This window comes from Rutidosis leptorrhynchoides, chromosome 6, assembly GCF_046630445.1.
Source record: "Rutidosis leptorrhynchoides isolate AG116_Rl617_1_P2 chromosome 6, CSIRO_AGI_Rlap_v1, whole genome shotgun sequence".
Lineage (NCBI taxonomy): Eukaryota > Viridiplantae > Streptophyta > Magnoliopsida > Asterales > Asteraceae > Rutidosis > Rutidosis leptorrhynchoides.
The window spans coordinates 52,455,191-52,527,279 of NC_092338.1; the positions used below are offsets into that span (position 1 = coordinate 52,455,191).

Sequence of the window (72,089 nt, forward strand, 5' to 3'; positions counted from 1 at the left end):
TGCAAAATTTGGTGCAGAACCCCGAGTGATACTTTTCACACCTTTGGCATAGCTGCTTCTGATTGTTGTTGTTGTTGCGGTTATTATTGTTGTTGGGATGATTGTTGTAGTTGCTGTTGTTGTTGTTGTTGGACCGTTTGTTGTAGTTGCGATTGATGTTGCGATTGTTGGGATAATTGTTGCGATTATTGTTGTAATTGCTATTGTTGTTGTATTGGTGATTCTTATCACCGTTTTCCTCCCACTTTCTTTTGACTTGCTTCACATTGGCCTCTTCAGCAGTCTGTTCTTTAATTCTTTCTTCAATCTGGTTCACTAGTTTGTGAGCCATTCTACATGCCTGTTGTATGGAGGCGGGCTCGTGTGAACTTATATCTTCTTGGATTCTTTCCGGTAATCCTCACAAACGCGTCGATCTTCTCTTCCTCATCTTCGAATGCTCCCGGACACAATAGGCACAATTCTATGAATCGTCTTTTGTACGTGGTAATATCAAATCCTTGGGTTCGTAACCCTCTAAGTTCTGTCTTGAGCTTATTGACCTCGGTTCTGGGACGGTACTTCTCGTTTATCAAGTGCTTGAATGCTGACCACGGTAGTGCGTACGCATCATCTTGTCCCACTTGCTCTAGATAGGTATTCCACCATGTTAACGCAGAACCTATGAAGGTATGCGTAGCCTACTTCACTTTGTCCTCTTCAGTACACTTACTTATGGCAAACACCGATTCGACCTTCTCGGTCCACCGTTTCAATCCGATCGGTCCTTCGGTTCCATCAAATTCCAAAGGTTTGCAGGCAGTGAATTCTTTGTAGGTGCATCCTACACGATTTCTTGTACTGCCAGATCCAAGGTTATTGTTGGTATGTAGCGCAGCCTGTACTGCGGCTATGTTTAAAGCTAGAAAAGTACGGAATTCCTCTTCATTCATATTCACGGTGTGTCGAGTAGTCGGTGCCATTTCCTTCAAAATAGTCAAATGGAACAAGTTAATCATACAGAATATTAAGAGTAGTTAATAGTATTTCGTAGCATAATATGAACTCATTTATAAAAGCTTTTTCTTCATATTAGCGTTTTATAAGTTTAAATTCGGGTAGTACCTACCCGTTAAGTTCATACTTAGTAGCTAATATACAATTCAACTACTACAATTCTATATGAAAAACTGATTGTAATAATATTTCGCGTTCAAACTTTTATACAATATTTTACAAACTTACAATACAGCTTATTTTACATAAAGCATGAAATATAGCACACAATAACTTTGATACAAGATAGTTGTGAAGATAATTCTAGCTAGTACACAAGTCGTTCAGCAAAGGCAATAAAGACACGTAATTCATACGTCCAGAAACAAGTCATGCATTCTGGTTTTACTAGGACTACTTCCCATCCTTGGTCTTGTGGAACATAACCGTTATGGCCGTTGATAAGACAGCGTGTTGTAATGTCGTCAAAGGGACGAGGGTTACGTAATGACCAACAGTCTCGTAATAACCTAAAAACCTCATTTCTTACCTCAATTACCGACTCCGTCACTTGTGGGAACGTTTTGTTTAATAGTTGTAGCCCGATGTTCTTATTCTCACTTTGATGAGAAGCGAACATTATTAACCCGTAAGCATAACATGCTTCTTTATGTTGCATGTTAGCCGCTTTTTCTAAATCACGAAGTCCTATATTCGGATATACTGAGTCAAAATAATTTCTTAACCCGTTGCGTAAAATAGCATTTGGGTTCCCCGCAATATATGCGTCAAAGTAAACACATCGTAACTTATGGATTTCCCAATGTGATATCCCCCATCTTTCGAACGAAAGCCTTTTATAAACCAAGGCATTCTTGGAACGTTCTTCGAATGTCTTACAAACTGATCTCGCCTTAAATAGTTGTGCCGAGGAATTCTAACCGACTCTAGACAAGATTTCATCAATCATGTCTCCGGGTAGGTCTCTTAAAATATTGGGTTGTCTATCCATTTTGTGTTTTTATACTGTAAAATAGACAAGAGTAAGATTCATAAAAAAATACTTATTAATACAAGCAATTTTTACATATATCATAAAGCATAAGCACACTATATTACATATATTACACCACACGAATACAACTATCTTATTCCGACTCGCTCGTTTCTTCTTCTTCGATTTTGGTTCGTTTTGCCAAGTTTCTAGGGATATATGATGTTCCCCTAATACGAGCTGTCATTTTCCACAACGGTTTAGAAAAACCTGGTGGTTTAGAGGTTCCCGGGTCATTGTTACAACTTAAGGGCTTCGGGAGTTGACGATACATATAAAGTTCATCGGGGTTGGAATTAGATTTCCCTATTTTTATGCCCTTTCCCTTATTATTTTCTTTTGCCTTTTTAAATTCAGTTGGGGTAATTTCTATAACATCATCGGAATTCTCGTCGAAATCCGATTCATCGGAGAATTGGTAATCCTCCCAATATTTTGCTTCCTTGGCGGAAACACCATTGACCATAATTAACCTTGGTCGGTTGGTTGAGGATTTTCTTTTACTTAACCGTTTTATTATTTCCCCCACCGGTTCTATTTCCTCCTCCGGTTCCGATTCTTCTTCCGGTTCCGATTCTTCTTCCGGTTCCGACTCTTCTTCCGGTTCCTCTTCGGGAACTTGTGAATCAGTCCACGAATCATTCCAATTTACATTTGACTCTTCATTATTATTAGGTGAGTCAATGGGACTTGTTCTAGAGGTAGACATCTATCACATAATATCAAACACGTTAAGAGATTAATATATCACATAATATTCATATATTAAAAATATATAGTTTCCAACAAAAATGTTAAGCAATCATTTTTAAAGAAGACACGGTCGAAGTCCAGACTCACTAATGCATCCTAACAAACTCGATAAGACACACTAATGCAAATTTTCTGGTTCTCTAAGACCAACGCTCGGATACCAACTGAAATGTCCCGTTCTTATTGATTAAAAACGTTCCATATTAATTGATTTCGTTGCGAGGTTTTGACCTCTATATGAGACGTTTTTCAAAGACTGCATTCATTTTAAAACAAGCCATAACCTTTATTTCATCAATAAAGGTTTAAAAAGCTTTACGTAGATTATCAAATAATGATAATCTAAAATATCCTGTTTACACACGACCATTACATAATGGTTTACAATACAAATATGTTACAACAAAATAAGTTTCTTGAATGCAGTTTTTACACAATATCATACAAGCATGGACTCCAAATCTTGTCCTTATTTAAGTATGCGACAGCGGAAGCTCTTAATAATCACCTGAGAATAAACATGCTTAAAACGTCAACAAAAATGTTGGTGAGTTATAGGTTTAACCTATATATATCAAATCGTAACAATAGACCACAAGATTTCATATTTCAATACACATCCCATACATAGAGATAAAAATCATTCATATGGTGAACACCTGGTAACCGACATTAACAAGATGCATATATATAAGAATATCCCCATCATTCCGGGACACCCTTCGGATATGATATAAATTTCGAAGTACTAAAGCATCCGGTACTTTGGATGGGGTTTGTTAGGCCCAATAGATCTATCTTTAGGATTCGCGTCAATTAGGGTGTCTGTTCCCTAATTCTTAGATTACCAGACTTAATAAAAAGAGGCATATTCGATTTCGATAATTCAACCATAGAATGTAGTTTCACGTACTTGTGTCTATTTTGTAAATCATTTATAAAACCTGCATGTATTCTCATCCCAAAAATATTAGATTTTAAAAGTGGGACTATAACTCACTTTCACAGATTTTTACTTCGTCGGGAAGTAAGACTTGGCCACTGGTTGATTCACGAACCTATAACAATATATACATATATATCAAAGTATGTTTAAAATATATTTACAACACTTTTAATATATTTTGATGTTTTAAGTTTATTAAGTCAGCTGTCCTCGTTAGTAACCTACAACTAGTTGTCCACAGTTAGATGTACAGAAATAAATCGATAAATATTATCTTGAATCAATCCACGACCCAGTGTATACGTATCTCAGTATTGATCACAACTCAAACTATATATATTTTGGAATCAACCTCAACCCTGTATAGCTAACTCCAACATTCACATATAGAGTGTCTATGGTTGTTCCGAAATATATATAGATGTGTCGACATGATAGGTCGAAACATTGTATACGTGTCTATGGTATCTCAAGATTACATAATATACAATACAAGTTGATTAAGTTATGGTTGGAATAGATTTGTTACCAATTTTCACGTAGCTAAAATGAGAAAAATTATCCAATCTTGTTTTACCCATAACTTCTTCATTTTAAATCCGTTTTGAGTGAATCAAATTGCTATGGTTTCATATTGAACTATATTTTATGAATATAAACAGAAAAATATAGGTTTATAGTCAGAAAAATAAGTTACAAGTCATTTTTGTAAAGGTAGTCATTTCAGTCGAAAGAACGACGTCTAGATGACCATTTTAGAAAACATACTTTCACTTTGAGTTTAACCATAATTTTTGGATATAGTTTCATGTTCATAATAAAAATCATTTTCTCAGAATAACAACTTTTAAATCAAAATTTATCATAGTTTTTAATTAACTAACCCAAAACAGCTCGCGGTGTTACTACGACGGCGTAAATCCGGTTTTACGGTGTTTTTCGTGTTTCCAGGTTTTAAATCATTAAGTTAGCATATCATATAGATATAGAACATGTGTGTAGTTAATTTTAAAAGTCAAGTTAGAAGGATTAACTTTTGTTTGCGAACAAGTTTAGAATTAACTAAACTATGTTCTAGTGATTACGAGTTTAAACCTTCGAATAAGATAGTTTTATATATATGAATCGAATGATGTTATGAACATCATTACTACCTCAAGTTTAGTAGGTAAACCTACTGGAAGTGACAAGAAATGATCTAGCTTCAAAGGATCTTGGATGGCTTGAAAGTTCTTGAAGTAGGATCATGACACAAAAATAAGTTCAAGTAAGATTTTTACTCGAATTAAGATAGTTTATAGTTATAGAAATTGAATCAAAGTTTGAATATGAATATTACCTTGAATAAGAAAGATAACCTACTGTATATAACAAAGGTTTCTTGATCTTAGATGATTACTTGGAATGGATTAGAAAGCTTGGAAGTAAATTAGTAAACTTGAAGGGATTTTTGAAGTGTTCTTGAAGTGTTCTTCCTATGATGATTATAGCTTGATTCTTGAAGTGATTTTTGATGAAGATGATGATTAACTACTAGAAAAATACGTTCATAATAGTGTGTGTGTGTTGAGAGAGAATTAGAAAGAGAATTGGAAGTGAAATGGAGTGAATGATGAGTGGTAATTGGTGAGTGGTGAGTGGGGTTAAAAGGAGTTCTAGTTAGTTGACTAGCTCATGGTAGAAGTTAAAATTGATTAGTCATACATGACATAATCAAGAGTGGAATCTCATGCTAGTTCCTATTGGTATATACTCATAGTAAGTACGTTTTGAAGCTGTGTATAATACGGGTAAGAATACGACTAGAATTCTTGATGAAAGAAAAGAATGGAAAAGTAACTGTAACCATTTTCGTTAAGTATGAGTGTTTTGATATATGTCTTGAAGTCTTCCAAAAGTATTTTAATACATCTAAATACACTACATGTATATACATTTTAACTGAGTCGTTAAGTCATCGTTAGTCGTTACATGTAAGTGTTGTTTTGAAACCTTTAAGTTAACGATCTCAATTAATGTTGTTAACCCATTGTTTATTATATCTAATGAGATGTTAAATTATTATATTATCATGATATTATGATATATTAATATATCTTAATATTATATATATACATTTAAATGTCGTTACAACGATAATCGTTACATATATGTCTCGTTTCAAAATCCTTAAGTTAGTAGTCTTGTTTATATGTATATAACTCATTGTTAATATACTTATGGAGATACTTACTTATCATAATCTCATGTTAACCATATGTATATCCATATATATATCGTCATGTCGTTTTTACAAGTTTTAACGTTCGTGAATCGCCGGTCAACTTGGGTGGTCAATTGTCTATATGAAACATATTTCAATTAATCAAGTCTTAACAAGTTTGATTGCTTAACATGTTGGAAACATTTAATCATGTAAATATCAATCTCAATTAATATATATAAACATGGAAAAGTTCGGGTCACTACTCCCCTTCCCACACTTAAGATCTTGCAATGCCCTCATTTGTAAGAAATCGGTAGCAATTTAAATTATTGAGGGTGATTAGCGTAGAAAAATGATTAAAAATTTTACCAAAGTTTTCAAACATATTGTTGTTTGTGTTGAATGATAAATTGTGCACATCATTTGTTCATTTCGTCTGTTGTTACTTCACACATATTTTTCGTTTTGTCGTCAAAATTAATAGCTTTTGCTAAACTTAATGTCAGTCTTTGAAAATGCGCTGTTTTACCCTATTGTGTACATGAGATAAAATACATATAATACAAATATAAACATGCATGGTAATTTAAAATGGGACTTAATATCCCACTTTTAAATTACAAAATAGAAATATAATTAGTACAAAATAATAAACATATTAAACATTACATAAAAGTATCACAATGTTAAATGTTTAGCATAAATAGATAAAAATAATAAAAGAGAAGACATACCAATGGAACACTATTGATTTGGATAAGGGTTTCAGTTCATATCATCGTTCGGGTTCCATGGTTGGTGATAGGTGTTCTGGTAGGCTTGATTGGGGTCGTACAGGTCATAGGGTGGTCGCATGTCGGACTGATGTGGTGGATAGTAAGCAGGCCGAGTCGAGATGTAGATATTTGGTACCTGATATGATAGCTGGCTCATGATTTGGTGCTAATGAACTTGCCAGCTATTGTCTTGGCGTCGCCTGGAAGTCTCATACTCATTCGCAGCTTGCCACTGCTCATACCGACGATGCCTATCCTCATTAGTCATTTCTACCTCATCTATACGCTGGAAAACATCAGTAGCACTATCCCTAATGACATCCCTAATATTATCCGCTTCCTCCATTTCCTCATCTGAACCCCTCTCTACCTGTGGATGGCGGCCCTGATATTGTATTGCCTGATTGCGTCTCCTAGTCAATACCTTTGCACCTTGATAGACTTGCAAACCTAAAGTCTCATCTTGTTCCCTACATACCATCATCGGACCCCCTTGATCCCTATCTACTCCTAAAAACTCTCCAATTAGAGTAACAAAAATACCTCCTCCTATTATTCCCCCGTCATGTATTCCTTCCACCATTTTGGACAGATAAAAACCAACACAGTAGGGGATATTAACAAAGCTTCTAATGTCTCGAATGCACTTAAGGTAAAATAAATCGTGTAAGGTCATTTTCTTCTTGTTGTTACCTCTTTGTGTAATCGAGTTTGCTAAGAATCTACGTATTATACGAAGCTCGGCTTTATTAATATCTAAATAGGAGTGTCTTCCTCCCCGCGTAAACACATTAAAATTTGACATACGCCTCCAGATGGCGTTAGCGTCAAAATTTCTATCTACCCGCTCACCATGATAAATCAAATTTGTACAATCAGGTGATAGTAATTCAGCGGGAGTGTAAATCTGTAAAGCCCTGGCCATGTCCAGCATGGACATCCTGTACATCCTACGGCCAAGTAAAAATCTAAGAAAACTCTTATCGTCTAACCTATCTACATCCTTATTAAAAGCTATAGTACTCATTAGCTCAACACACCACTCTTTATATACAGGACTACGAGTGGTAAATAAACGTTCCCAATCGGAAAAAGAAGAGCTGCCATACCTTTGGATTAGATGCTGCCTAACTGGGTTAGCTAGGTGGACCCTTTCCAAAGGCTCCCAATCTATTACCCTTGGTACTTCTACATTTTTGGTCCAAAGCTTAAATTTGTTACTTTGGTACGTCGGGTAATCTCTCCAACTTCTATCAATTCTTAAATTGGGATGCAACTATTCTTCATGAATTGTTGGGTGATCTATTATATGTTGAACGGGAAATACGACGTAGGCAATAAAAATTGTGGTTCTGGTTCATAGTATGGTACGTGTTGATCATAATGTTATTGTTGTTCAGGTTGTTGTTCCAGTTCGTGATATTGCATCTCTGGCTGTGGTTCCAGATCAGGTTGTCTAGACTATGATGCACCGTCTGTATCTGTATTTCTCTGCAAAACACATTAAACACAAAATTTGTGCATCCAAATATGCATTAGTGTTAGCAAAATAACAAATTAAAACAATTACAATAACATGTTTAATCCATATTAAACTTATACTCATTTTCATATTTTTATCAATTCTACAATTTTTCAAATAAGCATATATGAAAATGTATACAAAGTTCATAGGCTTTTATCTCAAATAACATGTCAAAATAATCATTACTAGCAATTAAACAAGTTTCAAATGGCATTTATATCAAATTAATCAAGTTCGTGAATTTTTAGACTTAAAAAGTCCACTTTAATTCTCAAAAATCATGTTTAGGATCAAAGTTTGGATCATTTAGCTACCTAAACATGTTACACTACTTAATTTAGCGATAATTCATGACAAAAATCGGCCATAACCTGTTTATATCAAAAAGCCCCAAATTGCTCAAGAACACAAACCCTAGATTTCTAAAATTTTTGAAGTTTAAGGCTTCAAATCATGACAAATAGCATCAATCTAGGTTATACATGCATAATATATTAACAATTTAACTCTAATTACACTAAAAATTAACAAAATTAAATTCGGTAAAAATTAGCTCAAGAACACTAAAATTCGAATTTAAAGAGTTTTAGGGGTGAAATCTTTACCTTCCTGCCTCCACATCTGAATATAGGCATGATTGTAGTTGATTTTAGTGACAAATTTCGTGAATTTTGATTGAAAAATGAAGATTTTTGGATGATTTGTGTGTGTGTGTGTGTTCGTGTAAATGTGTGTGTATTGTGATGAGAACAGAGGCAGTCGCTGGGTTTTATCATTCTGTCCAGATATCTAGCCTCATGCGATCGCATGGTGGTGTAGGCTAAATCCCATGCGATCGCATGGGGTCCTTTTTTTTTTTTATAAAAACTTTTAACTTATAAAACAAATAATTAAATTAATTTTAAAATTTTGTTTCTTTTAAGAATGAGGGCGTTTCGGATCTTTGTCCTAGTTTGTCTCTCGACAAAATTTTAAAATTTGTCACTACAAAGCGTTGTTTTAAAAGCAAAGATTTTTGGTTTTTTTTTAATGTTTTTGGCATACTTTAATTCAATAAGATTAAAAATAATGATAACAAAATTTCTTGTCCCTCCCTTGGGTTTAGCAATTTCGGTTCAACGACCTAGTCTTCAACTCACAACGAATTTTTAGAAATCATATTTTTAACTTAATGAAATAAAGTACATTTTTATTTTTAAATTCACACCAAACTTAAATTTAAAATGCATAAAATTAAAAATTCATATAAATATCATTAATATTTAAATATATTAGTTTTACAAACTTATATTTACATATATTTACAAACTTAAATATATTGGTTTTAAAAATTTACAATAATAATTTAATATTAATTTAAAAACAAGGTAAAAATTAAAATTAAAAATCTTTTTGGTCTTTTATCCCACTTTAATCAATCAAATATTATCAAAACTATACGCCCCTCTTTTGGATAAAGTAATTTCGGTTATTTTACCTAGTTTTACTCCTGACGAATTTTTGAAATATTTTGGATTGATTGATTAAAGATATTTATACCTTATGAATAAACGGTAAATTTCGCAGTGATGTAATAAATTTTTGTATGATATCAATAATTTCAGTTTCGCATACCTAATTTTATTGAATATTAATTTAATACTTTATAGCGAACGATTCAGCGTTTATTATCAAAAGGTTAAAAGCAATAAAATAAAATAAAAACGGTACATACTTACCTGTGAGATAGAATTCTCAGAGACCTGCTTTAGCCGACTCATAGGAGAGTCGTGTGATTTGGTTTTCCATAGCTACATAAGCGTAACCTCGATTCTTCAATAAATTTTCTTCTAAACATATGAACGGTCCTTCTCTGCATAGAGTAACAAATTCGGTATTTGAATATGTTTGATTGTTCGAACATTTACCTTCGTGTGACCATTTTCCGCATTTATGACATCTTTCAAGGTGTCGTGCTCTTCTTTTTGTTGCGGATTTTGATTTTCCTTTACCAAAATGTGTCTTATGATGATCTTTCCTGAGTTCTTTCCTTACTTCGTCCATTTTTCCTCTTATGAATGATACCAGTTCACTCGAGAAGATGTTATTATTACGTTTAGTAATCATAGCGTGTAGTAGTAGACCATGGTTCAGATCAAAGGAATTCTTCATCTCGTAAAACCTAAAAGAAATAAAAATTCAGAATGGAGGGAGAAGACTAGTTCTTTAGGGTCTGCTAGGGAAAGACCATTCAGTTTCCATTTTCGAAAACTACACGAAAACAAAAAATCTAACTCTAACAGAAATATATATTACCCTTAAAAAGACTTGATTCTCCCCATACTTAGTTAGCTGTGGTGTCGAAATTATGATTAACTTCATTGTCAACTTCCATCGGACCATGTATGTAATGTTTAACTCTGTGACCATTAACTTTAAATTTAATCCCATTTGAATTTATCAACTCTATTGTTCCATATGGGAAAACTCTTTTGACTATGAATATTCTAGACCATCTTGATTTCAATTTTTCAGGAAATAGCTTGAATCTTGAATTGAAAAGAAGAACTCTGTCTCCTTCTTTAAATTCTTTTGAACTACTAATTCTTTTATCATGCCATTTATTTGTTCTTTCCTTATAGATTAATGAATTTTCGTATGCTTCATGTCTTAACTCTTCTAATTCGTTTAATTGACTTAATCGTAGACGTCCGGCTTCATGCAAATCAAGATTACATGTCTTCAAAGCCCAAAATGCTTTGTACTCAATTTTTACTAGAAGATGACATGCTTTTCCGTAAACGAGTTTAAAAGGTGTGGTTCCAATTGGAGTTTTGTAGGCTATTCTAAAAGCCCAGAGTGCATCCTCCAATTTCATGGACCATTCCTTCGGATTTGATCCTACGGTTTTCTCTAGAATACGTTTTAAAGCTCGGTTGGTATTTTCAACTTGTCCACTTGTTTGTGGATGATAAGTGGTTGAGATTTTATGAGTTACTCCATATCTTTTAAGAACTTTCTCAAGTTGATTATTACAAAAATGAGTACCCCGATCACTTATTAAAGCTTTCGGTGTTCCGAACCTAGCAAAAAGATGTTTTAAAAAGTTGACTACAACTCGTGCATCGTTAGTTGGGAGAGCTTGTGCTTCCGCCCATTTAGATACATAATCAATGGCAACGAGAATGTAGAGATTATTATGAGATTTTGGAAATGGACCCATAAAGTCAATACCCCAAACGTCAAATACTTCACATACTTGAATGACATTTTGTGGCATTTCATCGCATTGACTTATTTTTTCGGCCCTTTGACATGCATCACAGGATTTACAAAGAAGGTGAGCATCTTTGAAAATTGTAGGCCAATAGAATCCAGCGTCGTAAACTTTTCTTGCTGTGAGTTGAGGCCCATAATGTCCTCCTGTTGGTCCTGTGTGACAATGGTTTAAGATTTGACTAGCTTCATCCCCGAATACAGATCGACGTATTATTCCATCGGGACAACTTTTAAACAAATGTGGATCTTCCCAGAAATAGTGTTTTATATCACTAAAGAATTTCTTTCGTTTTTGGTATGACAACCCTTTTTCAAGGAATTCACATACTAAGTAGTTTGCATAGTCTGCAAACCATGGAATTTCATTATTATCAATCTTTAAAACATATTCATCAGGAAAGTTGTCTTGTATGGCCGATTCGTTTAGAACTTCTAATTCGGGATTTTCAAGACGAGAAAGATGATCAGCGGCGAGATTTTCTGTTCCCTTTTTATCTCGAATTTCACTATCGAACTCTTGTAAGAGTAAGATCCAACGGATTAATCGTGGTTTGGCATCTTGTTTTGAAAATAGGAATCTTAGAGCAGAATGGTCGGTATAGACCACCGTTTTAGCTAGAACGAGATATGAACGAAATTTGTCAAAAGCAAAGACAATAGCAAGGAGTTCTTTTTCAGTAGTTGTGTAATTCATTTGTGCTCCTTGTAACGTCTTACTAGCATAATAGATAGGTTGAAATTGTTTTTCAATTCTTTTTCCTAAAACGGCTCCCATTGCAAAATCACTTGCATCGCACATAAGTTCAAATGGTAGATTCCAATTTGGAGTTATCATGATCGGCGCATTAGTGAGTTTTTCTTTAATAATATTAAAAGATTTGATGCATTCATCTGAAAAGATAAATGGAGCATCTTTTTCAAGGAGTTTATTCATAGGAGTGGCAATTTTAGAAAAATCTTTTATGAAACGTCGGTAAAAACCGGCATGCCCTAGAAAACTCCTAACTCCTCTAACATTGGTGGGATGTGGAAGTTTAGCAATTACATCTACTTTAGCTCTATCTACTTCAATTCCTTCCTTTGAAATTTTGTGACCAAGAACGATGCCTTCTTTAACCATGAAATGGCATTTCTCCCAATCAAGTACTAGATTTGGTTGCTCGCATCTAATAAGCATTCGTTCAAGATTAACTAGATATGTTTCAAAAGTATCACCGTAGACTGAAAAGTCATCCATGAAAACTTCCATGCATTCTTCTATCATGTCATAAAAAATCACCATCATGCACCTTTGAAAGGTTGCAGGGGCGTTGCAAAGTTCAAATGGCATGCGTTTGTAAGCAAAAGTACCATAAGGGCATGTGAATGTGATTTTCTCTTGGTCCTCGGGTGCTATTGGAATTTAAAAATATCCGGAAAAACCGTCAAGAAAACAATAGTAACTATTTTCGGCTAATATTTCCAACATTTGATCAATGAAAGGTAAGGGAAAGTGATCTTTTCTGGTGACGTCATTTAATTTTCTATAATCAATACAAACACGCCATCCTGTTACAGTCCTAGTATGAATAAGCTCATTTTTTCATTTGTGATGACAGTCATGCCACCCTTCTTAGGTACGCATTGAACTGGGCTTACCCATGGACTATCAGAGATTGGATAAATTAAACCTGCATCTAGCAGTTTAATAATTTATTTCTTAACAACATCTTGCATATTTGGATTTAGTCTTCGTTGGTGTTGCACATATGTTTTATGACCTTCTTCCATAAGGATTTTATGTGTGCAATACGAAGGACTTATGCCTTTAATGTCATGAATCTTCCATGCAATAGCTGGTTTATGAGCTTTTAGCACTGAAATGAGTTGAGATTTTTCATTTTCCGTAAGAGAAGACGATATTATTACAGGTAATTCAGATTCACCATGTAAATAAGCATATTCCAAATGGGTTGGAAGTGGCTTTAACTCTAATGTCGGTGGTTCTTCTATCGATGATTTGTATCGATATCTGTCTTCCTCTTTTAGCATTTGAAGTTCTTCTATTGTTGGTTCATATTCATTAGCCATGAGTGCGGCTAACATTTCAGCTTCATCAATTGGTTCAGTTCCTTCTCCTAAAGAACATTCTCCTGTTCCTTGTAATTCTGGAAATTCTTCTAACAATTCTGCATGTGAATCTATAGTTTGAATATAATAACATGTATCATCTGCAGATTGCGGTTGTTGCATGGGTCTATCAATAGAAAAGGTAACACTCTCGTCCTCTATACTTAGGGTCAATTTCTTACCAAACACGTCTATTATTGCTTTAGCCGTGTTTAAGAATAGTCTTCCTAATATGAGAGGAACTCGAGAATCTTCTTCCATGTCCAAAATAACAAAATCTACTGGAAATACTAAAGTACCAACTTTAACTAGCATATTTTCCATTATCCCTCTAGGATATTTTACTGATCGATCGGCTAGTTGTATGCTTATTCGTGTTGGTTTCAATTCTCCGAGGTCTAGTTTAGCGTATAGTGAATACGGCATTAAATTTATACTAGCACCTAAGTCTGCCAATGCTTCTATTGAACTAAGACTACCCAGAAAACATGGAATTGTAAAACTTCCTGGATCTGATAATTTTTCTGGTATCTTATTCAACAGTACTGCAGAACAATTAGCATTCATTGTAACAGCCGAGAGTTCTTCTATTTTCTTTCTATTTATGATTAGATCTTTCAGAAATTTAGCATATCTTGGCATTCCTGATATCACATCAATGAAAGGAATATTTACATTTATTTGTTTAAACATATCCAGGAATTTGGATTGCTCGGCTTCAAGACTTTCTTTTCTTATTTTACTTGGGTAAGGAAGCGGTGGTTGGTATGGTTTAACATAAGGCTTTGCCTTAACTGTATTCTCTTCATTAACCTTTTCAACTACCGGTTCTGTTTCCTTATCTTGCTCAGGTTGTGGTGCCTGTGTAGTAGGAATAGCGTCATCAGAAATTACAGGTATTTCAGGTGGTTTAAGTGTAATACCACTTCTCATGGTAATGGCTTTAGCTGTTTCATTCCGGGAGTTAGCATTTGTATCGCTGGGTAGACTTCCCGGTTTTCTTTCACCTATCAACCTTGCTAGATTACTCACTTCTTGTTCCAGATTTTGAATAGAAGCTTGTTGATTTTCTAAATGCTTGAGCATTTTGTTCATTGGTTTGTTTCCGAGATGTGAAAAATTGAGTTTGAGATTCAACTAGCTTCGACATCATATCTTCTAAATTTGGCTTTTTATCATCGGTTTGTGGTAGTTTATTTGGAAAAATAGGTCTTTGCTGATTGTAAGTATTATTGGATACTTGTTGATTGCTAGGACCTTGTTGGTTGTTGTATGGAATATTTCGGTTATAATTCTGATTGTAGTTTGGTTTTGGCGGTTGATAATTATTCTGATAATTATTTCTAGGCCTTTGGTTCATGTATGAAACATTCTCTCTTTGTTCCATTGTTTGTTCAATACTGAGACAATCTTTTGTCAAATGTGGTCCTCCACACTGTTCACAACTAATTCATATTGCGTGAATATCTTTAGTTATCTTTTCCATTCGTCTCTTGAAAGCATCTATCTTTGCGGAAATGGAATCAAAGTCATGGCTAGAATCGGCTCTAGCCACTTTAGATGATCTAACAATATCTTTTTCTTGATGCCACTCATGTGAGTGGGAAGCAGTGTTATCAATAATTTTGTAAGCTTCAGTTGCGGTTTTCTTCATAATGGAACCACCAGCTGCTATATCGATGTCTTTTTGTGTAGTAATATCGCATCCTTGGTAGAATATTTGTACTATTTGATAAGTGTCTAAACCATGTTACGGACATCCTCTTAACAATTTTTCAAATCTTGTCCATGCCTCATATAGAGTTTCATTTGCCTTCTGCGTGAACGTAACAATTTCTCCTTGAAGTCTCACGGCTTTAGATGCCGAAAAGAATTGTTTAAGAAATTTTTCAACTAAGACATCCCATGTATCAATCGCCCCTTCAGGTAACGATTCTAACCAATCTTTGGCTTCCCCCTTTAATGTCCAGGGAAATAACATGAGATAAATCTGTTCATCCTCAACTTCTCTGATTTTGAATAGAGTACAAATCCTATTAAAGGTTCGAAGATGTTCGTTTGGATCTTCCTTCGACGCACCACTAAATTGACATTGATTAGTTACCATGTGTAGGATTTGTCCTTTGATTTCATAATCTGGTGCATTAATGTCTGGTTGAGTAATTGCGTGACCTTGGCCAGTGTGTTTAGCCCTCATTCGATCTTCCATACTTAGAGGTTCCAGATTTTCCATGATTGAAATTGTTGAATCTGTATCACTAGAGGATTCTGACTTAATGGTTTCTTCCTCGAAAATCTATGGATGAGTGATTTGTGGTTCAGGAGGAATAATTAGTGATTCAGGATCTCTGAATTGTCCTGGAATATCCTCCGGATTCTCAATTGTGAGGTCGGGTTCAAAAAATGGATTATCGAAAATTTGAATTGGAGTACTTGATCGACTAGATGACGATTCTAAAGAAAAATCAACGGCGACAATATTGGCTAGATGTCTTGATCGAGTTACAGGTGGTGAATGTATGAAAGGTGGTGAACGTTTTGCTCGGTGCATTCACTGAATATCCTATTAGTTATAAAAGATAAAAAATTATATAAGCTATCAAATTAATAGACTTTTCTGATTTTGCCCACGTTTCGAATAGCCAATAGATGCAGCAGGTAGCCAGGACCCTTTAAATCGGAAGCCCACAACTCGCCACTAACAAATCCAACTATTACTACGAACTAGAAAATTTTGGATGTCTATCAATTTAACCGCTTAAAATAATTTTTCGTCAAAATTTAAAGAAAATAAAGAAAATTCTATGTCCTAAAAACTAGAGCGTCGAGAAATAAGAAAGAAAAAGAGTGCGTCGTAAAATATCGAAAAATAAAAGGTCAAAAAATAAAAATAAGAAAGAAAAACGTCGAAACTTAAAAGTCTAAAAATTAAAACTTACGTCTAAAGGTATTAAAGCTTAAAAGGAATTCTATATCCAAAACGGAAATAACTTAAAAAGTACTAAAATCTTAAAACGGGTTCACAAAATTCTAAAGCACCTAAATCTTAGTCTAAAGAAAAAGCACTTAAGGGATTTTACGGCAAAGCCTAAAAATCTAGAAATAAAAAATAACTACGGCAAAAACTAAGTTTAAAACTAGTTACGAACGATAAAAATACAAATTACAAATTAAAAGATTAAAATATACAATTTATAAAAAGATATAAAAAATGATAAAATTACTTATTTTTATAAAAATATTATTTTTATATTATTATTTAATAAAAGTATTAATTTATAAAGTTAATAATAATATTTAAACTTAAAATTACAAATTAAAACTAAACTAAATATAAATATATATATTAATTAAACCCTAATTAGGTTAAAGAAAATAAAATAAAATATATAAACCCTAATCCGTAATTATTACGTCCGAGGTTCAGCCTGTCAGCCCTGTCATGCGATCGCATGTGTTTTTGCCTACCCGTTCATGCGGTCGCATGGCCCAGAGGTTCAGATCACAAATTGGGCTGCTACAGTTTCCAAGCCCGATTCAGTTTTAATTATATTTTTTTCTTTTTTTTCTTATTTATCTTTATATAAAATATTATGTAGTAAAAAAATATTACTTATTAGTTTTATAACTCTAAAATATAAAAAAAAATTTAGACACTTAAAAATGTATACATAAATATTTTTATGTTTTTATATTTTTTGTAATTTTAACACTTATTACTAAAACAAAATATTTTTACAAAATAAGAAATATTATATTTTTACAAAAATATTTTAAAAACTAAATTTTTTTTTATAGCGTTTCGCTTTGATCCCTGGCAGCGGTGCCAAAAATACTTGATGTTATGCGAGGTGTATACGAAATAGTTATATTTTTATTGCGAAATACTATTAAATACGATACAATTTTACACAAGTTATTTATTTATTTATAGAGTGGATATACCTAAACTTTGCTACAACACTATAGGTAGTGTACCTAATCGTAAAGTAGTATAGTTTTTAGTAAGTCCGGTTTGTTCCGCAGGGAGCTAGCCAAGTTTAACGCTATATTTTTAAAAACTATATTTGTATATATATATATATATATATATATATATATATATATATATATATATATATATATGTATATAAGTAGTATTATTATTATTATAAAAAGGGGGCTTTTTTACCGTTTAGTGACCGGTTTGTCGATTTTATGTCTTAAGTCACAATTAAAACCTAATGTAAAATATTAAATATACAAATGACTTAATTTAAAGCGTAAATTAAATAACGATAATAAAAGTGCGATAATTTAAAGTGCGATAAATAAAATGATGATAAATAAAATTGCGATAATTAAAAAGTACTATAATTAAAAGTGCGATAAAATATAAAATAAAGGAATTATGCTTATTTAAACTTTCATAATCATGATGTTCAACATGTTGATTTTAATTTATTACCATGGGTTAATTGTCCTTTGTCCTTGATTATTCGATATGTCCATACGGTTTTGTCCATAATAGTCCATCAGTCACAATTATAAAGTGCGAGAGTCTTCGTCAAATTATCCTTATACCCGAAGTCAAATATTCCAACTAATTGGGGATTCGAACTGTAACAAGGTCTTAATACTTTGTTTAATGAATACACCAGGTTATCGACTGCGTGTAATACAAGATTTTACTACTTTGTTAACAATTACACCAATTACCCTTGAATGTAATCCACCCCTGTTTTAATGAGTCCATTAACTATTAATCCATCCCCGTGTCCGGTCAAATGAACAATAATTCGTATTTATAAATATTCCATCCACCGTACCCGATTAAGCGTATGTGGTTATATATAGATAAGTCAAATTATAACCTTTATATTAAATTAACGAGATATCGTTTGTAACGACCCGTCAAAATCGCTATTGACGCGGCACGTTAATCATTGATTCCACAGTGAGGTTTTGACCTCTATATGATACGTTTTGATAAAATATTGCATTCATTAAAATAAGTGACTTTCTAAACATAGAAAGTTATAAACATGTGGGCGAGTGCTTAGGTATAAGCAAAACCCCGAAATACATAAGTCTTTAATTTACAGGTTGACATCACAGTCCAATTATTTATTACACAACGCAGTTTTATTTTGAATGCAATAAACTTTATACAAAGCATGAGAGACTCCATGCAGGCAACAAGCACATCACAGCGGAAGCATTCTAAGGACCTGAGAATAAAACATGCTAAAAAAAGTCAACACGAATGTTGGTGAGTTATAGGTTTAATTGCTCGAGTCATAAACATGTATAAAGATAGACCACAAGATTTCATCAAAAGTTTATCAATAGATTCTACGTAACAGAGCACCCTGGTAACTAAACTTAACGCTATAGTGATAATTACCCCATTCGTTTTAATACACGCAAACCAACGTGTCTTAAACTCAAATAACATACGTCCGTTAAAAGGCTAGCGCTCTAGCTCGGACGGGGATGTCAAGCCCTATGGATCCATATACAATTATTCGCGCCCACCAGTCCATATCCTATGTACTGGCAGCTACTAGTTACCAAAGCTAAGGGATTTTCGGTTTAACTCAGTGTAGAATTTAGTATGTACTTGTGTCTTATCGCGTTTAAAATAAATTGCATGTATTCTCAGCCCAAAAATATTTAAAGTATTTAAAAAGGGAGACTATAAACTCACAGTTCAATATTGAGACTCAATATTGTAGGCAAATTGCGTAGACGTAATGACGGTAGATGACTGTATGGTTGGCCTTGGATTCAAGAACAATACCCCAAACAATACCCAATATTTCCTTAGCTTAAAGCGGTTTGAAACCCGAATTAAAACACCCTCGAATATACTTTATTATTATTAACTTAAATTAAAATTATAATTATAATTATAAATTAAAATTTATATTACATAAGAAAATATATTGTGAAGTATTTCGTCGAACAAACTGGCCTTTTTATAGTACTTTTCGATTTACTGTAGCTCATGCGATCGCATGAGTTTTCAGTGTTTTTGCCATGCGATCGCATGGCCGCCTTTCCCGTTTTGTTTGCTAGTTCGTCGACATCAAAATAGTATTTACTGTAGCAAATAGTGTTTTACTGTAGCAATTAGTGTTTTACTGTAGCAAATAGTGTTTACTGTAGCAAATAGTGTTTTACTGTAGCAAATCACTGTAGCAAAATACGGTTTCACTGTAGCAAATAGTGTTTTACTGTAGCAAATAGTGTTTTACTGTAGGAAAGTCGTTTTTACTTGTACATATATATATACATACATATAATTGTTCATGAATCGTCGAGAGTAGTCAAAGGTAATTGTATATATGAAACAGTTCTAAAATTTTTGAGACTCAATCTAACAGACTTTGTTTAACGTGTCAAAATAATAAATCGTATAGAGAATTGGTTTAAATTAGTCGAAATTTTTCGGGTCATCACAGTACCTCCCCGTTAAAGAAAATTTCGTCCCGAAATTTTGAGTAGTACCTGTTTCATGAGCGATATCAGTGAACAAATGTGGATACTTTTGCTTCATTTGATCTTCACGTTCCCAAGTAAACTCGGGTCCTCGTCTTGCGTTCCAACGAACCCTAACTATCGGTATTTTGCTTTGTTTTAATTGTTTGACCTCACGGTCCATGATTTCAACAGGTTCTTCGACAAAATGGAGTTTATCATTGATTCGTATTTCGTCAAGAGGAATTACGACATCCTCTTCAGCTAAACATTTCTTCAAATTTGACACGTGAAATGTGTCGTGAACACTACTAAGTTCTTGCGGTAACTTTAATCGATAAGCAACTGCTCCAATTCTTTCGGTGATTTTAAAGGGTCCTACGTACCTAGGACTTAGCTTTCCTCGTTTACCGAATCGTACAACGCCTTTCCAGGGTGACACTTTCAACATGACTTTGTCGCCCACTTGAAATTCTAGCGGTTTTCTTCTTACATCAGCATAACTCTTTTGGTTACTCATGGCCGTTTTCAATCGCTGTTGTATTTGAATGATCTTTTCGGTGGTTTCGTGAATAATTTCTGGTCCAGTAAGTTGTCTTTCTCCTACTTTACTCCAACATATAGGAGATCTGCACTTTCTACCGTAAAGTGCTTCAAATGGCGCTGCGTTGATGCTCGTATGATAGCTGTTATTGTATGAAAATTCTGCCAACGGTAAGTGTCGATCCCAACTGGTTCCAAAGTCAATCACGCATGCCCGTAACATGTCTTCTAATGTTTGTATTGTTCTTTCACTTTGACCATCTGTCTGTGGGTGATAAGCGGTGCTCATATCTAATCGAGTTCCCAATGCTTTTTGTAATGACTGCCAGAAACGTGATGTGAATCGGGCGTCGCGATCAGATATGATAGAGATGGGTACACCATGCCTGGAAACTACTTCCTTCAAATATAGGCGTGCTAATTTCTCCATACTGTCTGTCTCCTTTATTGGTAGAAAGTGAGCTGATTTAGTTAGACGATCAACTATCACCCAAATAGTATCATGACTACTTGCAGTCCTTGGCAATTTCGTAATGAAATCCATAGTTATTCTTTCCCATTTCCACTGCGGAATTTCTGGTTGTTGCAGTAATCCTGACGGCTTTTGGTGCTCAGCTTTGACCTTTGCACACGTCAAACATTTGCTTACATAAGTAGCAATTTCTGTCTTCATATTAGGCCACCAATAAAACTTCTTGAGATCGTGGTACATTTTCCCGTTTCCTGGGTGAATTGAGTACCTCGTTTTGTGTGCTTCATCTAGTACTAGTTGCCTTAGATTACCATGTTTTGGTACCCATATCCTATCAGCAAAATACAGGGTTCCATCGGCTTTTACTTCAAGCTGTTTTTCTAACCCTCTGCTCATTTCACCTTTTTCATTTTCTTCTTTTAAAGCCTCTAACTGTGTTGCTTGAATTTGCTATGTGAGATCAGTACGAATTGTAATATTCAAAGCTCGGACCCTAAGAGGTTTTACTCTTTCTTTTCGACTTAGGGCATCAGCTACAACATTAGCCTTTCCGGGGTGGTAACGGATTTCACAATCGTAATCGTTTAACAACTCTACCCAGCGACGTTGCCTCATATTGAGTTGTTTTTGATCAAAAATATGTTGAAGACTCTTATGGTCGGTGTACACTGTACACTTGGTGCCATATAGATAGTGTCTCCATATTTTGAGTGCAAAAACTACTGCTCCAAGTTCCAAATCGTGCGTCGTATAGTTCTTTTCATGAATTTTTAGTTGTCGTGAGGCGTATGCGATGACTTTTATGCGTTGCATTAATACACATCCTAAACCTTGGCGTGAAGCATCACAATAGATCACGAAATCATCATTTCCTTCCGGTAATGACAAAATGGGTGCAGACATTAACTTCTTCTTTAATAACTGGAATGAGGATTCCTGTTCTGTGGACCAATCATACTTCTTTCCCTTTTGAGTCAATGCAGTTAAGGGTTTGGCGATTCTAGAGAAATCTTGAATGAATCTTCGGTAGTAACCAGCAAGACCTAAGAATTGGCGGATTTGTGTTGGAGTCTTCGGTGTTTCCCATTTACTAATGGCTTCGATCTTGGCGGGGTCAACTTTAATTCCATGTTTACTGACAACATGGCCCAAAAATTGTACTTCTTGTAACCAGAAATCACACTTCGAAAATTTTGCGTACAATTCTTCTTTCTTGAGTATCTCTAGTACCAGTCTTAAGTGTTGCTCATGTTCTTCCTTGTTCTTCGAGTAAATCAATATGTCGTCGATAAAAACAATGACAAATTTGTCTAAATACGGTCTACAGATGCGATTCATTAGATCCATGAATACTGCTGGAGCATTAGTCAATCCAAAAGGCATGACTAAAAATTCATAGTGACCGTAACGGGTTCTGAACGCTGTTTTAGGAACATCTTCTTCCTTCACTCTCAACTGATGATATCCGGAGCGTAGATCAATCTTAGAATAAACACTTGATCCTTGCAATTGATCAAACAAATCATCAATCCTCGGTAATGGGTACCGATTCTTGATCGTTAATTTGTTTAATTCTCGGTAATCTATGCACATTCTCATAGATCCATCCTTCTTCTTGACGAACAGAATAGGAGCACCCCAAGGTGAAAAACTAGGACGAATAAATCCACGGTCCGATAATTCTTGCAACTGGTCTTGTAATTCTTGCATTTCTGAAGGTGCAAGTCTATATGGAGATCAGGCTATAGGTGCAGCTCCTGGTATGAGATCAATCTGGAATTCTACACATCTGAGTGGAGGTAGCCCCGGTAATTCTTTTGGAAATACTCCGGGATATTCTCTTACAACCGGCATGTCATCAATGCTTCTTTCTTCAGTATCGATCTTCTTTACGTGTGCCAGAATAGCATAACAACCTTTTCTTATAAGTTTCTGGGCCTTCATACAGCTGATAAAGTTCAGTTTTGAGTTGTTCTTCTCCCCATAAATCATTAATGACGTTTCATCCTTACGAGGGATGCGGATTGCTTTCTCAGCGCAAACAACTTCCGCTCTTGTTTTGGACATCTAGTCTATGCCAACGATTACATCAAAACTTCCTAATTCTACGGGTATCAAATCAATTTTGAAGGTTTCACCAGCGAGATTCATTTCGCAACCATGGCAAATTTTATTGGCTTTTATCAGTTTACCATTAGCTAATTCAATAGTATATTTATCGTCTAGAGGTAATGATGCACATTTTAGTTTAAAACTAAAGTCTTTACACATATAACTTCTATCAGCACCCGTATCAAACATAATAGAAGCTAGTTGATTATTAACGGTAAACGTACCCGTGACAAGATTAGGATCCTCACGTGCTTTACTGGTACTAACATTAAATGCCCTCCCACGTGCGGGTTCTTTGTTCTTCTCCTTATCAGGGCATTGATTTATAAAGTGACCAGACTTCCCGCATCCATAACATTTCTTGACATCGGTCGATTTTGTCTTTACTTCAGAAATGGTGGCATAACAATCTTTCGCCACATGTCCTTTCTTGTTGCACTTATCACAGACCACTTGGCAATAGCCTGCATGATGTGTGTAACATCTTTTGCAGAACGGATGAGGTCCCTTATAGTTTGGACTTGCAGTTGCCCCATCTTGTTTACCTTTAAAAGTTTCTTGTTTCTTCAGATGAGTACTTTTGCCCTTATAGTCTTCCCATTTCCTCTTTCCTTCAGTTGTCTTGAATTCGGTAATTGGTGCCTTAATCGAACTCTCTGTGATCTGGTCCATGAGTTGGTGTGCCATTGTCATGGCTTCCTGCATCGTATTTGGTTTGGACGATGTAACATTTCCTTTGATATTGATCGATAAACCGTCAATATACATTTCTATCTTTCGTTTCTCGTTTGGCACCAATTCGGGACACAACAAGGCTAGTTCCATGAAACGCTTTTCATAGTTATTGAGATTCGCGCCGATAACCTTCAGATTACGTAACTCAGATTCCATTTTTCTGATCTCGTTTCGAGGACAGTACTCCTCGATTATCATTTTTTCAGTTCTTCCCAAGAGATATCATATGCCGTATCTATTCCTTCTGCTTTAGCATAATTGTTCCACCAAGTAAGTGCACCATCTTGCAACGTGCACGAAGCATACTTTGACTTGTCTCCGTTCGCACAATTACTGATTTTGAAAACGGACTCCATCTTTTCAAACCATCGGGTTAGACCGACTGGTCCCTCGGTTCCACTAAACGTCTGTGGTTTGCATCCTTGAAAAGTTTTGTATGAGCATCCGTTTCGTGAGTTTGTGTTTACAGCTGCTGCTTTGGCTGCTGCTTCGGCTGTTGCTTTTGCTACCTCGGCTGCAGCAATTCTTTCATTCACACGTTTCTCGACTAGTTGCTCAAACTCAGCATCCGACATTTGAGACATGTTTCTTCAATAAACACAACAGATATAATTTAATCATATAGAATATTATAGGTAAAATGAGTTGTCAATAGTTAATCGTAGCATATTAATAATATAAACCGATTATTATAAAAGCCTTTTCTTCTTATTAGCATTTTATAATTATTTCTAGGGTATTACCTACCCGTTAAGTTCATACATAATAGCTAGTACAAGGAATTAACTACTAAAATCCTAATAATATTCCACTATGAAAAATTATAGCGAGTTACTACATTATTATGTAATAATAATAATAAGAAGTAGTAATAATACAAATAATCATTCCATGCATTTATTATTAATAAACCAAAATAATACAATACCATACAATACTGATATTTTACATATGTTTATTTTACATAACAAGATAGAGTAGCACACATAAGCAATAAAATAGCGCATGGAAGATTTATGGTTGCGAGGTCGTTTATTCAGAACTATCAGAAACTTCTTCCCATTTGGTTCTCTCTGCCAATTGTTTGTGTGCACATGGTCCGACAGACATTCTGGCAGTGTATTTTATTTTTAGTTGGGGGTTTTGAGGTACCCGTTGCCTCAGTGGGTTTAATACAATAAGGGTGGTTACGGATCGAATGGTCCTGTTCTTTTTTAATAATTAAGGACATTTTATTATTGTGGTTGTTTTTATTATCTATTGCAAGTTGGAATTTCTCCTTAGTGATCTCTTTTATTTCATTAGCAAAATCCTCCTCCTTACTGATCTCGTCTGATGATGAACTGTCTGAGTCATGTGTAGGAGAATATGATGACGAACTGCAAGAATATGTACCGGTGGTCATGAACCGAAATCTGCCAGGCGTAATCGGCACAACCCGCCCGTCGGCGGTATATCTGGACCAATGTCCATATTTGTTTAGAAATGGACGATCCTCGTTTACTCCAGGGATCATGGGTCCATGCCAACGATACTGTGGCTCTGGAAAACTAAAGCTGGGTGAAGCTGGAACCTCCTCTGGGTTTACCGGGAGTTGAGATTCCCCGGCTAACACAATTTCTTCTTTAATAGGTATTGGAATGCCCTTTTCAGTTGTGGATAGAATAGATTCAGTGTCCGATTCTGAGTCGTACAAAATGATAGGATTAGAGGAAGTCATCTATCACATAATTGAAACAACAATTACGTTAGCATATAAATATATCACATATAATGTTTTTGACCAAATAATAAGCAAAAATCAGTAACAACAGATATGGTCATAGTCCAGACTCACTAATGCATCCTAACAATTACCAGTTAAACACACTAATGTAATTTCTGGTTCCCTATGACCTCAAGCTCGGATACCAACTGTAACGACCCGTCAAAATCGCTATTGACGCGACACGTTAATCATTGATTCCACAGTGAGGTTTTGACCTCTATATGATACGTTTTGATAAAATATTGCATTCATTAAAATAAGTGACTTTCTAAACATAGAAAGTTATAAACATGTGGGCGAGTGCTTAAGTATAAGCAAAACCCCGAAATACATAAGTCTTTAATTTACAGGTTGACATCACAGTCCAATTATTTATTACACAACGCAGTTTTATTTTGAATGCAATAAACTTTGTACAAAGCATGAGAGACTCCATGCAGGCAACAAGCACATCACAGCGGAAGCATTCTAAGGACCTGAGAATAAAACATACTAAAAAAAGTCAACACGAATGTTGGTGAGTTATAGGTTTAATTGCTCGAGTCATAAACATGTATAAAGATAGACCACAAGATTTCATCAAAAGTTTATCAATAGATTCTACGTAACAGAGCACCCTGGTAACTAAACTTAACGCTATAGTGATAATTACCCCATTCGTTTTAATACACGCAAACCAACGTGTCTTAAACTCAAATAACATACGTCCGTTAAAAGGCTAGCGCTCTAGCTCGGACGGGGATGTCAAGCCCTATGGATCCATATACAATTATTCGCGCCCACCAGTCCATATCCTATGTACTGGCAGCTACTAGTTACCAAAGCTAAGGGATTTTCGGTTTAACTCAGTGTAGAATTTAGTATGTACTTGTGTCTTATCGCGTTTAAAATAAATTGCATGTATTCTCAGCCCAAAAATATTTAAAGTATTTAAAAAGGGAGACTATAAACTCACAGTTCAATATTGAGACTCAATATTGTAGGCAAATTGCGTAGACGTAATGACGGTAGATGACTGTATGGTTGGCATTGGATTCAAGAACAATACCCCAAACAATACCCAATATTTCCTTAGCTTAAAGCGGTTTGAAACCCGAATTAAAACACCCTCGAATATACTTTATTATTATTAACTTAAATTAAAATTATAATTATAATTATAAATTAAAATTTATATTACATAAGAAAATATATTGTGAAGTATTTCGTCGAACAAACTGGCCTTTTTATAGTACTTTTCGATTTACTGTAGCTCATGCGATCGCATGAGTTTTCAGTGTTTTTGCCATGCGATCGCATGGCCGCCTTTCCCGTTTTGTTTGCTAGTTCGTCGACATCAAAATAGTATTTACTGTAGCAAATAGTGTTTTACTGTAGCAATTAGTGTTTTACTGTAGCAAATAGTGTTTACTGTAGCAAATAGTATTTTACTGTAGCAAATCACTGTAGCAAAATACGGTTTCACTGTAGCAAATAGTGTTTTACTGTAGCAAATAGTGTTTTACTGTAGGAAAGTCGTTTTTACTTGTACATATATATATACATACATATAATTGTTCATGAATCGTCGAGAGTAGTCAAAGGTAATTGTATATATGAAACAGTTCTAAAATTTTTGAGACTCAATCTAACAGACTTTGTTTAACGTGTCAAAATAATAAATCGTATAGAGAATTGGTTTAAATTAGTCGAAATTTTTTGGGTCATCACATCGTTTAGTTAATATAAAGACCATTAATAGTCCATAGTCTAATTTCCACAAGTGTCGTTCTTTTGTCCAAACCCCAATTATGGTCCAAAACCCAATAACCCCATCTTAATATTTAGCCTAACATCACGATTGCTTCGATTTAAATAAGCATAATAATAACTTAGCTACGAGACATTAATTTAAAAAGGTTGTACATAACTTACAATGAGTATTAATCTCGTAGTGTTACACGGACAGAATTTCGACTTACAAACTTACAACATTCGCTACCATAACCTTATTATTATTAATCTTAAATTAAAATTAAAATTATATATATATATATATATATATATATATATATATATATATATATATATATATATATATATATATATATATATATATATATATATATTGAGAGAGTTAGGGAGAAGATTGAATTAGGTGTAAAATTCGTCCGAAAAACGCTTCAATTTATAGATGTGGCAAGTTGCTGGGTGCCATGTGATCGCATGGTTTTTCTACTTCCTGGCCATGCGATCGCATGGCCGTCATTTCCTGGTCACCATGTAACAAAAACGTGGGCTGCTCGAGTTTTATTATAATATATAATATAATATATATAATTTTATATAATTATATATATATATATATATATATATATATATATATATATATATATATATATATATATATATATATATATTATATTCTTGTGCATATTTGACTTGTAATTTTAGGTCCGTTGTGTCGCGCGTTGATAGTTGGTTCATGTCTCGGTTCCGGATTTTCGAACGTCCTTGCGTACTATTTAATATCTTGTACTTTGCGTTTTGCGGCTCGTACTCTTGTAACTTTTAGACATTTCTCATCAATAATTTGAACCACTTTGATTGTACTTTGTACTTTTTAGCGTTGTGGTCATTTGCGTCTTCAATTCGTCGAATCTGTCTTTTGTCTTCACCTTTTAATATTTAAACGAATATCACTTGTAAATAGAACAATTTCAATTAAAAACTTGTCTTTCTTGAAGGATAATGCTATGAAATATATGTTCGTTTTTAGCATTATCAATGCTGCAGTACATTCAAGTTTGGATGATTATTTAATTGGCACATTGGTTTGGACTCAATCAATCAAAATATCAGTGGGCTTTGGATGATTATTACAAACATGAGAGCTTGGTAAAGTTTGTATGCTGTTTCATTTTGCATTTTTCTGATCCAAAGTTTGTTGATAGAACTTGTGTGTATTATGGCAATGTTATGATTTGTTGTCAGTTTTGCCTTCGTGTTTGATGTTTTGCTGGTAGGGTGGGTCCGCATTGCACTCAAATTACCTTCATCTTTAGGTTATAGAATTATTCTAACCTTAAGAGGTTGTTTACTTTTTATTCTGTATTAAGTCATGTTTTCGTTTTACTCTTAAAAGGAAAGAGTGTCTGATTTTAAGCAGATCAATTTTTAGATTAAGTGACAAAGAATCAACAATTTTACTTAGTGAATTAAGTATTGTACAGAAACATATCAGTAAGTGGAAAGTAAATGATTCACATTAGAGGAACGAATTTGAAACACACAAAGATTTGAACTTAGACATCTTGCAAGAATATAAGGGTCCCTAACACGGGGCTATATTTTAGTGTATAATTTTGTTAAAAAACGTAATTAGCATGTTATTACTTTAGTCGGTGTATAAGAGTTTGTACATTACAGTGCTGTTAATTATATGTGTAACGATAGTTTTGGTGTAGTTTTCATCGACTAAAGTAGACGCCAAGGTTAACCTAGGAAAATGATGTATGCAAGTTTGTTCTCAACTAGGTAAACGTACGTGTTTAGAAGTTAGTGTAATTTGTTTATTGTTATCAAAATTTAAACTCATTACTACAGAATTTACATAAGGCAAATCTTGTTATGGAAAGTCCGTAGATCAGAAAGAGAGTCGCTATCTGTCAGAAAAGAGCTTATTATTGATTGACCTGCAACTGCAGGCCGATCTACACATCAGAAACAGAGTCGCTATCTGTCAGAAAAAGGGCTTATTATTGATTGACCTGCAACTGTAGGCCGATCTACACATTTCAGCTACACCTGTAACTCTGTTTTCATGTAAAGTTTAATGTCATTAATTGGCGGTTGAGGGTTTGAGAATATGGTGTCTGAGTTCTTGATGGCTGCTGTATGTTGGTGACACATCTCTCGATAACGTTAGGAACCTACACATCGCCAGCAATAAGTTGTACGTTGTCGGTTCCCTCCCGTTTGACTCACGGAATCCAATGGGTTCTGGCGGAATTGGAATTGAATTTAGACACGACGTGTGTTATTCAATTCCAATTCCGCCGGAATCCCATTGGATTCCATGAGCCAAACGGGTTACATATAGGAATCGTTTGGTTTTAATCTTTGGTTCTGAATTACAAGTTTGTTAACATATAGTGTACTTCTGAAGTGCACGATATACTATATTATGAATGTCATATGCCATATCTTAGTTATTACATTTGCAGATACTTAATTTTCTAACTTTAAGAAGTAAAAATGATCCCTGCAAATCTAAACACACTTTATCTCAAGATAAACATGAACACTAATAACTATGCTTACGCCCGAATTTTGTGGCCCTTTGATCCATTCGATGATTATTCGGAGGCCATGTGACTACACTACAAGTGGTGACCACTTCAGACGTAGACCAATCCGAACCAACACCTTACCACGCCATTCTTGCCGCAGAATCATTAGGTTCGTTAACTCCTGAAATCAGATGATGGAAAGGATTCGAAGGCTCCGGCACTTCTAACGCCCCTTCCAACATTTTCACAACGATACTCATCACTGGCCTACTTTCAGGCTTAAATTGAACGCAACAAAAGGCTACCTTAAATATCTTCTCCGCATCTTCTTGATCCTTCTCATCAACTCCACATACTATCATCAAATCTTTCAATTGTTTCTTTTCGTATTTATCCCACACCCATAGCGGGAACCACTTTGACTATCTCCAAGTGTCACGTCCATATTCCTCCTTCTCCCAACGATCTCAAAAAGTAGCATCCCAAAACTATAAACATCACATTTATGTGAAATTGGAAAAGGCATCCAGAGCTCGGGTGCAGCATAACCTAGTGTACCTCGTGCATCTGTCATCGTTATATGAGTGTTATCCCTGTTGCAAAGTTTAGCTAAACCAAAATCTGCTACTTTTGCACAAAAATTTGAATCCAAAAGTATGTTTCCTGGTTTGATATCATAATGAACTATTCTCTGAGGACATTCTTCATGCAAGTACGCAATTCCTCTTGCTGTTCCCATCGTAATTTCTTGAAGCTTCTGAAACCCTAACGTATCTCCTTCGTTGGCTTTAAACAAGTGGTTATCTAATGAACCATTGATCATAAACTCGTATACAAGAGCTCTTAAACTTGATTCAAAGCAAAAACCGTAAAGTCTAACAAGATTAAAGTGATGAGTTCTTCCCATCGTACTTACTTCTGCCATAAATTGTTCCTCAATCCTCTTATCTGAGCTCCCGTTAAGTACTTTCACAGCTGCAATTGTGCCGTTGCTAAAGGTTCCCTTGTAAACTGTCCCAAATCCTCCTGAACCCAATAAGATGCTAAAGTTTTCTGTTGCGATCCTTAGTTGTTGTGACGTGAACCGAATGGGCTTCTCTCTTTCCATGTCACCCAAGAATTTGACCATGGCTAGCGGAATAAAACGTGTGTCAGTAACCAGTGGGTCAACTTGTATATCAGACCTTTTATTGCATACATATGTAATGACGGCTATTTTTACAACAACAACTGCGAATAAAAAACATTTACATTAACAAACTATAATGAAACTTGAAACTATACTTCCCTTGAACATTATGAAAGAATTAAACTTGCCTATAATTAAAAAGACAACAACGCCTGCAGCAACACCACCTTGGACTGACATAATGTTGGGACGATTATGAATTTAGATCAGAAACCTTTCAGGATTCAATGATTGATATAGTTTTGGAAGTTTCATATAATTTGCTTATATTAACAACTAGTTGTGGCGCCCTCGCGATGCGGCGGAAGAACGTTAGCTAAATTCGATTATGAAAAGTAATATATATATATATATATATATATATATATATATATATATATATATATATATATATATATATATATATATATATATATATATATATATATATATATATATATATATATATATATATAAGCAAATGACATAAACTGAAATGGGTAAAAAAAAACTCAAAGTCAAAAAAAAAAGTCAAATAATAACAATAACGTAACAATAACAATTATATTAATAGTAGCAACATTAACGATTTGTAATAAGTGAAATGTTATGTGGTTGATTCTTAGTAAATGGAATGTTATTTGTTTGATTTCTAATAAACGTAAAGTTAAACTATAATAATGGTTGTGGTTGAATTACGAAAGATTGAAAGTTTTTGTAAAATTATAGAAACCATAAAGTTCACTATTTATAAAGTCTTACATTTTAGTATATACGTATAATATAATATAATATAATATAATTATGTGGTCGATTTATAATGAATGAGAGGTTTTATGGTTAAATTATAAAATGTGAAAAGTTTGTGTTAAGTTTATAAAAGCTATAAAGTTAACTATTATAAAGTGTGTGGTTGAATTTAAAAAAAAAATAAAAATTGTTGTAAGTTTGTGAACCTTATGAAATTCACTATTCATTTCTCTTATGTCTTTTAGGTATATAGAGTAGTAATAGTAATAATAATAATAATAATAATAATAATAATAATAATAATAATAATAATGAATGGTTATTAGATAAGAAAAATTATGTGGTCGATTTATAATGAATGAGAAGTTTAATGGTTATCTTATAAAATGAGAAAAGTTTGTGGTATGTTTATAAAAAGTATAAACTTAAATATTAGAAAGAGTGTGTGTGAATTATTGAAAAATAAAAAATTTGAGGTAGATTTGTGAAAATTATAAAAATTACTATTCATTTCCAAGATGTCTTTTTGGATATATAGCTATAATAAAGTTTTATCCTTTGACACTCTAAATATATATAGTCTGCGAACTGGTACTTTGTATTTAAGAAGAAGTACGTTTATGCTCGGTGGAGTTCACAACTATTGGATACAATGACAAGGTTGTAGCCTAGGAAAAAGACTCGTTGGATGGATTTATGATTGATGGTCTATGCATTTGAATTGGGGAAGAAGACAAGAACAGAAATAAATAAAAAGTTTGTATATTCATATTGTGATGTGATTTGAAGGATTATTCAATTTTCAAGTAGCTCTCAAAGAGGCTATTTCATGGGCAATTTACTTGGGCATGTTAAATTACTAATCATGGGCCAAGTGTTAGAAGTGAGTAGCTCTCAAACAAATTTCATGGGCCAACAAAGTGTTAGAAGGGGCATATGCTAATCATGCAAGAAAAATGTAGATTATAATGTCTGGAAATATCATATGATCAAATTGACACTTTAATTTGATTACTTATGTACTCAATTGTGCATATGCAAATTATGGCTGTACAATACCATACATCTTTATGATACTTCCCATACACTCAACTAGAATTTTAGCACAGTTACACATTACATCAACTAACTTTTGAACGAAAAACAAACAAAAGCAATTTCAACATTATAAACCGAACCCTAACCTCTAATTTAGCTATTAACTTCAGATGATCATTTTCATCATCTCAATCTCATCCTTTCAACGATGGTATCCATCTCGTTTCACGACGATCACACGTTAGTATTGAATGCTCTTCTCAACATAAACACGAACAATTATAACTGTGCTCACACCATAATTTTGTTGGCCATCGATCCATTCAATGATTATTCGGAGGCCATTGTGATTTCGTATTTCCTCATGAGAGGCGTCCCTCTGACTACACTACAAGTGGTAACCGCTTCAGACGTAGACCAATCCGAACCACCACCATAATACGCCATTCTAGCCACAGAATCATTAACGTCGTTAACTCCCGAAATCAGATGATAGAAAGGATTCGATGGCTCCGGCACCTCTAACGCACCTTCCAACATTTTCACAACGATACTCATTACTGGCCTACTTTCAGGCCTATATTGAACGCAACAAAGAGCTAACTTAACCATCCTCTCCGCATCTTCTTCATCCTTTTCCTCAACTCCACAAACTATCATCAAAACTTTCATTTGTTTCTTTTCGTACCTATCCCACACCCATATCGGGAACCACTTTTGACTATCACCAAGTGTCACGTCCATATTCCTCCTTCTCCCAACGATCTCAAAAAGTAGCATCCCAAAACTATAAACATCACATTTGTGTGAAACTGGAAGAGGCATCCAGAGCTCGGGTGCAGCATAACCCGGTGTACCTCGTCCACCTGTCATCGTTATATGAGTGTTATCCCTGTTGAAAAGTTTAGCCAAACCAAAATCTGCTACTTTAGCACAAAAATTTGAATCCAAAAGTATGTTTCCTGGTTTGATATCATAATGAACTATTCTTTGAGGACATTCTTCGTGCAAGTACGCGATACCTCTTGCTGTTCCCACCGCAATTTCTTTCAGCTTTTGAAATCCAATCATAGCATCTTTGTTGGCTTTAAACAAGTGGTTATCTAAAGAACCATTGATCATAAACTCGTAAACAAGAGCTCTTAAACTCGATTCAAAGCAAAACCCGTAAAGTCTAACAAGATTAAAGTGATGGGTTCTTCCCATAGTACTTACTTCCGCCATAAACTGTTCTTCAATTCTCTTGTCTGAGCTCCCATTAAGGACTTTCACAGCTACAGTTGTCCCGTTACTAAAGATTCCCTTGTAAACCGTACCAAATCCGCCTCTACCCAATAAGATGCTAAAGTTTTCTGTTGCGATTCTTAGCTGTTGTGACGTGAACCGAATGGGCTTCTCTCGTTCCATGTCATCCAAGAACTTGACCATGGTTAGCGGAATAAAACGTGAATCAGTAACCAATGGGTCAACTTGTATATTAGACCTTTTATTGCATACATATACAACGATGACTATCTTTACAACAACGGCTGCAAATAAGAAACCATTTACATCAATAAAAAGTTGAAACTTGAATACTTCACATGAACAGGATGAAAGAATTGAACTTACCTATAATGAAAACGACAACATAGATAGCAGCAGCAGCACCATTGCCTGACATAGTGTTGGGAAGATTATAAATTTAGATCAGAAACCTTTCAAGATTCAATGATTTACACAATTTTGGAAGTTTCAGATAACTGGTTTATATCAATAATAATAAACTTCTATCCTTGACACTCTGAATATAAATATATACAGTCTATAGAGGAATTTCATGGTAGAATATACATAATCTGTAAGCAATGTGAAGTGGTACTTGGTGTTTGAGAAGTTGTACGTTTATGATTGATGGAGTTAACAACCATTGGTGACAATGACAAGGTTGTAGCCAAGGAAAAGGACTTGCCGTATGGATTTATTTTTAATGGTCTATGCATTTGAATTGGTCAAGAAAAGAAATAAATAAAAAGTAAGTTTATTTATATTGTGATGTGATTTGAAGGATTATTTAATTTAATTTTCAAGTCGCTCTCAGAGTGAAAATTTCATGAGCAATTTACTTAGGCATATACAAATACCTTCTTAGCTCAAACAAATTTCATGGTCAATCTTAGTGTTAGAAGGGGCATATACTAATTTAATAAGAAAAATGTAAATTATAATGTTTATATATTTGTATACACTCTAATAGTCTGATGTCTTGCAAAATTATGGGGTTACAATACTATACCTCTTTGATTTCAGCACAGTTACACATTACATAAACTAACTTCTGAAAGAAGAGAAACATACAAAAGCAATTCCAGCAATATAAACTGAAACCTAACCTCAAATTGAGCTATTAACTCTTCAGATGGAAACGTACGGTTATATCCACCACAACTGTAGTGGCTGTCGTTTAGTTAGAACTCTAATCCCGCTCACGCCATTGCCTTCAACTGGTTTTCTTATCGTCGAATCAAACCCTACCGGTACTCCGATCACTTTCATCGTCTCATCTCATCCCTTCAACTGTCGTATCAGTCTCGTTTCCGTTCGCGTTGACGACGATCGCACATTGGTATTGAACAGGGGTTAGGGTTTCGAATAAAAGTGATGCAAGGAATTTTGCGGGTTTAATGAAAACACAAGGGGTGAAACATGTTAATTATGAAGAATGGAGACTGAAAATGTAATGTGTAATTTTTAACGGCGTTGAAAATGTAGTAATCCGTATGTAGACATGGGCATACAAACTGAATCCGAAAAATGTCCCGGAAAAAAAACCGAAATCGGATCCTGTAAGATTCGAATATGATAGGATCCGAAACCGGTTATTGGGTCCGATCCAGTTCTAACCAGATCCTGACGGTCTACTACAACCGATACTCGAAATTCGCAAAAACAATATCAATATACGATTTGATAACTCACTTTAAACATAGTTACTTTTTGAAAATAAATCATCCGTTAGCACCGATTTAACACCAAAGGAGTTGACCTTTGATCATCTCTGTTTTACTATGTATAAACCAAACCTCAATATCATCTATATTTTCTATTTTAAAAAATTTACTATGTTTGAAGTGGGTTACGGAATATTAAATAACATTTATTAAAAAATGTCACCTATCCATACATGAAATCGGTTCAAATTACCTTATATGGCAGTATGGCACAATACAATAATAGCCAGTACTGTACATAGCATAACTAAATAGAGAAATTTACATATCTCCCCTTCAAAATTAATTCAAATTAATTGTGGTATTTCATACTCACAAATTCAAAGATTAACCGCAACTAAAAAAGGTTTAACTTTAAGGCTAGAACAATTATGACATCCATATTTAGGTGATAGATGTGAAATAGTTAAGGAATATGCACTTAACGATTTGTCGCATTTGGCCAGCTAGTTCTGGGTTGACACTTGACAGGTTGATATGGGGTTAAACAGATCGAACAGTTTACCGAAGCTTCAACTCAGCTTGAAAACTAAACAGGTTGGCATCTGTTTGGAGTAACTGGATTAAATATAAGTCTATGTTTCTACAACACAAACTTTGAGCTACTCTTCTAAGCTTATGAAAGTAGCATCTCTGCAATGATAGTATCAACAAACATACCATAGAATTTCACTATGGTGAATTTCCAACGGTTAGCAGTCACAAGCAACACTAATGCTTTACCAATAACTAAGACTATTTTTATACATAGTTCAGTCAGTGGCGGAACTTGAACTTGGATACAGACGGGGCGGTGTAAAAAATTAATAAATTTTTTATTGTTAGCAGGGGTGAACACTAAAAAAAAAAAAAAAACCTTATTTTTTTGTATATTTTTTTTTTTTAGTGTAATATTTTTTGTTCCGTAAAATCTAGGTGGGGCGGATACCCTCTTTGGGTTCCACTAAGTACCGCCACTGAGTTCAGTCAACATTCCTATAGAGGGGAATCACCTAAATTTGAAAGGAACTCGTCGTCCAGGCATCAAACTGCGAAAGCATGTTGTACGTTTGACATTGCAAAGATAGTAAATAAAGGAGCATCACAAAACATAATCGACCAAATCTAATCATTTTTACCCCTTTGACCTACAAGTGTTGAGATCCACCCCGAATCGACTAATTCATTCAAACGATCATCAACGTCTATTATAATCAGATATATTTTACTGGTAGTGAGAAAAAACAAACATATTCTTGAGAGTGAAAGAGTTTAGTTATCACCTGTCTCTTTCGTCAGTATTTTTCCACGTTCAACAGCAACATGCATTTAAGCTTCCCATTGTTCGAGATCAAGAACCTTGTTTAGACTTTCATCAGAAAGGGAAGGCGTACGTATACCGTATGAAATCTGATAATTATTTTAATAAAAAAACTTGAGGGTGGGAGCCTATAAAAGAGGTACAGACTCTTACATTTAAAGGGAAAACGGTTTGATAATCAAATAACACTTCTAATTAGAGAGTGTTAACTTTTACGGAGTAAAAAACACAAATGGAACTTTGTGAAGTGCAAATGGACCATTACCTAACTTAAAAAGGCGACTTCAACCCATTGGCTCATGAACAGAGGTCAATACGAGTAAATTTAATCTCAAATGGAACTAAATGGCCACAAGCAAGGGTATTATTATTCTTGAATAGAAGTTTCAATTTTATAGCATCTGTGATTGTGAGAAAACTTACCAAAGCCACATTTGGTAATGGATCAAGTGCAAGTATAAATACTTTAAGAGGATACTCAGTGACTTTATCAACTTGAAACTCAACAGACGTTGATTTCTCAATTTTCTTTGGTTTTGGAGTAGGTGAATTTTAGTTTCCTAATGGCCAAGAGAAGTGTAGGATGGTCACTTAGAGAGTTATTGTAGCCATTAAGCGCATAGGCGCATACGGTAGGATGGTTTCTAACACGATCACTCCCAAACTATAAACATAGTCACTATCATTCTCCTATATGTCAAATATGTAACTGCAAGAAACTAACAAATTTATTAAAAGACACTATCCATAGAAGGACTGACAACCATTGTATACACACCTGCAAATGTAAATTATTACTAAGGATCTCATACCCTTGTTGTATTCAAACCTTCCTTTACCAGAACAGAAAACTATCTGCATACAGTCAACTATTATAATTAAATGTTAGTATTCCACAACTACAAATAACAATAATAAGTGCTCATATAGTAACTAAACTGCAAAAATCAATGAATAAAAATATGTGCTCATATGTCTTGTACAAATAAAAAAGCATGAATGAAGTGAGAATAGAATTTGATAGTAATGATATGTAATTATAATAAAAAAAATTAAAAAGCAAAAAAAAAAAAAAAAAAAAAACAAAAGTGTAATTATCGATGAAAATACCTAATAGGAGAATCTATAATCAGATTCAAATAGTTAAAAAAATACAAACGATGTAAAAGCCACCGTCGATTCCTTGTAGTCGTTGCATCTTCATTAAAACATCTGCAATTCAACCAAATTCAACAATAAAGAATCGTTCTATTTGCAAAAAAAGTTAATCAATCCAACAACTTCTGATGCTGTTGCACTTCTTTGAAGGCCAGCCGGATTCCGGTGAGGCTGATTTCTAAACGACCCTCGAAACCTAATATTCACCCCAATTGTACAATCGATTTTTAATAACATGGAAGAATGATTTCGCTATGAAATTTGTACCATCACGTTCAGAAATTAGCTTAGAATTTATTGACGGTGATGGCGTTAACGAATACAGTGAAATAAGAAGCAATCGATCACCAAAAGGTGTTTAGGATTTTTTTTATTTTTGAATAGAGAGAGAGAGAGAGACATTAGGGTGTACAGGATACGGATTATAAATGGAGAAGATGGATCAGTTAGGAAGGGAAACGTGTTAATTTCCTGTAAATTATAATTTTATAATTGGATTTAATTAGAAAAAAGGATTAACGTGAGGGTGAATGTGAGGCTGCCACCGGGGGTGTTGACGGTTATTTTCAAATCTCTCCAAGTAGGATTTGAACCTACGACCAATCGGTTAACAGCCGACCGCTCTACCAGTGAGCTACTAAGGAACAATGGGAGATTCGATAATAATAGATAGATGTTAACAGATTTTCATTTTTACCCATTTAGCCACCACTAGTCCACTACCGTAGTCGATGTTCTTCAGCGATTTCAGCTTCCCGACAACGATCCCCTCCAGCAACCACCATTGTTGTGGATGTTATAGAGTTCCAATAGAATCCCGATGAAGTCATATTTGGCAAGGAGCTTAATGGAGTTTTTTTTAGAACTTTTAGCTTTTGTGAGAAAAACTTCTGAATATTTTTTTAGCTTCGTTTGATTGCAATAGCTTTTAGCTTTTAAAAAAGTTCCAATTGTAAACGCTATTGGGTGGAAAACGTGTAAGTTGGCAGGGACACGCTAACCCTGTGTGCCGTAGCACCCACCAATCCCACCCCGAAAGAGACCTGTGCCGGAAAATTACCTCCTCCCAGTTACCCACAGTGGCGGCAAGGCGATCTTTACCCCAGCTAGCTAGACCCCCGAAAGCACTTCACAAACCTCCCCCCGGAGGGAGAGATAATTCCATGCGGGGCGCCCAGACTGAGAATCGAACTTGCGCCTCTATTGGGTGGAAGCTTCCCCCACCGTGAGCCCAGGGATCAAAGGCATCGGGTACCACTGAGCTATAAGCTCGTTGGTTGGTAATTGTAAACGCTATAACATCAAGCATTTAGGGGAAAATTGCTTTTGGCCCATTAAATACTTAAATACCCTTTCCTCCATGTTAACGTAAATATAAAAAACCATGCACCGAATTTTTTCCATACGGCCTCAACACGCCGATTGCAGGTATTCACGGATTGATGTGTTCGATCATCACCGTTTCTCTATTCAGATCATTCTGTCTCCATCTGGTATTCTGGTATGTATGTTCATGTTTATTTTTTTTTTAAAGGCAAGGTTAGTTGTTAGTTGTTAGACTCGAACCTGGGTCACTCTCGAATTCATGAAATATGGATACCAATGAAGCAAGGCCTCATTGGCGTATGTTCATGTTTATAAATTTGACACCACTTGTTTTGTAGATAAACACGATTATGATGTGTTTTTTTGGTGCATGCGTACTTGTGTTTGTTGTACGTGTGAAAATCAAGATCAGTCAACCTGAAACATATATGCGTGAGGGTGTGTCCAATTAATCGGTTTAATAGTTCTTTAATTTAAGTTTTCAAGACCGGAAGTTTGAGTCTTTGACATGGCAAGGAATATGGATTTATTATGTGGTTAATATTTAATTTGTATGTTTTAATTATTACCCATTATCTATTGTTCATATTTATTTTCGAATTTCTCAAATTAATTGTTCACTTAAAAATAATGTGATAAAATTAGTTGTACCCCTACTTTATATGTAAGACAAAAAGACAGGTAAAAAATAAGGGTAAAACTAGAAAGTGAATCAAAAAAGTACATTTGAAAGGTATTTTTTTTAAACTGTGTATTTTTTGTCTGGAAATAATAGATATGAAACTGAGGGAGTAATAGTTTAGTATTATTATTTAGTTGGCTTATATTTGACTGAATCATCAATTTAGGAGTTGAGAGACTTTATGCACCTTGGGTAGTGTACCGGGTTATTGGTGTAAACAAGAATTAAAAAGCACGTTCTTCGATGCTAGGAAATTTTTCCGATTGTTTCAATGCGTATTCATTATACATATATTCAGTTACATGACAAAACATTGTACGGTCAAAAAATTACCATAATTCGTCGTTGACTATATTACATAGTTAAATTACTTGCCAAAGGTTTGCGTCGCTAGCTATTCATCACACACATAATTTACATGTTAAAGTATTTTTGTAAACACCAGGAGAGGTTTGTAAGAGTTTGTTGCAGCCATTGCTATATATCATAATGGAGTTGTGTACTTGCATTTTGTAAACCATCAAATACAACGGCAACGACAACGACAACGACAACAACAAATATAAGATAAACAAAAAATATACAAATATAAGGTAAACAAAAAATCTCATTCACTTAAAGAATCAATTGCTATATATCAGAGAACTATAAACAAAATCGTTATCTAAAGTATGAACCTTCAAAATTATGAACATGTCTGAACAAACATTGACAAAAATTCCTTAGCCTTCTTCTCCAAATCATAAATTGTATTTGCAATCGTTGACTCATCAATAACCAACCATTACAATATGCAGTAGAACCATTAAGAAAAACAACAGCATAAACACAAATACAAATAGCTAAAAGAATTACACAAAAGTAACAATAAGTTACGTTTTCTCATTACTTGTTTTTAAGCCTACATGTTCAATCTTCTTCTCCAAAGCCCACATGCCAACTTTCGACTCACCCTTGTCATCAATAGGATCAGTCGACATACCGTTGGAAAAACTTAATGAAAAGCGTGTGTTTTCACCAAACTTTGGACACAAATAATTATATGTTCGAGTGACATATAATAGTAACTATTTAGTGGGAATGAGATATCGAATCTTAAAGTTACTAGTTTGGTGCAAAATCTAGAAATTTTAGTATTTTTGTCCCACATCGGTTGTGGGAACAAACCTAAGGTTATAGTCTCCACTATAAATAAAGGCCTTAGGCATTAAAGAAATACACACCAAAAGTCATATAAGCATTCTTATATGATTAGAGTTTCCTCTCAGCTGCAACAAGGTCTCCCCGTTCTAGTTATCTTTCAGGCAAGTGTTCAAGTTCGACAGTATACTGCTTCGGACCGGTGTACCCTGGAAACGGACGTCAAATTTTTTTTAAGGGAATTGTGTCAAACATAAGCCCGGTTCATCCTATCTTCGGTTATTTGGTTAGATCACTCTAATTTTTTGTTATTATTTTGGTTATGTATTATCACTCTATACCTTAAAAGAGAATGTTTATTAGCTAATAATTATTTTCAAAAAATCACTTTTTAACCCTTAGATCAAAAAAGACTTTCAAATGAAATGTCCCGTTCTTATTGATTAAAAACGTTCCATATTAATTGATTTCGTTGCGAGGTTTTGACCTCTATATGGGACGTTTTTCAAGACTGCATTCATTTTTAAAACAAACCATAACCTTTATTTCATAAATAAAGGTTTAAAAAGCTTTACGTAGATTATCAAATAATGATAATCTAAAATATCCTGTTTACACACGACCATTACATAATGGTTTACAATACAAATATGTTACATCGAAATCAGTTTCTTGAATGCAGTTTTTACACAATATCATACAAACATGGACTCCAAATCTTGTCCTTATTTTAGTATGCAACAGCGGAAGCTCTTAGTATTCACCTGAGAATAAACATGCTTTAAACGTCAACAAAAATGTTGGTGAGTTATAGGTTTAACCTATATATATCAAATCGTAACAATAGACCACAAGATTTCATATTTCAATACACATCCCATACATAGAGATAAAAATCATTCATATGGTGAACACCTGGTAACCGACATTAACAAGATGCATATATAAGAATATCCCCATCATTCCGGGACACCCTTCGGATATGATATAAATTTTGAAGTACTAAAGCATCCGGTACTTTGGATGGGGTTTGTTAGGCCCAATAGATCTATCTTTAGGATTCGCGTCAATTAGGGTGTCTGTTCCCTAATTCTTAGATTACCAGACTTAATAAAAAGGGGCATATTCGATTTCGATAATTCAACCATAGAATGTAGTTTCACATACTTGTGTTTATTTTGTAAATCATTTATAAAACCTGCATGTATTCTCATCCTAAAAATATTAGATTTTAAAAGTGGGACTATAACTCACTTTCACAGATTTTTAATTCGTCGGGAAGTAAGACTTGGCCACTGGTTGATTCACGAACCTATAACAATATATACATATATATCAAAGTATGTTCAAAATATATTTACAATACTTTTAACACATTTTGATGTTTTAATTTTATTAAGTCAGCTGTCCTCGTTAGTAACCTACAACTAGTTGTCCACAGTTAGATGTACAGAAATAAATCAATAAATATTATCTTGAATCAATCCACGACCCAGTGTACGTATCTCAGTATTGATCACAACTCAAACTATATATATTTTGGAATCAACCCCAACCCTGTATAGCTAACTCCAACATTCACATATAGAGTGTCTATGGTTGTTCCGAAATATATATAGATGTGTCGACATGATAGGTCGACACATTGTATACGTGTCTATGGTATCTCAAGATTACATAATATACAATACAAGTTGATTAAGTTATGGTTGGAATAGATTTGTTACCAATTTTCACGTAGCTAAAATGAGAAAAATTATCCAATCTTGTTTTACCCATAACTTCTTCATTTTAAATCCGTTTTGAGTGAATCAAATTGCTATGGTTTCATATTGAACTCTATTTTATGAATCTAAACATAAAAAGTATAGGTTTATAGTCGGAAAAATAAGTTATAAGTCGTTTTTGTAAAGGTAGTTATTTCAGTCGAAAGAACGACGTCTAGATGACCATTTTAGAAAACATACTTCCACTTTGAGTTTAACCATAATTTTTTGATATAGTTTCATGTTCATAATAAAAATCATTTTCTCAGAATAACAACTTTTAAATCAAAGTTTATCATAGTTTTTAATTAACTAACCCAAAACAGCCCGCGGTGTTACTACGACGGCGTAAATCCGATTTTACGGTGTTTTTCGTGTTTTCAGGTTTTAAATCATTAAGTTAGCATATCATATAGATATAGAACATGTGTTTAGTTGATTTTAAAAGTCAAGTTAGAAGGATTAACTTTTATTTGCGAACAAGTTTAGAATTAACTAAACTATGTTCTAGTGATTACAAGTTTAAACCTTCGAATAAGATAGCTTTATATGTATGAATCGAATGATGTTATGAACATCATTACTACCTCAAGTTCCTTGGATAAACCTACTGGAAGTGAGAAAAATAGATCTAGCTTCAAAGGATCCTTGGATGGCTTGAAAGTTCTTGAAGCAGAATCATGACACGAAAACAATTTCAAGTAAGATTTCCACTCGAAATAAGATTGTTATAGTTATAGAAATTTAATTAAAGTTTGAATATGATTATTACCTTGTATTAGAAAGATAAACTACTGTAAGTAACAAAGGTTTCTTGATCTTGGATGATTACTTAGAATGGATTTAGAAAACTTGGAAGTAAACTTGCAATCTTGGAAGTATTCTTGATTTTATGAAACTAGAACTTTTGGAATTTATGAAGAACACTTAGAACTTGAAGATAGAACTTGAGAGAGATCAATTATATGAAGAAAATTTAATAATGAAAGTGTTTGTAGGTATTTTTGGTCGTTGGTGTATGGATTAGATATAAAGGATATGTAATTTTGTTTTCATGTAAATAAGTCATGAATGATTACTCATATTTTTGTAATTTTATGAGATATTTCATGCTAGTTGCCAAATGATAGTTCCCACATGTGTTAGGTGACTCACATGGGCTGCTAAGAGCTGATCATTGGTGTGTATATACCAATAGTACATACATATAAAAGTTGTGTATTGTACGAGTACGAATACGGGTGCATACGAGTAGAATTGTTGATGAAACTGAACGAGGATGTAATTGTAAGAATTTTTGTTAAGTAAAAGTATTTCGATAAGTGTCTTGAAGTCTTTCAAAAGTGTATGAATACATATTAAAACACTACATGTATATACATTTTAACTGAGTCGTTAAGTCATCGTTAGTCGTTACATGTAAATGTTGTTTTGAAACCTTTAGGTTAACGATCTTGTTGAATGTTGTTAACCCATTGTTTATTATAACAAATGAGATGTTAAATTGTTATATTATCATGATATTATGATATATAATATATCTTAGTATGATATATATACAGTTAAATGTCATTACAACGATAATCGTTACATATATGTCTCGTTTCGAAATCATTAAGTTAGTAGTCTTATTTTTACATATGTATTTCATTATTAATACACTTAATAATATATTTACTTATCATTTAACATAATTAACCAAGTGTATCAATATCTTAATATGATTCATATGTACCTAGTAAGACGTTGTTATAACGATAATCGTTATATATATCGTTTTCGAGTTTCTTAAATTAATAGTCTCATTTTTATGTATATAACTCATTGTTAAAATACCTAATGAGATACATACTTATAATAAAATCATGTTAACTATATATATAACCATATATATGTCATCGTATAGTTTTTACAAGTTTTAACGTTCGTGAATCACCGGTCAACTTGGGTGGTCAATTGTCTATATGAAACCTATTTCAATTAATCAAGTATTAACAAGTTTGATTGCTTAACATGTTGGAAACACTTAATCATGTAAATAACAATTTCATTTAATATATATATAAACATGGAAAAGTTCGGGTCACTACAGTACCTACCCGTTAAATAAATTTCGTCCTGAAATTTTAAGCAGTTGGAGGTGTTGACGTATCTTCTGGAAATAAATGCGGGTATTTCTTCTTCATCTGATCTTCACGCTCCCAGGTGAACTCGGATCCTCTATGAGCATTCCATCGAACCTTAACAATCGGTATCTTGTTTTGTTTAAGTCTCTTAACCTCACGATCCATTATTTCGACGGGTTCTTCAATGAATTGAAGTTTTTCATTGATTTGGATTTCGTCCAACGGAATAGTGAGATCTTCTTTAGCAAAACATTTCTTTAAATTTGAGACGTGGAAAGTGTTATGTACAGCCGCGAGTTGTTGAGGTAGCTCCAGTTGGTAAGCTACTGGTCCGACACGATCTATAATCTTGAATGATCCGATGTACCTTGGATTTAGTTTCCCCCGTTTACCAAATCGAACAACGCCTTTCCAAGGTGAAACCTTAAGCATGACCATTTCTCCAATTTCAAACTCTATATCTTTTCTTTTACTGTCCGCGTAGCTCTTTTGTCGACTCTGGGCGGTTTTCAATCTTTGTTGAATTTGGATGATTTTCTCGGTAGTTTCTTGTATTATCTCCGGACCCGTAATCTGTCTATCCCCCACTTCACTCCAACAAATCGGAGACCTGCATTTTCTACCATAAAGTGCTTCAAACGGCACCATCTCAATGCTTGAATGGTAGCTGTTGTTGTAGGAAAATTCTGCTAACGGTAGATGTCGATCCCAACTGTTTTCGAAATCAATAACACATGCTCGTAGCATGTCCTCAAGCGTTTGTATTGTCCTTTCGCTCTGCCCATCAGTTTGTGGATGATAGGCAGTACTCATGTCTAGACGAGTCCCCAATGCTTGTTGCAATGTCTGCCAGAACCTTGAAACAAATCTACCATCCCTATCAGAGATAATAGAGATTGGTATTCCATGTCTGGAGACGTCTTCCTTCAAATACAGTCGTGCTAACTTCTCCATCTTGTCATCTTCTCTTATTGGCAGGAAGTGTGCTGATTTGGTGAGACGATCAACTATTACCCAAATAGTATCAAAATCACTTGCAGTCCTTGGCAATTTAGTGATGAAATCCATGGTAATGTTTTCCAATTTCCATTCTGAAATTTCGGGTTGTTAAAGTAGACCTGATGGTTTCTGATGTTCAGCTTTGACCTTAGAACACGTCAAACATTCTCCTACATATTTAGCAATATCGGATTTCATACCTGGCCACCAAAAATGTTTCTTAAGATCCTTGTACATCTTCCCCGTTCCAGGATGTATTGAGTATCTGGTTTTTATGAGCTTCTCTAAGTACCATTTCTCTCATATCTCCAAATTTTGGTACCCAAATTCTTTCAGCCCTATACCGGATTCCGTCTTCCCGAATATTAAGATGCTTCTCCTATCCTTTGGGTATTTCATCCTTTAAATTTCCCTCTTTTAAAAATCCTTGTTGCGCCTCCTTTATTTGAGTAGTAAGGTTAGTGTGAATCATTATATTCATAGATTTTACTCGAATGGGTTCTCTGTCCTTTCTGCTCAAGGCGTCGGCTACCACATTTGCCTTTCCCGGGTGGTAACGAATCTCAAAGTCGTAATCATTCAACAATTCAATCCACCTACGCTGCCTCATATTCAGTTGTTTCTGATTAAATATGTGTTGAAGACTTTTGTGGTCGGTATATATAATACTTTTGACCCCATATAAGTAGTGCCTCCAAGTCTTTAATGCAAAAACAACCGCGCCTAATTCCAAATCATGTGTCGTATAATTTTTCTCGTGAATCTTCAATTGTCTAGATGCATATGCAATCACCTTCGTTCGTTGCATTAATACACAACCGAGACCTTGCTTTGATGCGTCACAATAAATCACAAAATCATCATTCCCTTCAGGCAATGACAATATAGGTGCCGTAGTTAGCTTGTTTTTCAATAATTGAAACGCCTCCTCTTGTTCATCCTTCCATTCAAATTTCTTCCCTTTATGCGTTAATGCAGTCAAGGGTTTTGCTATTTTGGAGAAATCTTGGATGAATCTTCTGTAGTAACCAGCCAATCCTAAAAATTGACGTATATGCTTCGGAGTTTTTGGGGTTTCCCACTTTTCTACAGTTTCGATCTTTGCCGGGTCTACCTGGATACCTTCTTTGTTCACTATGTGACCGAGGAATTGAACTTCTTCCAACCAAAATGCACACTTTGAAAACTTAGCGTACAGTTTTTCTTTCCTCAATACTTCTAGCACTTTTCTCAAATGTTCTTCGTGCTCTTGATCATTCTTTGAGTAAATAAGTATGTCATCGATGAAAACAATGACAAACTTGTCAAGATATGGTCCACACACTCGGTTCATAAGGTCCATGAACACAGCTGGTGCGTTAGTCAATCCAAATGGCATAACCATAAACTCGTAATGACCATAACGCGTCCTAAAATCAGTTTTTGGAATATCATCCTCCTTTACTCGCATTTGATGATATCCAGAACGTAAATCGATCTTCGAATAAATCGACGAGCCTTGTAGTTGATCAAATAAGTCGTCAATTCTCGGCAGTGGATAACGGTTTTTTTTATGGTAAGTTTGTTCAACTCTCTGTAGTCAATACACAACCTAAATGTACCATCCTTCTTCTTGACAAACAAAACAGGAGCTCCCCATGGTGATGTGCTTGGTCGAATGAAACCACGTTCTAATAGTTCTTGCAGTTGGCTTTGCAGTTCTTTCATCTCGCTGGGTGCGAGTCTATAAGGAGCACGAGCTATTGGTGTAGCTCCTGGTACAAGATCTATTTGAAATTCAACAGATCGATGTGGAGGTAGTCCCGGTAATTCTTTCGGAAATACATCGGGAAATTCTTTTGCGACGGGAACATCATTGATGCTCTTTTCTTCACTTTGTACTTTCTCGACGTGTGCTAGAACAGCATAGCAACCTTTTCTTATTAGTTTTTGTGCTTTCAAATTACTAATAAGATGTAGCTTCATGTTGCCCTTTTCTCCGTACACCATTAAGGGTTTTCCTTTTTCTCGTATAATGCGAATTGCATTTTTGTAACAAATGAACTCTGCTTTCACTTCTTTCAACCAGTCCATACCGATTATCACATCAAAACTCCCTAACTCTACTGGTATCAAGTCAATCTTAAATGTTTCGCTAACCAGTTTAATTTCTCGATTCCGACATATATTATCTGCTGAAATTAATTTACCATTTGCTAATTCAAGTAAAAATTTACTATCCAACGGCGTCAATGGACAACTTAATTAGCACAAAAATCTCTACTCATATAGCTTCTATCCGCACCCGAATCAAATAAAACGTAAGCAGATTTATTATCAATAAGAAATGTACCCGTAACAAGCTCCGGGTCTTCCTGTGCCTCTGCTGCATTAATATTGAAAACTCTTCCGCGGCCTTGTCCATTCGTGTTCTCCTGGTTCGGGTAATTTCTAATAATGTGGCCCGGTTTTCCACATTTATAACAAACTACATTGGCATAACTTGCTCCGACACTACTTGCTCCGCCATTACTCGTTCCGACACCATTTGTTCCTTTCGTTCTGTTAACCCCTGGTCCGTAGACCTCACACTTCACCGCGCTATGACCATTTCTTTTACACTTGTTGCAAAATTTGGTGCAGAACCCCGAGTGATACTTTTCACACCTTTGGCATAGCTGCTTCTGATTGTTGTTGTTGTTGCGGTTATTATTGTTGTTGGGATGATTGTTGTAGTTGCGGTTGTTGTTGTTGTTGTTGTTGGGCCGTTTGTTGTAGTTGCGATTGGTGTTGCGATTGTTGGGATAATTGTTGCGATTATTGTTGTAATTGCTGTTGTTGTTTTATTGGTGATTCTTATCACCGTTTTCCTCCCACTTTCTTTTGACTTGCTTCACATTGGCCTCTTCAGCAGTCTGTTCTTTAATTCTTTCTTCAATCTGGTTCACTAGTTTGTGAGCCATTCTACATGCCTGTTGTATGGAGGCGGGCTTGTGTGAACTTATATCTTCTTGGATTCTTTCCGGTAATCCTTTCACAAACGCGCCGATCTTCTCTTCCTCATCTTCGAATGCTCCCGGACACAATAGGCACAATTCTGTGAATCGTATTTCGTACGTGGTAATATCAAATCCTTGGGTTCGTAACCCTCTAAGTTCTGTCTTGAGCTTATTGACCTCGGTTCTGGGACGGTATTTCTCGTTCATCAAGTGCTTGAATGCTGACCACGGTAGTGCGTACGCATCGTCTTGTCCCACTTGCTCTAGATAGGTATTCCACCATGTTAACGTAGAACCTGTGAAGGTATGCATAGCGTACTTCACTTTGTCTTCTTCAGTACACTTACTTATGGCAAACACCGATTCGACCTTCTCGGTCCACCGTTTCAATCCGCTCGGTCCTTCGGTTCCATCAAATTCCAAAGGTTTGCAGGCAGTGAATTCTTTGTAGGTGCATCCTACACGATTTCCTGTACTGCTAGATCCAAGGTTATTGTTGGTATGTAGTGCAGCCTGTACTGCGGCTATGTTTGAAGCTAGAAAAGTACGGAATTCCTCTTCATTCATATTCACGGTGTGTCGAGTAGTCGGTGCCATTTCCTTCAAAATAGTCAAATGGAACAAGTTAATCATACAGAATATTAAGAGTAGTTAATAGTATTTTGTAGCATAATATGAACTCATTTATAAAAGCTTTTTCTTCATATTAGCGTTTTATAAGTTTAAATTTGGGTAGTACCTACCCGTTAAGTTCATACTTAGTAGCTAATATACAATTCAACTACTACAATTCTATATGAAAAACTGATTATAATAATATTTCACGTTCAAACTTTTATACAATATTTTACAAACTTACAATACCGCTTATTTTACATAAAGCATGAAATATAGCACACAATAACTTTGATACAAGATAGTTGTCAAGATAATTCTAGCTAGTACACAAGTCGTTCAGCAAAGGCAATAAAGACAAGTAATTCATACATCCAGAAACAAGTCATGCATTCTGGTTTTACTAGGACTACTTCCCATCCTTGGTCTTGTGGAACATAACCATTATGGCCGTTGATAAGACAGCGTGTTGTAACGTTGTCAAAGGGACGAGGGTTACGTAATGACCAACAGTCTCGTAATAACCTAAAAACCTCATTTCTTACCCCAATTACCGACTCCGTCACTTGTGGGAACGTTTTGTTTAATAGCTGTAGCCCGATGTTCTTTTTCTCACTTTGGTGAGAAGCGAACATTACTAACCCGTAAGCATAGCATGCTTCTTTATGTTACATGTTAGCCGCTTTTTCTAAATCACGAAGTCCTATATTCGGATACATTGAGTCAAAATAATTTCTTAACCCGTTGCGTAAAATAGCATTTGGGTCCCCGCAATATATGCGTCAAAGTAAACACATCGTAACTTATGGGTTTCCCAATGTGATATCCCCCATCTTTCAAACGAAAGTCTCTTATAAACCAAGACATTCTTGGAACGTTCTTCGAATGTCTTACAAACTGATCTCGCCTTAAATAGTTGTGCCGAGGAATTCTGACCGACTCTAGACAAGATTTCATCAATCATGTCTCCGGGTAGGTCTCTTAAAATATTGGGTTGTCTATCCATTTTGTGTTTTTAAACTGTAAAATAGACAAGAGTTAGATTCATAAAAAAATACTTATTAATACAAGCAATTTTTACATATATCATAAAGCATAAGCACACTATATTACATATATTACACCACACGAATACAACTATCTTATTTCAACTCGCTCGTTTCTTCTTCTTCGGTTTTGGTTCTTTTTGCCAAGTTTCTAGGGATATATGATGTTCCCCTAATACTAGCTGTCGTTTTCCACAATGGTTTAGAAAAATCTGGTGGTTTAAAGGTTCCCGGGTCATTGTTACAACTTAAGGACTTCGGGGGTTGACGATACATATAAAGTTCATCGGGGTTGGAATTAGATTTCTCTATTTTTATGCCCTTTCCCTTATTATTTTCTTTTATTTTTTTAAATTCAGTTGGGGTAATTTCTATAACATCATCGGAATTCTCGTCGGAATCCGATTCATCGGAGAATTGGTAATCCTCCCAATATTTTGCTTCCTTGGCGGAAACACTATTGACCATAATTAACCTTGGTCGGTTGGTTGAGGATTTTCTTTTACTTAACCGTTTTATTATTTCCCCCACCGGTTCTATTTCCTCCTCCGGTTCCTCCTCTTCCGGTTCTGATTCTTCTTCCGGTTCTGATTCTTCTTCCGGTTCCTCTTCGGGAACTTGTGAATCAGTCCAATATATATTCGACTCTTCGTTATTATTAGGTGAGTCAATGGGATTTGTGCTAGAGGTAGACATCTATCACACAATATCAAACATGTTAAGAGATTAATATATCACATAATATATACATGTTAATAATACATAGTTTCCAACAAAAATGTTAAGCAATCATTTTTAAAGAAAACACGGTCGAAGTCCAGACTCACTAATGCATCCTAACAAACTCGATAAGACACACTAATGCAAATTTTTTGGTTCTCTAAGACCAACGCTCTGATACCAACTGAAATGTCCCGTTCTTATTGATTAAAAACGTTCCATATTAATTGATTTCGTTGCGAGGTTTTGACCTCTATATGAGACGTTTTTCAAGACTGCATTCATTTTTAAAACAAACCATAACCTTTATTTCATAAATAAAGGTTTAAAAAGCTTTACGTAGATTATCAAATAATGATAATCTAAAATATCCTGTTTACACACGACCATTACATAATGGTTTACAATACAAATATGTTACATCGAAATCAGTTTCTTGAATGCAGTTTTTACACAATATCATACAAACTTGGACTCCAAATCTTGTTCTTATTTTAGTATGCAACAGCGGAAGCTCTTAGTATTCACCTGAGAATAAACATGCTTTAAACGTCAACAAAAATGTTGGTGAGTTATAGGTTTAACCTATATATATCAAATCGTAACAATAGACCACAAGATTTCATATTTCAATACACATCCCATACATAGAGATAAAAATCATTCATATGGTGAACACCTGGTAACCGACATTAACAAGATGCATATATAAGAATATCCCCATCATTCCGGGACACCCTTCAGATATGATATAAATTTCGAAGTACTAAAGCATCCGGTACTTTGGATGGGGTTTGTTAGGCCCAATAGATCTATCTTTAGGATTCGCGTCAATTAGGGTGTCTGTTCCCTAATTTTTAGATTACCAGACTTAATAAAAAGGGGCATATTCGATTTCGATAATTCAACCATAGAATGTAGTTTCACATACTTGTGTCTATTTTGTAAATCATTTATAAAACCTGCATGTATTCTCATCCCAAAAATATTAGATTTTAAAAGTGGGATTATAACTCACTTTCACAGATTTTTAATTCGTCGAGAAGTAAGACTTGGCCACTGGTTGATTCACGAACCTATAACAATATATACATATATATCAAAGTATGTTCAAAATATATTTACAATACTTTTAACACATTTTGATGTTTTAAGTTTATTAAGTCACCTGTTCTCGTTAGTAACCTACAACTAGTTGTCCACAGTTAGATGTACAGAAATAAATCGATAAATATTATCTTGAATCAATCCACGACCCAGTGTATACGTATCTCAGTATTGATCACAACTCAAACTATATATATTTTGGAATCAACCTCAACCCTGTATAGCTAACTCCAACATTCACATATAGAGTGTCTATGGTTGTTCCGAAATATATATAGATGTGTCGACATGATAGGTCGACACATTGTATACGTGTCTACGGTATCTCAAGATTACATAATATACAATACAAGTTGATTAAGTTATGGTTGGAATAGATTTGTTACCAATTTTCACGTAGCTAAAATGAGAAAAATTATCCAATCTTGTTTTACCCATAACTTCTTCATTTTAAATCCGTTTTGAGTGAATCAAATTGCTATGGTTTCATATTGAACTCTATTTTATGAATCTAAACAGAAAAAGTATAGGTTTATAGTCGGAAAAATAAGTTACAAGTCGTTTTTGTAAAGGTAGTCATTTCAGTCGAAAGAACGACGTCTAGATGACCATTTTAGAAAACATACTTCCACTTTGAGTTTAACCATAATTTTTGGATATAGTTTCATGTTCATAATAAAAATCATTTTCTAAGAATAACAACTTTTAAATCAAAGTTTATCATAGTTTTTAATTAACTAACCCAAAACAGCCCGCGGTGTTACTACGACGGCGTAAATCCGATTTTACGGTGTTTTTCGTGTTTTTAGGTTTTAAATCATTAAGTTAGCATATCATATAGATATAGAACATGTGTTTAGTTGATTTTAAAAGTCAAGTTAGAAGGATTAACTTTTATTTGCGAACAAGTTTAGAATTAACTAAACTATGTTCTAGTGATTACAAGTTTAAACCTTCGAATAAGATAGCTTTATATGTATGAATCGAATGATGTTATGAACATTATTACTACCTCAAGTTCCTTGGATAAACCTACTGGAAATGAGAAAAATAGATCTAGCTTCAATGGATCCTTGGATGGCTTGAAAGTTCTTGAAGCAGAATCATGACACGAAAACAATTTCAAGTAAGATTTCCACTCGAAATAAGATTGTTATAGTTATAGAAATTGAATTAAAGTTTGAATATGATTATTACCTTTTATTAGAAAGATAACCTACTGTAAGTAACAAAGGTTTCTTGATTTTGGATGATTACTTGGAATGGATTTAGAAAACTTGGAAGTAAACTTGCAATCTTGGAAGTATTATTGATTTTATGAAACTAGAACTTTTGGAATTTATGAAGAACACTTAGAACTTGAAGATAGAACTTGAGAGAGATCAATTAGATGAAGAAAATTGAAGAATGAAAGTGTTTGTAGGTATTTTTAGTCATTGGTGTATGGATTAGATATAAAGTATATGTAATTTTGTTTTCATGTAAATAAGTCATGAATGATTACTCATATTTTTGTAATTTTATGAGATATTTCATGCTAGTTGCCAAATGATGGTTCCCACATGTGTTAGGTGACTCACATGGGCTGCTAAGAGCTTATAATTGGAGTGTATATACCAATAGTACATACATCTAAAAGCTGTGTATTGTACGAGTACGAATACGTGTGCATACGAGTAGAATTGTTGATGAAACTGAACGAGGATGTAATTGTAAGAATTTTTGTTAAGTAAAAGTATTTTGATAAGTGTCTTGAAGTCTTTCAAAAGTGTATGAATACATATTAAAACACTACATGTATATACATTTTAACTGAGTCGTTAAGTCATCGTTAGTCGTTACATGTAAATGTTGTTTTGAAACCTTTAGGTTAACGATCTTGTTGAATGTTGTTAACCCATTGTTTATTATAACAAATGAGATGTTAAATTGTTATATTATCATGATATTATGATATATAATATATCTTAGTATGATATATATACAGTTAAATGTCGTTACAACGATAATCGTTACATATATGTCTCCTTTCGAAATCATTAAGTTAGTAGTCTTATTTTTACATATGTATTTCATTGTTAATACACTTAATAATATATTTACTTATCATTTAACATAATTAACCAAGTGTATCAATATCTTAATATGATTCATATGTACCTAGTAAGACGTTGTTATAACGATAATCGTTATATATATATCGTTTTCGAGTTTCTTAAATTAATAGTCTCATTTTTATGTATATAACTCATTGTTAAAATACCTAATGAGATACATACTTATAATAAAATCATGTTAACTATATATATAACCATATATATGTCATCGTATAGTTTTTACAAGTTTTAACGTTCGTGAATCACCGGTCAACTTGGGTGGTCAATTGTCTATATGAAACCTATTTCAATTAATCAAGTCTTAACAAGTTTGATTGCTTAACATGTTGGAAACACTTAATCATGTAAATAACAATTTCATTTAATATATATATAAATATGGAAAAGTTCGGGTCACTACATCAAATACTCTTGATCTAATGGTTCAAAATGATCCTATATTTATATTAGCTAATAAATCAATTTTGATTTTTAAACTACCTAAAATGCCCTTTTAATAATAAAAAAACATGGGGGTAAATTAATAAGAACTAGTTTATAACCCGCGAATTCGCGGGACTTTGACATTATATATATTTGAAAGGAATTTCTATAAATCAAAGTGAAGATGTACATAAATCATTCTAACTTGGTTCATTGAGACAGTATTATACCTGGCAAACCAAACCCAAAGTGCCCAATTTGGGTCTAATGGGTCTTGCATATGGGTCAAACGGGTCGAGTTGTAAAGTTTTCAGTCTTTGAGATTCGCATCCCTAAAAATTGGTCCAATGAGTGTCTTAAAAAATATTGGGTCTTAGACAAAAAAAATAAGAAATGGGTCGATCGGGTTCAAATCCACCAAGTCCAACAAATAGAGACGGGTCTAACGGGTCTTGTATATGGGTCCAACGGGTCGAGCTGTAAAATTTTGAATTTTAGTTGCACGATGCAATTTTTCAAAATATAATATAAAGTAATAAAATAATAAAAATAATAAATAATAAAAATGATTAAAAAAATATTAAAAACTAAAATTATTGAATAAAATGGTTCTCGACCCGACCCAACCCGTTGGGTCTTGACCCACTCAGACCCAACCCGACCCGAGTCCCGACCCAACCAGTTTGACCCATTTAAATTCTGACCCGTTTCGACCCATTACCCTTTCGACCCAAACCCATTTGAGTCTCGACCCAACCCGACCCAACCCGACCCGTTTTCCAGGCATGGACAGTATATAAGAAAGTGTTATAATTCAGCGATCAATAATCCTGTATGGGTTCTTGTTATTGTCTCAAAATGTTACTTGACAACACTTCGAGTGACTTTATTAACCTCTTACGCATTATCTTTCCATGAAACTATATAGTTGAGCTCCACTTGCACCTGCATCTTCAACAAACACCAGTTATATCAGCTAAGACAACATGGACAGCATGCAACTATTGATTTGCAATACTACCATACACCTATGTTAATGTGTGAACCAACAATATAAGATCAGACAATTTCATTACATCAATATTACAAATTTAGTTCCCATATGACTGGATAGTGACTCATTCCAATATAACTAATCAACCCTCATTAATTATTATCATTGACATTCACTTCCTTTATAGTACCCCCAACCAATGATATGTCGAGTGAGTCAAATGTCACCCAAAGTGTATTCAAAATGCGTACAACTCTAAATAAAGGAACTATTTGTGGGTCTGTTCAACTACGTTACCCAATTTGCTATGTAATAGTCCAATGCAAGGAAACCCGACTTGACCTATTACCTAACCACCCCACCCCACCCATTTTGTCACCTCTAACTGCTATACAAAATTCATGAAAGAGGAGCAAATCTTTCAATCTATCATTGACTTGGATCCATAAATTTAGCCACCTATATATAAATTGGAATATAACGGCAAGATCACTTATAATTGAAGATTATAATATAATCACATGAATTGGTGCCAATTCTTACCCAATTAAATCCAAGCAGTCTATCAGCAATTCCATCTCCTCCCGTAACCTTTCAATGTCACGAATTAACATTTTAAGCACGTGATATACAACCAACATAATGCTAACTTAAATCGACTTATAGTTACTCACAATTGCTTCTCAATATAGGTAGCTAATTCATCTCCAGTAATCTTGAGGTTTTCTATAGTTAGATCACACAAGAGGTCCTATAATGTTTGCTTCAATCACCACCTGTAGAACAATCACAAAATATACATACATACCACTTTTCAATGCAGGTTGATACTTAAATGTAGTAAGTTGAAATAGACAAGAACTCCAATCTAAGTATGGCCCTCGTTAAAACTTCATATTCCGTATTTTAAAAAACGAATAATTAACAATCTCATACCAGTTCTTAATTAATTTATGGGATCCAAAATCAAAATCATGTTTTATCTGTGTGGAAGGTAGCGCTTAACTGCGAGGTCGATGATATAGAAATCATGTTGTATATGGGTGTAATTTCTTTCGACTGATCAACCTGCAGTATACACTTTCTCAAACCATATAAGAAACAATCAACCATGCAGTATAAACTCATAACCTTTGTTGAAGAATGAATAATAGTTTTTAACAGGTTCTTCAGAAACTCTATATCCCTCATAAATACTACCTTGACCCGTTTAACCCTTTTGACACCTTAACCAGCCTGCTATGTTGCCACTTCATATTCCAAATGTAAGAGATTAAACGCATTTTAAAGAACTACATCAATTAACCTTGATGCAAAATACTATATACTTAAATAACCAGAAAAGAAGAGAACTGATTGCCATCCAAATGAACGTATTGATGCACCATACTATATCCTCTGATGATATTGATAATATGGCAATCCTCATATTCACCCGTCAAAGGCACATTCAATAAGTATCATCTTTACAACTGAGCATAAGCATCATACCCCATCAAAAAAGATAACAAAAATGTTAGGTATCACTGATAAATAAATGTTGGTAAACTCTTCATGAATAGACAGAAGACAAAATAATTGTAACTGCAGTTGGGTATCACTGATCATAGGTCCAGATTTAAGTACGTCCAATACCTAGAAAGAACTTGCAATGAAAATACAAAATCATATATCATTAATAGTATAATTTAATTTTAGCAAGAATGCAAATTAATACCCAATCTCTTAGTCAGTAGTTTGGTGTAGCGTAAAACCAACATACATCATTCTTCAAATACATCGTCTGTTAATCTAAATGACTTTGCAATTATGTCAACATATAGAATCCACTTAAAGAGTGATACATGTTTACCCCCCCAATAGATACCCTGATATGACAGAATATAATCATGCTAACAAAAAAATAGTTCAAATGACACTTGATGAACAAAATCTAACACATGTAAGAAGGAAACATAAAAAATAATACTGTATAAAATATATCTTTAATGGTGATTTACAAAGGATTAATTAGAATTGTAGTAGTTTCAATCCTATATTTTCATTAAATAAGTAATCTAATTCTAAAATTTAACAAACCCTAAAATCTTTATAATTCACAATAAAACTGAAAGCCCTAAAAATACAACAACTTTCATTGAAAAGGTAATCCAAATCTGAATATCAACAAACCCTAAAAAAATTTAAAATTCATAATAAAATAAATAAGAATCGGTAAAAAAAAACTATCAGATATCATGTATACCATGGTTGTAGATGTTGGAAAGATCTCATATCTATTTTTGATTAATCTTCTGGTATCGTAAGAATTTTTACAGAGAAAGAGGAGTCTATTTGTTTTTAATTGGTTTATGTGATAATGGGAAGATTATCATAACCCAGTATTTTCACGAGGGACGGGATGTCTAGAGGGTGTTTTTGTCAATAAACAATCAAAAATGATGAGAGAGAGAATTGATAAGTGATCAAGCTAATCAATGGTTGATATTGAAAGATGAGATTTAATCTAATGGTCCTTTTTACTCCATTTGAATTTTTTAAATGTTGATTAGCTAAATTTGACTTTGTTATTATATATAATATATAATATATAATATATAATATAGAATAAAGAATATAGATGGGTTATGAAAACCAAACCCTAACTTTCTCTCCCAAATTATCTATATTTACCAAATTCATCATGTACCATTCAAATTAGAAAATCGTTTAAGAGAAACCCTAAATCTAGCGCCCCAAATCCAAAAGTTCAATTTTCTATTCGTTGATTTCACAGTTCTTGAGGTGCGAAGAATATGACGGATGATACCATGAAGCCGTCCTTTATTCGTTGAACAAAATGGGAATCAAGATGACACAATGGGTACTGATTTCTTTTGTTGGTGGGTTAACGAAACCATAATTAAAAATGATTGATCAGGCACTGAATGCGTGCTATTTGTATTTTTTTATTGTGTTTTTGCCCTTTTTTTGTTTCGATTTGTTTTATGTTGTTACTGATTTCGGGGTTGTCAATGATGTATGTGGCTGTAAGGGTATTTAATATATATTGTGTTAACCTTTCAAAATAATAGATGGTGTTCTATTGTTGGATATAAGATAACTTTACTACATATGATTCCCAACGGGTATGGGTTGTTTTGTTGTGGAAATTAAGGGGCTCTACGGTTGTGAGATCAAAGTTGAATTTTTTGGTTCGGATAAAGTGACTATTGTTTTGAATTTGCGATTATTTAGAATATATAAATTAGATTAGAATGATGAGGTTTGAACTTTTAGATAAACATATGCTTAATTATTTATATTCAAACCACAATAACTGCCATGAAAATGTACTTCTAACCACATCTTAATTCAATGACATCTTGATCAGGATCAGATGGCAGGACATGGCAGCAAGCTTGCTTCAATAAGGTAACAAATTTGGATGCCACACTAAATTATTTTACACGTGAGCATATTAACTTCGTGTGTTAATAAATATGCTAAAGTGTTATGCTAATAGTTGTTAAGTTTGAAAAATACTGGCTTCTAAGAATGATGTTTGTTAGTAGAGAGCAACCTGAAAGCTACTTTAAATGGTTTACTCGCAGCAGGCATTAGCTAAGTGAACACACAGCTGGGTTATGTGTCATGAAATATGTCGATAGAGACGTTAGTGTCAACATTGGACATTTATTCATTTGTAGTTTCACCTGAGAGCGCACTTATGTCATTTCTCTCATTAGGCTAACAGATAGCCACCAACAGCACTAGTAGCAACCAGCAACCACCAAGTGCAGCCTCCTACAACCGTCAGGGATCACCAACGCCCACTAGCAACTATCTTAGGCTCCCAGCAGTCGCCAACCGTCTTAGGAGGTCGCCGCCAGCCGCCAGGCGACTAGAATTGTGATGACCCGAAAATTTCCGATCAAATTTAAACTTTAATCTTTATATGATTCCAGCACGATAAGAAAAGTCTATAATGTTGAGTCTAAAAATCTTGAACTGTTTACATAGATTCATTTAACTTGTGACTATTCTCGACGATTCACGAACCATTGTTGTAAATAAATATAAATGTAAATATATATATATATATATATATATATATATATATATATATATATATATATATATATATATATAATCATTGAAAGTAATAAAATATAATTTAAACAATAAAAATCAAATATGTAAAATAAGGTACAAAATAATTATGTGTAATTTAAAAAGAATCTAAATACATATGACTTCTATAATTAATATTGTAAGTATATTATAATATATATAAATATAAAAATATAAAAATATGTTATATAAATATTAAAAAGGACTTATGTACTTTTAATATATTAACTATAATACAAATTATAGTAAAGTATTATATAAATGTTACTATCTTTATTATTAATACTAATATTAATATTATAAATTGTATTAGTAATATTGTTATAATATATATATATATATATATATATATATATATATATATATATATATATATATATATATATATATATATATATATATATATATATATATACAGAAATTGAAACATTTAACTTGTTATTATTAGTATTATCATTAAGAATCATATTTTTTATATATATTATCATTATAAACATAATACAAATTAATCATATCATTATTATTAATATCATTATAAATATTATTATAATTATTAGTATAATTATCCTAAATATTAGTATTAGGATTATGATTATGATAATTATTAAAATTTAGTATTTAAAATACTATTATTAATAATATTTCATTATTATTATTATTTAGAATTATTATTAGTATTATTTATTTATATATGAAAATCGTATATACATAGATTTGGAATAAAAATCTGTTTCCTGTATTGTCATGCTGTAATTGATTTTCCAAGTCGTACCAATCACAAATCCACTCACAGAACCATCCAAGAATCAGTTTGATTTCACTTTCACCTTTATATTTTTTTATTTTATTTCGGTACTGCAAGAATATTGCTTGTCGACCTTAAGACTCGATCACATTCAGCATAATGGAATCCAATTGACTTTACAATAACATTTATCAATCCCAAAAACCCTTTACAGATTTTATCTCATCGAATCTGGGTTTTAGTCAGATGAAGTGAGACAGAGGAGTGGTTATGGTTGTTTGTGTGTAACTAAGCGGTCACGGGTTCGAGCCTTTCCAGCGTCTATATTTTTTTGGCCAAATTTATGAGGTAGTTATCTTAATAGTTATTATTATTATTCATATTAACATTTTACTTGTTATTAAGATTATTATTATTAATATGATTATTATGGTCATGATTATTATTGTTATTGTTATTAATATACGTATTAGTTATTAATTATTATTACTATCATGATTATAACTACAATTATTATTATCATTATTGTTATTACTAATATTATATTACTGCCTTTAATAATAAAATTTCTATTATTGTTATTACTATTAATATTATTATTATTAGTAAAGGTATTATTATAAATACTATAGTTATTATTATTATTATAATTATCATTATTATTATCATCAGTAGAAAACTTATGATTTAATTTTTGTTATAAGTATTGTTATTATTATCATGACTAATATCATTAATATAATTATTATTATTATCAGTACTGTTATCATCATAATCAAATACGATTTTTATTACTAATATAAACGTTCTTTTACCAAATAAATATTATTTATACAAAACTATACTTAATAGTAATATTACATATAAATATGTATTAATCATATTAACAATCTATATATAAAGATTTATATATAACAAATTAGGTATTTTTAAAATAATAATTGATATATATTAATAAGATCATATAAATATTAATCTTCTTGAATATATATATATATATATATATATATATATATATATATATATATATATATATATATATATATATATATATATATAATTGTTCGATTACAAGTATATGTATTAATATACATATGAATGATATAGGTTCGTGAATTCGAGGCCAACCCTGCATTGTTCAATATTGTCATATGTATTTTTACTACAAAATACATTAGGTGCGTTTCATTTGCCTTTTTACCCTTTATATTTTTGGGCTGAGAATACATGCGCTACTTTTATAACTGTTTTACGAAATAGACACGAGTAAATGAAACTACATTCTATGGCTGGATTATTAAACCAAATATGCCCTTTTTAGTCTGGTAATCTAAGAATTAGGGAACAGACACCATAATTGACGCGAATCCTAAAGATAGATCTATTGGGCCTAACAAACCCCATCCAAAGTACCAGATGCTTTAGCACTTCGAAATTTATATCATGTCCGAAGGAGGATCCCGGAATGATAGGGGATATTCTTATATACATCTTGTTAATGTCGGTTACCAGGTGTTCAATCCATATGAATGATATTTTTGTCTCTATGCATGGGACGTATATTTATGAGAAATGAAAATCTTGTGGTCTATTAAAATGATGGAAATGATTATTTATGTAAAACTAATGAACTCACCAACCTTTTGGTTGACACTTTAAAGCATGTTTATTCTCAGGTACGAAAGAAATCTTCCGCTGTTGTGACGATCGCTCCAAATCCATATGGACGAACACGTCATTCATCGATTTCATTGCGAGGTATTTGACCTCTATATGATACGTTTTGTAAACATTGCATTCTTTTGAAAAGGCACACCATAAATGAATATTTAAATCAAAGGTTTTCGACATCTGATGTTTTTTACATATAGACAATCACCGTAAATAAGTTTACAATAGTACTTCCATTGACAATGCAGTCAAAATAAGATACATGGTGATGATTTGGTGAATGCAACGTTTCCTTGATAAATATGCCATGTAAGACTCCATGCACATAGCTTGTCTAACATATAAGCAAACAGCGGAAGACTTCTAGGAAACCTGAGAATAAATATGCTAACAAGTGTCAACACAAAGGTTGGTGAGTTCATAGTTTTAATGTTTCGTATAATCTGTATATAAAGGTGGATCACAAGATTTCAGTTGTTTCATCCAGAAACGTTTATCAAAATATTCTACAAGATTGAGCACCCTGGTAACTAAACTTAACGTATATATAATTTATACCCTTTGTATAATCATCTTAATAATACACGCAAACCAACGTGTACGCTTCTCAAATAGCATACGTCCGTTAAAAGGTTAGTGCTCTAGCTCGGACGGGGATATCAAGCCCTATGGATCCATATATAACTACTCACGCCCACCAGTTCTTATAACCGGCAGTTACTAGTTACCAAAGCTAAGGTATTTTCGGTTCAAACTCGGTGTAGAATTTAGTATGTACTTGTATCCAATGCGTTTAAAATAAAGTGCATGTATTCTCAGCCCAAAAATATAGATTGCAAAAGCAATTAAAAAGGGAGCAAATGAAACTCACACATATAATTATTGTAAAACAGTTAATAAAGCATTTGCATGTATTCTCAGCCCAAAAATGTAAAGGGTAAAAGGGATCATATGAAACTCACGCATATAAATATTGTATATCGGTTAATAAAACATTTGCATGTATTCTCAGCCCAAAAAAAAGTAGAGAGTAAAAGGGATCTTATGAAACTCACCTTATCAGCATATAAAGTCGTTCATCGTAATGTGATCGAAACTCAGAGTATCGAATAACCATAGATCTCAACGTATCAATATTGAGATTTAATATTGTAGAAAAGTACGTAGACGTAATGGAGATGATAAACACTAGGTTTGATTCACAAATATACCCCCGAACATTACCCATAACCTCCTTGGCAATAACCCATAATTTCCTTAACTCTAGCTTGCTCGTAAACTTGTTTTGAAATCGTTTGGACATAACCTCGTCGTAGTATTTTATGTATAATACTAATAATATTACTAATAAAATAATAAGATTAATAATAATAATATTAATCTTAATAATATATATATATATATATATATATATATATATATATATATATATATATATATATATATATATATATATTGAGAGACAGAGAGATTTTGAGAAAAAAAGTAAATATATTCGAACAAAACTTGCGAGCTTTATAGACCTGGCCTGATTTCCACTGTCACGCGATCGTATGGCTGGGCAGTGTAATTCCCATGCGATCGCATGGAAAACTTTTCCAGCTCACAATGTTTTGGCAACTAGCTCGTCGACATATTTTTATAATATATATAATATATAATTTAAATTAATTAATTATATATTATATTTTATTCTCGTGCATAGTTGATTTGTAATTTTTGTTTCGATAAGTCGTACGTCGTCACTCGACTTATGTCCCGGTTCCGATTTTTCGAATGTCCCTTCGTACGCTGAGAAAACTTGTACATTACATTTTGGGACACGTACCTTAGTCAAAATATAGCCTTAAATTATCCCTAAATTATATCACTCAAAATATAACTTATACATTTGAGTGTTTTGGTCATTTACATCTATAAATCATCGTCTCGCTATTTGTTAAAATACATTTTAAAATAGTGTTTACTGTAGCAAATTTACTGTAGCAAAGTCAATTTCACTGTAGCAAGTAGTGATTTTCGAAAACACTGTAGCATTTTGAGTACTGTAGCAATTTGAAAATACTGTAGCAAATTAGTGTTTTACTGGTTCCTCTTAAATGCTTTAGTTAACTTATCTAAATATCAATCGAATCAATAAATGAATGTTACTATCGTTTACTAAATAACTTGAAATTATATATATGTATATATCTTTTTAATATACATAAATTAGTTTTTAAATACACATTGGAAGTTATTTATAAATAAATTTTAATAATAAATATTCCAACTTATCATATATATTCAAATAGATATTTAAACCAATAAGTTTAATGTACGGTCTCAAACAATTAATACATTGTTACCTCTTCAAATTATAGTATATATGTATCTATTTATATATAATTGTTCGCGAATCGTCGAAAACAACCGAAGGGTATTTAAATATATAAAAGTAGTTCAAAAATTTTGAGATTCAGTTTTACAGACTTTGCTTATCGTGTCGGAAATGTTAATCATACAAAGATTAAGTTTAAATTTGGTCAGAAATTTCCGGGTCATCACAGTACCTACCCGTTAAAGAAATTTCGTCCCGAAATTTGAGTGAGGTCGTCATGGCTAACAATAAAAATGTTTTCATGACGAATATGAGTCGATAACTAGAGTTTTATCACGGTTGAATAATATAGATACAACAATCCAATTACTCGAAGCGTATGAGAGAAGTTATCGTAATCAAGTGAAATGGAGAATAGAGATGCGTCTTATCTCTTGTTGTAGTAACAATTGATTTCCTGATTTTAAGGAATAGAAAATCTTCATAATCTAAATAAGATTTGATTCTTCAGAATTTGCGGAAATTAGGATTTTCTTTGATTAAATGCGTAATCTGCCTCGATTGCTATGTCTGATATTTCACTTATAAATTGACCACTTCCATTTCATTATTTTCACTACTCCTACATCTTCTTCCTCATTTCGTACTTTCAAAAGATTGTGAAATGCTTCATCCAGTTCTGATTCTTGATATACTCCTAACTTTCATATCTGTCATTCTTCTTTTTCATCTACCACCAGAGGAAGTTATTTCTTCTACCATTACCTTGGGGTTATAGTGTTTTTCATTCTCCCGTATCTTTATATTGCTATACGCATTGATATACACGGTTTGTAATTTATGTGTTATCATCGGACTTTATATCTTTCCTTATTTTTCAGAGTCCCTGCTTCTGTCTTTTTATAATCATTGACATCCACAGTTAATGCTCCCTCCTATTTGCTGCGATTTATACTCCAATTTCTATTTCGGAGCTTTGTCCCTTCGTTTCTTCTTCTTGCGATTAGACATCTCTTGTAATGGTCCAGAATTCGTAGGTATGGAGTTTTGGATGAACATAGTTAATGTTCTGAGAAGGTAATCGTAATGGCACGATCTTGATTTGTCAAATTACCAGAATATCCGGAAAAGACCGAATCATTAAGAAAATATTTTCTTGATATGTTTAGAGGTTAAATAGAATAAAATAGTTATGTAACATGGGTCATGATGATGGTGTGATCTGTGAACATTTATCTAGTTCCATTAGAAACTCAGCATGACTTACTGTAATATAATCACGTTGATCAAGTGTCATTATATTATACTAACTCATGCTTCAATTCCCAACATTACTTCAAAACATTTATATTTTAAACTTGAAAGTTTCAGAATTTAGAAACTAAAATAGTTTCTGTTATGGTGTAACACATATATCGTAAGGAGAAAATTGATTTCTGATAAGAATGATTATGGAATTATCTCCAGAAATATGGAGGATATTTATATTGAAAGATACGATGATATCTTAGAATTTCTAATATCAGAGGATGATGCGAAAAATCTGTCTGTGAAGGTTTAGAATAAGAAGTAAGGTTCTTACTAATGGTTTCAGCAGTCACTGAATCATTTGGATTCTTTAAAGGCAGGTTCAGTCTTTGTGATTTATTCACAGCCTCTTTCATACTTTACTCAATCCGTTTTTCAGTTCCAAACCTTCTCTTTTTCTCAGCTTTACCACCATACTATTCTTTATCATCAAACTTTTGACTGTTAAGGTCGTTTACAGTTTTTGCTGCTTCATCAACATTTTTCCAAAATTCGGAGAACTAGTTTCGTAGTTTGGGGTGTTTTTTGGAAACTTCACATTCGAAGTATGTAAGTCCAGGAGGTAGACGTTATATGAACACATATAACTGTTGGCGTAGACGTGCTACAAGATTTCAAAATACTGCTTGCTAATTCCTGATAGTTAGTATGGCAATTGCCGTTACAAGTTGTGGATGAGTACATGAGATGGTTTCAATGAGTATAAGGATTTTTCGGAAGGTCAAAGATCAATGAAGTTGTTGGTAAATTTACTGCTAATGTGGTGGAACATGAAAGATTCCCCGATAACAAAAATGTATATGCCAAAGTTACAAGTCTGAAAGGTCGTCGTTGACTGGTTGAACGGTTGATAATACTGGATACTTTGAAAAGAAATTGCAAGGTTATTTTCAGTAATAACAATGCTAAAGGATCTTTCACATTTTTGAAGTCAAAGTATAGCTTTGAAAGATGTAGAGATCTAAGAATGATGTCACCCGTTAAATCTTGACTTGGATTCTGATCTATCAACATCAGAATATGTAATTGAATTTGTATGGAAACGATTGTATATCGCTGTGAGCATAGTTAATAATTTTTGAATCAAAGTTGAAGAATGTACAGTATAACATATTAATTGTGAACTTATATGTTTCCCGGGAATTACCTACCCGTTAAAGATTTCACAAGTAATATTTTGTACAAAAGAATTTTTATTACCGTCTTTATGAAAATATATGTATGTATATTTTCTTCAGATGTAATACAGATTTGATGAGTTAATATCATATTAAGCTAATTTGATTTTTGACTTGAATTAGAAATGAATAATCTCTAAAACATTAAAAATTTAATAATCTTTACGGAGTATTTCACTAATGCAATCAATACTCAGTCTTATTGATATTTTCTCAGTGAATCATGTTGGTGCTCATGGAACTCTTGCTAACTTCGCAAGGTACGAATGATGTTTTCTAGAAAGTTTCGAGTACATCGAAAATGAAAATTTAAAATCAATTATGTAATTGAATAATACACTTGGTTTATTATGAAATGGAATTCATTAAGTTGAAACAGAGATTGTAGTTAACAATGGTTAAGTTGTTAAGGAAGCATGTACATCATAGCATATTAGTAATATGAATTTAACCGAGTAGTATTTACCCTTTTTCAATTCATACTTAATAGCTTAGTACGAAAAGATTTATGATGGTTTTAAAATATATATAAGATATACATATAAATTCTTCAGAGGGAATGGGTTAATATTTCATAACTCATTGATACAAATATACGCATTGTTGACTTGTAATAATATCCACGGTGCTTTCTTGAACCGGCAGAGCTTGTGATGTTAGAGGTGCTGATGATTCTAATGATGTTGACAGCACTAACTGTGCTGGTGAGGCTAAGGGTACTATTGATGCTGTTGGTAAAACAAATCTAGTTTGTACCTTACGCATCATTCTTGTCAGGGTTTTTATTCTTCCTTCTATTTATCTGATTTACGGTTAGAACTGGGATAAATAATCTCTAAGATTTTAGAGATTACATAATCACCGTAGAATATTTCTTCGATGAAGTTATGAATCAGTAATTCATCATTTATAGTTGTTGGCACTCCTTGGTATCTACAGTGCGTATGATGTTGATATCTGAAGTACAGTTTTTAGATGTGATATTGAGGTGTGGGATACGGATGTGGTTGTTGGTGGTGGTAATGGTACTGTTGTTGATGATGATGGTGGTACTGGTTATGCTGCTGGTGCTGCTACTGGTGTTTGTAACCTTTGCACCATATTCTCCAAAGCCACTACCCGAGCGCGAAGCTCGTTGACTTCTTCTATTATACCGGGATGATCGGTGGTTCGGACGAGCGGACGAATAAGATTTAGAATGTGAGATAATATATAATCATGATGAGATACTCTGGAAATGAGAGAAAAAATAGTATTACGAATAGGTTCGCCGGTAAGTGCTTCAGGTTCTTCGCCAAGAGGTGAATGTGGTGGATGGAAGGGATCACCTTCTTCTTGTCTCCAATGATTAAGTAGGATACGAACCCATCCCCAATTCATCCAGAATAGGTGATGGCTGATTGGTTGATCCATTCCGGTTACACTTTCTTCAGAGTTCAGGTGAATATCCATATCGGAATATGTAGTGACCCAAACTTTTCCATGTTTATATATATTAATTGAGATTGATATTTACATGATTAAATGTTTCCAACATGTTAAGTAATCAAACTTGTTAAGACTTGATTAATTGAAATATGTTTCATATAGACAATTGACCACCCAAGTTGACCGGTGATTCACGAACGTTAAAACTTGTAAAAACTATATGATGACATATATATGGATATATATATAGTTAACATGATACTATGATAAGTAAACATATCATTAAGTATATTAACAATGAACTACATATGTAAAAACAAGACTACTAACTTAATAATTTTTAAACGAGACATATACGTAACGATTATCGTTGTAAAGACATTTAATGTATATATATCATATTAAGAGATATTCATACATGATAATATCATGATAATATAATAATTTAAAATCTCATTTGATATTATAAACATTGGGTTAACAACATTTAACAAGATCGTTAACCTAAAGGTTTCAAAACAACACTTACATGTAACGACTAACGATGACTTAACGACTCAGTTAAAATGTATATACATGTAGTGTTTTAATATGTATTTATACACTTTTGAAAGACTTCAATACACTTATCAAAATACTTCTACTTAACAAAAATGCTTACAATTACATCCTCGTTCAGTTTCATCAACAATTCTACTCGTATACACCCGTATTCGTACTCGTACAATACACAGCTTTTAGATGTATGTACTATTGGTATATACACTCCAATGATCAGCTCTTAGCAGCCCATGTGAGTCACCTAACACATGTGGGAACCATCATTTGGCAACTAGCATGAAATATTTCATAAAATTACAAAAATATGAGTAATCATTCATGACTTATTTACATGAAAACAAAATTACATATCCTTTATATCTAATCCATACACCAACGACTAAAAACACCTATAAACACTTTCATTCTTCAATTTTCTTCATCTAATTGATCTCTATCAAGTTCTATCTTCAAGTTCTAAGTGTTCTTCATAAATTCTACAAGTTCTAGTTACATAAAATCAAGAATACTTTCAAGTTTGCTAGCTCACTTCCAATCTTGTAAGGTGATCATCCAATCTCAAGAAATCTTTGTTTCTTACATTAGGTTATCATTCTAATACAAGGTAATAATCATATTCAAACTTTGGTTCAATTTCTATAACTATAACAATCTTATTTCAAGTGATGATCTTACTTGAACTTGTTTTCGTGTCATGATTCTGCTTCAAGAACTTCGAGCCATCCAAGGATCTGTTGAAGCTAGATCCATTTTTCTCTTTTCCAGTAGGTTTATCCAAGGAACTTAAGGTAGTAATGATGTTCATAACATCATTTGATTCATACATATAAAGCTATCTTATTCGAAGGTTTAAACTTGTAATCACTAGAACATAGTTTAGTTAATTCTAAACTTGTTCGCAAACAAAAGTTAATCCTTCTAACTTGACTTTTAAAATCAAATAAACACATGTTCTATATCTATATGATATGCTAACTTAATGATTTAAAACCTGAAAACACAAAAAACACCGTAAAACCGGATTTACGCCGTCGTAGTAACACCGCGGGCTGTTTTGGGTTAGTTAATTAAAAACTATGATAAACTTTGATTTAAAAGTTGTTATTATGAGAAAATGATTTTTATTATGAACATGAAACTATATCCATAAATTATGGTTAAACTCAAAGTGGAAGTGTGTTTTCTAAAATGGTCATCTAGACGTCGTTCTTTCGACTGAAATGACTACCTTTACAAAAACGACTTGTAACTTATTTTTCTGACTATAAACCTATACTTTTTCTGTTTATATTCATAAAATAGAGTTCAATATGAAACCATAGCAATTTGATTCACTCAAAACGGATTTAAAATGAAGAAGTTATGGGTAAAACAAGATTGGATAATTTTTCTCATTTTAGCTACGTGAAAATTGGTAACAAATCTATTCCAACCATAACTTAATCAACTTGTATTGTATATTATGTAATCTTGAGATACCATAGACACGTATACAATGTTTCGACCTATCATGTCGACACATCTATATATATTTCGGAACAACCATAGACACTCTATATGTGAATGTTGGAGTTAGCTATACAGGGTTGAGGTTGATTCCAAAATATATATAGTTTGAGTTGTGATCAATACTGAGATACGTATACACTGGGTAGATAATATTTATCGATTTATTTCTGTACATCTAACTGTGGACAACTAGTTGTAGGTTACTAACGAGGACAGCTGACTTAATAAACTTAAAACATCAAAATATATTAAAAGTGTTGTAAATATATTTTGAACATACTTTGATATATATGTATATATTGTTATAGGTTCGTGAATCAACCAGTGGCCAAGTCTTACTTCCCGACGAAGTAAAAATCTGTGAAAGTGAGTTATAGTCCCACTTTTAAAATCTAATATTTTTGGGATGAGAATACATGCAGGTTTTATAAATGATTTACAAAATAGACACAAGTACGTGAAACTACATTCTATGGTTGAATTATCGAAATCGAATATGCCCCTTTTTATTAAGTCTGGTAATCTAAGAATTAGGGAACAGACACCCTAATTGACGCGAATCCTAAAGATAGATCTATTGGGCCTAACAAACCCCATCCAAAGTACCGGATGCTTTAGTACTTCGAAATTTATATCATATCCGAAGGGTGTCCCGGAATGATGGGGATATTCTTATATATGCATCTTGTTAATGTCGGTTACCAGGTGTTCACCATATGAATGATTTTTATCTCTATGTATGGGATGTGTATTGAAATATGAAATCTTGTGGTCTATTATTATGATTTGATATATATAGGTTAAACCTATAACTCACCAACATTTTTGTTGACGTTTTAAGCATGTTT

The 72,089-nt window shown here is 33.4% G+C and overlaps 1 protein-coding gene, 2 non-coding genes and 1 pseudogene across 4 annotated transcripts; 1 reads left to right on the forward strand and 3 right to left on the reverse strand.

Moving 5' to 3' along the window:
• Positions 1-15,344: 15,344 nt before the first annotated feature.
• On the forward strand, positions 15,345-15,451 carry LOC139856460 (small nucleolar RNA R71). Its single transcript, XR_011761943.1, has one exon. It is a non-coding gene; the product is annotated as a small nucleolar RNA R71 (small nucleolar RNA).
• Positions 15,452-30,102: 14,651 nt separating this feature from the next.
• Positions 30,103-31,109, reverse strand: LOC139853637 (G-type lectin S-receptor-like serine/threonine-protein kinase At1g34300; annotated as a pseudogene).
• A 1,783-nt stretch (positions 31,110-32,892) lies between these two features.
• Positions 32,893-36,017, reverse strand: LOC139851443 (G-type lectin S-receptor-like serine/threonine-protein kinase At1g34300). 2 transcript variants are annotated; one of them, XM_071840480.1, is made up of 3 exons: positions 35,294-36,017; positions 34,533-34,577; positions 32,894-34,450 (listed from the first exon to the last, which is right to left on the reverse strand). In XM_071840480.1, the coding sequence occupies exon 3, from the start codon at positions 34,347-34,349 to the stop codon at positions 33,252-33,254; it is 1,098 nt and encodes a 365-aa protein (XP_071696581.1). In that variant the 5' UTR covers positions 34,350-34,450; positions 34,533-34,577; positions 35,294-36,017; the 3' UTR covers positions 32,894-33,251. The 2 variants fall into 2 exon arrangements, with proteins under 2 accessions (XP_071696580.1, XP_071696581.1); XM_071840479.1 differs by lacking the exon at positions 35,294-36,017 and having other exon boundaries at positions 32,893-34,450; positions 34,533-34,778.
• A 2,924-nt stretch (positions 36,018-38,941) lies between these two features.
• Positions 38,942-39,013, reverse strand: TRNAN-GUU (transfer RNA asparagine (anticodon GUU)). Its single transcript has one exon. It is a non-coding gene; the product is annotated as a tRNA-Asn (tRNA).
• Between the last annotated feature and the right edge of the window lie 33,076 nt (positions 39,014-72,089).

Excerpts from the sequence above, each read along its gene's own strand:
- LOC139851443 (XM_071840479.1), bottom strand. The coding sequence starts at position 34,584 with ATGTCAGGCAATGGTGCTGCTGCTGCTATCTATGTTGTCGTTTTCATT. Across the intron at positions 34,451-34,532 it reads TGTTGTCGTTTTCATTATAG|CCGTTGTTGTAAAGATAGTC; the intron begins GTAAGTTCAATT and ends TCTTATTTGCAG.